Source organism: Rhinoraja longicauda, chromosome 14 (assembly GCF_053455715.1).
Source record: "Rhinoraja longicauda isolate Sanriku21f chromosome 14, sRhiLon1.1, whole genome shotgun sequence".
NCBI classification, from domain to species: domain Eukaryota; kingdom Metazoa; phylum Chordata; class Chondrichthyes; order Rajiformes; family Arhynchobatidae; genus Rhinoraja; species Rhinoraja longicauda.
Genome location: NC_135966.1, coordinates 10358940 through 10431028, shown reverse-complemented (window position 1 = coordinate 10431028; position 72089 = coordinate 10358940). Strand labels below are relative to the sequence as shown.

Sequence of the window (72089 nt, the reverse complement as noted above, 5' to 3'; positions counted from 1 at the left end):
TTTTGAACCATGTAGAACAGTGTCAGATATTGGGAGAGCACAAAGGAACGTTCTGTCCATTGCATCGTCTGAGCTTATACACTGAGATATTGAGACAGTCCGAAGGTATTTATTCACAAAATGCTGGAGTAACTCAGCAGGTCAGGCAGCATCTCAGGAGAGAAGGAATGGGTGACGCTTCGGGTCGAGACCCTTCTTCAGTCTGATGTCAGGGGGGGCGGGACAAAGGGAGGATATAGGTGGAGACAGGAAGATAGAGGGAGATCTGGGAAGGAGGAGGGGAAGAGAGGGACAGAGGAACTATCTAAAGTAGGAGAAGTCGATGTTCATACCACTGGGCTGCAAGCAGATGTGGCTGGTAGCGAGTCTGGGTCAAGATGTGGTCGTAGAGTAGGAGGGCAGGAGAAATCACAGAGGGGGAGCAGCGAGAGAGCATGTTGCTAAACTCTCGTCGAAGAGAGGAGGAGAACTTCTTCAAAGTGGACATACCTTGAGGAGAAATCGCAGTGGAGCAACAGGTAGTATAAGAAAATAACTGCAGATGCTGGTACAAATCAAAGGTATTTATTCACAAAATGCTGGAGTAACTCAGCAGGTCAGGTCCCATTCCCTTACTTCCCTTGAGACAGTCCCATTCCCTTACTCTCTCCATAAAAACTATAAATCGTTTCCATTCAAATTCCCACAGTTACCATTGAATCTACTTCCACCAATCTTTCTCTAATTGAAATAATTTTTTGTAATAAAAATTTATAATTGTCTGTTTCCTGGTGACACAATCTGTTAATTCCTATTATATGATCCACAATAGTAATTAACAAACCCCATTTAAAAAAATGGAAAAACCTAACAATAAACTCGATTTCTGAAGGATATGTTCCCACTTCTCCAATTTATTGCTGGTTTAAACCCCCTTCATAGAGAGTCATAGTCATACAGCGTGGAAACAGGCCCTTCAGCCCACCTTGCACACACCAACCAATGTGTCCCACTAGTCCCACCTGCCTGCGTTTGGCCCATAAACTAACAATGCACGTGATTCTTGCTAACTCAATCCTGCCTGGCCTGATCGCCGAGACATTTTTGACTTCTTGTTCACCTCAGAACGGGAAAAACCATCCTGCTATATATTTAGGAAAGTGGCACAGTGGAGCAGCTGACAGAGCTGCTCCCTCTACAGCTCCGGAGACCTGGGTTCAATCCTGACCTCGGATGCTGTCTGTGTGGAGTTTGCGCGTTCTCTGGGTGCTCTGGTTTCTTCCCACATCCCAACGACAAGCAGGTTTTTAGGTTAATTGGCCCCTGCAAAATTGCCTTTGATGTGCAGGGACTGGATGAGAAAATAAATTAACATGGAACTAGTTTAACCAGGTGATCAATTTTCAGTGTGGGCCGAAGGGCCTGTTTCCAAGCTGGATCTCTAAATTAAGATGGCAAGCGTGTTATTTTTGTCATACAACATCATTCGAGAACAAAGATGTTATGCCATGTAATTTTATGCCATGTAACTGTGGTGCAGCACTGTGGTGCAGCAGAAGAGTTACTGCCTTATAGCGCCAGAGACCTGGGTTCGATCCTGACTACGGGTGCTGTCTGTACAGTGTTTGAACGTTCTCCCTGTGACCACATGGGTTTTCTATGGGTGCTCCCACACCCCAAAGATGTACAGGTTAATTGGCTTCTCTAAATTGTAAATTGTCCTGGTGTGTAGGAGAATGCTAGTGTACAGGTGGTCGGCACGGTCTCGATGGGCCGAAGGGCCTGTTTCCACACTGCATCTCTAAAGTAACGGCTCTCAAATAAATCAATAACATTTTCCTGGCCAAATTATTTTTTGATGAGTGCACTGCCCTTTTAAATCGAATAGAGAGAGGAGGAGAGCACAGGGGAATTGTGGTTTGTGTGACAAGCAAAGGAGGATTTTAAAAATATATATTATTTAATACCTGATATTATCGTTAAGACCTGTAATCTGTAAATTGTATGAGGAACCAATTTTTTTATTCTGACAGCAAATTGTTCAGAAACAATGACTGAAGAAGCAGTAGCTCTTGTGGTCAAAATTATGGGGGGAAAAAGAAGGGAAACGAGAGAATGGCCCTGTTATCTGATAACAGCCTCGCTGAGAGTGATAATTATAAATGATTGTTATGGGGCTCCAGTGTAGACCTTCAATAAAAAATGGAACACCAACTGAGCTAATCCTGTGGCGTGCTCTTGTAATTCCATTCCTTAACTTTGTACGGAAGCTAAAGTGGAACCTCTGAGGATTTGGCCAGTGTTAATGAGAGCTGCAAGCTCTGTTATTCATGCATATTTATGATCAGCACATCTTGACTGAGGAAAACAATAAATGAAAGCAGCTGATCGGAGATTGTGCCACCTTTAAATTACACCTTGTTCTTTTGTTGGGAGAAACATCAAGACCATTGCACAGAAGAATGTTTTTTTTTTGTATCAGCGCACATCAAAATTCTTTCACAGATTTCGTTTATGCATGTAAGAAAATAAAAACTTTTGAAACACACAAAAACTTGATCTGCTGCACACTCTCTTCATACGGTAAAATCTAACGCGGCAAAACAGTCCGAGGGTTCATGTCTTTCAGGGTTCCTGGGTGCCCTTGCTCCAACGTGGGACTGGCCAAGTAGTTCCCAATCTCGAAACACGTGCTCCCGGCTAGAAGCCTAGCGCATATCTCGACCCGAAACGTCACCCATTCCTCCTGTCCAGAGATGCTGCCTGTCCCGCTCAGTTACTCCTGCATTTTGCGCCTATCTTCGGTTTAAAACAGCATCTGCAGTTCCTTCCTATACAAAGTATTGTTTCATTTCGTATAGGGATACAGCGTGGAAACTGCCCCTTGGGCCCACCGAGTCCGCGCCGACCAGTGATCCACGCATGCTGACATTATCCTACACACTAAGTTCATAAGTTCTAGAAGCAGAATTAGGCCATTTGGCCCATCAAGTCTACTCCACTATTCAATCTGATCTATCTTTCCTTCTCAACCCCATTCATCTGCCTTCTCCCCATAACCCCTGACACCCGTACTAATCAAAAACTAGGGACAATTTACAATGATACCAAGCTAATCAACCTAAAAACCTCTACGTCATTGGAGTGTGGGAGGAAACCGGAGCACCTGGAGAAAACCTATGCAGGTCACGGGGAGACCGTACAAACTCCACGCAGGCAGCTTCGGTAGTCAGGATCGAACCTGGGTCTCCGCGTTCGGAGTAAGGCAGCAACTGTACCGCTGTGCCACTGTGTTTTCAGGCTTTCAGCCAGTGGCAATGAGGCCGTGAAAAATTACATGCTTTTACATTATGCCATTTGCAATCCTCTCAGGACAGCTCAAGGCACTGTTTCAGCAAAGAAGACCATTTTGAAGTGTAGACATGATATAATGAATGTCACTTAGGTACTTAGGAATTGGAGAGGTGTTACAGCAAGGAAGAAATCCATACATCCCATTGCATGCACAACGCCAAACAGAACAATGCAACTTCCACTCACTCTGCCTTCTATCCACAGCCTTGAAATCCTTACTTGCTCCACTCCCTTTTCAATGCCCTAAATGTACCAGCCTCCACTACTATTCCTGGCAATGCATTTCAGACCGTAACCATTCATTGCTTCGAAAAAATTCTCATTTCAATGTCCTGTTGCCAATAACCTTCATATTTAGCAAAAGTCTGGTCGATAGCAAAATCCTACAATGCGCTAATATCCCCTTGGGTTAACGCCTGAACTATCCAACACCGAATGAGTGACTGTGTAGGAAGGAACTGCAGATGCTGGTTTAAACCGAAGATAGACACAAAAAGCTGGAGTAACTCAGCGGGACAGGCAGCATCTCTGGAGACAAGGAATGGGTGACGTTTCGAGACGAAGAAGGGTCTAGACCCGAAACGTCACCCGTTCTTTCTCTCCAGAGATGCTGCCCGTCCCGCTGAGTTACTCCAGCTTTTTGTGTCTACCGAATGAGTGACTGTTCGGTGTCAGTATACTTGACTGTTGTATACTTTAATCTAACCACAGGTTGTCTTGACTAGAGTGAAAACTAGCAGTGGTCTATATATGTGGCTGGGTTTGCGATCTTCCTTAGTTTTCCTATCACGAGCTCTCATCTTAATTTAGGAATGCACGGTTTAAAAAGCCTCCGTAATAGAATGGATAAACACAGCACAGTGAGACCAAAACAGAAGGCCATTATTTATTTTTAATCTAACTGCAGGCTACACCCCATATGGACAGCACTTTAAATGGAAGTCCTTTCATGAGACGTAGCCATTGAGTTATAGAGCGCTGAAGACCTTTCAGCTAAACTCTTCCATAACAACCAACATTCCCACCTATGCTGGTCCCGTTTGCATGCGGTTGATCCATATTCCTCCACAGCTTTCCTGGCCAAATGTCTTAAATGTTGCAATTGCACCTGTCGCAACCATTTGCCCTGGCAGTTCGTTCTGTATATGTACCACTTTCCGTGTGAAAAAATTGCCCCTCGTGTTCCATTTAAATCTTTCCCCTCTCACCTTGTACCTATGCCCTCTGGTTCTTGATTTCCCAACCCTTGCATTCACCCTCTCTGTGTCCCTCATGATTTTACGATGGCCCTCAGTCTCTGACACTTCAAGGGGTGGCACGGTGGTGCAGCGGTAGAGTTACTGCCTCACAGCGCCAGCGACCCAGGTTCAACCCTGACTGTGGGTGCTGTCTGCACGGAGTTTGTACATTCCCCGTGTGACCGCGTGGCTTTTTCCTGGGTGCTCCGGTTTCCTCCCCCATCCCAGAGATGGGCCACAAATACATCTACCCAGGATAACATTGGTCAATGTGTCCATCTGCTGTATAGTTGTCCATCACCACTTATGAATGGGTATGGCAGGACTGTAGAACTTTGATCTAATCTAATGGTTATGGGGTAATTCAGCTCAGCTTAGAGAATGTTGCTTCTCAAGTTTGTCAAGCTTCTCACGTTTGTGGATGACACAACCCTGATTGGACTGATCCAGGATGGGGAGGAATCTGCCTACAGACAGGAAGTGACACAGCTGGCATCCTGGTGCCTTCGTAAGAACCTGGAGCTCAATGCTCTTCAGACAGTGGAACTGATTGTAGACTTTAGGAGAGCCCCCCCTCCCCTCCTTCCACTCACCATCAACAACACCACAGTCACATCTGTGGAGTCATTTAAGTTCCTTGGAACCATCATCGCCAAGGACCTTAAATGGGGGCCACCATCAACTCCAGTCAAAAAGGCCCAACAGAGGATGTACTTCCTGCGGCAGCTTAGGAAACACAATCTGCCCCAGGCAATGATGGTCCAATTCTATACTACCATCGTAGAGTCTATCCTCACCTTCTCTATCATGGTCTGGTTTGGCTCAGCCACCAAGCACGACATCCAGAGGCTGCAACGAATCGTTCGATCAGCTGAGAAGGTTGTTGGCTGTAACCTTCCCCCCATTGACAAATTGTACACTGCAAGGGCCAGGAAGTGAGTGGGTAAGATCATCTCTGACCCCTCTCATCCTGGCCACAAACTCTGAAGCACTTCCCTCTGGAAGGCGACTCCGGACTGTCAAAGCAGCCACAGCCAGACATAAAAAACAGCTTTTTTCTGTGAGTAGTAGCTCTACTCAATAGCCAAAAGTCTGTAGTCTCTTTTTGCTCTGGTTTATTTCACTCACATGTTTAATCTGTAATGATGTATTCCTAATGTTTTAACGTTTTATGCTTTATTCTTAATTGTTTACTGTGTGTTCGTGTTGTGACCTGCGAGTGGAGCCCCAAGGCACATTTCTTGTATGTGTACATACTTGGCCAATAAACGTATTCATTCAGTTTTTCAGAAGAGATGGAGAATAGCAGCTTCATCATGTTAAAACCTCATTTCAGGTAGGTCCAGACATATGCTTCTCCATTGCAATTGAACCAAGACCTATTGCAGCTGGGGCACGTTGGCCGGTGTGGGCAAGTTAGGCCGAAGGGCCTGTTTCCACACTGTATCACTTTACGACTCTATGACTCCAAGACTGGATCTTGGGTCTGACTATCATCATGACGGAGCGAGGGGCATACCAGGGTTACACCTTCTAGTGGAATAAATCTTCACTGCTGTTCCCAGCCGACAAAACCTCTTAGATGAAATGTTCTCAACATCCTGATCTACGTAAGTGCCATGCAACATTCGGGAGAATGTTCTGAAGATCTGAAGATGTGACTTTATAATCACATTGACTCATATTATAAAGGATGGGTGCATTAGCAACAGCAAAGATAATGGAGTGGAGCAAGATAGACCACTCCGTCGAAATCACATATACTGAAGTGCAGTATGCAAAGGAGCCATTTTAGTAAGCAAAACCCACCATCCATTATGCCTCTCGCAGTGTAATCAGTGTTTTGGGGAAACAGTATGTGTGATGATACCATAAAAATGTAGAATATATCTCATCTATCAATTCACAGATTTTTTTTTTTTCTTTTTAAATGTTTCTGCAAGTTTCTGCCTACTAAAATGGCACCATGACATACTAGGTTTTTTAGGGTCGAGTGGTCTATCTTGCTCTGCTCTATTATCTTTGGGCAACAGGTAGGTTGGTAAAGAGGTTGGCCAAGATAAATGCTCATGTTGGTTATCTCATTCCCTCTTGCAGATCGGGCAGCATGGTGGTGCAGCTGTAGAGTTGCTGTAAGGCAGCACTTAAAGCGCCAGAGACCTGAGTTCGATCCCAGCTACAGGGGCTGTCTGTACGGAGTTTGTACGTTCTCCCCGTGACTGCATGGGTTTTCTCCGAGATCTTCAGTCTCCTCCCACACTCCAAAGACTTACAGGTTTGTAGGTTAATTGGTTTGGTATAAATGTAAAATTATCCCTAGTGTGTGTAGCATAGTGTTAATGTGTGGGGATCCCTGGTCGGTGCAGACTCAGTGGGCCTATTTCCACGCTGCATCTCTAAACTAAACTAAACTAATCCAAAGAGATCGATAATGCAGATTTTTTTTTAGAACAATCATCTCAGTGTCTGAAGAAGAGTCCCAACACAAAAGGTCACCTATCCCTTTTCTCCAAAGATGCTGCCTGACCTGCTGAGTTATTCCTGCACTTTATGTCCACCTTGTGTGTTTTTAATGTTTTCATGCCAAAAATAAATGGTCTCCACTTTTTAGCCATTTCCATATGTGACATCTCTCCCTTTAGACTATAACTTGTGATTAATTTGAACCTATACATTGAACCTGTACAGAAGGCTGCAAAATGTGGTGAGCACTGCACAGTCCATCACGGGTTCTGACCTCCCCACCAATGAAGGGATTTACAAGAGTCACTGCCTCAAAAAGGCAGCCAGCATCATCAGAGACCCACACCACCCTGGCCACACACTCATTTCACCCCTGCCATCGGGAAAAAGGTACAGGAGCCTGAAACTGTAGCATCCAGGTTCAGGAACAGCTTCTTCCATACAGCCGTCAGGCTATTATACACTACAACCTCCAATAAGCTCTGAACCATATAGACTATGATTGTTATTATTGCACTATTATCGTTAGTTTGTTTTTATGTGCACATTTGCATTTGTGCGTGTGTATCTTTCCGGCACGGTGGCGCAGCGGTAGAGTTGCTGCCTTACAGCGAATGCAGCGCCGGAGACTCAGGTTCGATCCTGACTACGGGCGCCATCTGTATGGAGTTTGTACGTTCTCCCCGTGACCTGCGTGGGTTTTCTCCGAGATCTTCGGTTTCCTCCCACACTCCAAAGACATGCAGGTTTGTAGGTTAATTGACTGGGTAAATGTAAAAATTGTCCCTGGTGTGTGTAGGATAGTGTTAATGTGCGGGGATCGCTGGGCGGCGCGGACTTGGTGGGCCGAAAGGGCCTGTTTCCGCGCTGTAGAATCTAAATCTAAAAAATCTAAAATATGTGATTATGTGTATATATACACACACAGAATGTTTTCTCTCATTTATTATATTATTTACAGTGTACTCTGTGCACATGTTCTGTTGTGCTGCTGCAAGTAAGAATTTAATTGTTCTATTTAGGACAAATGACAATAAAATACTCTTCACTCTTGATTTACATGATAATTTTAAAGCTTTTGTTTTTAAAGCAAAACTCTCGCAAGATTTTTTTACCAGCAACCTAATTTCAACATACTAAACTTTAAGTTTTTAAACTTCTAATTTTAGGTTATCACTTTTTTTGGATTCCCACAGATCCAGATTTATTTATTGGCAGTATTTTTTTTGCTAAAATGTATTAAAGTTCCCAGTTTTTGCCAATCAGCCACACAGAGGTGTGGCGCCACCCCTTGGTACCTCGAGCTATTGCACACTCTTAAGGATACAGACTACAATAAATGGGTTCTCTGGCACCCATTAGCTAAATTGATTCGTGTATGGCAACAGATGTGTACACAAATGCAGTGCAGGTCATGCCAATTTATCTTATTGAATAGGATGTTAAATGGTATAATGCTAATGGTCAGTGAAAAGTGCTCAGAGTAGACTATTCATGATGTCACTCATCATCCAATGTTGACCTGACACTGACACTAGCAAACATAGACCTCCACAGTCTCGCATCCCAGCACAGCCGAAAACGGAGAGAGCAATTGGAAGAGAACTAGCAATGCAGCTGTGATAGGAAATATCAGCAACGCACAGTTTAATTGCACCCAGAGAAAACCCACGTGGTCATAGAGAGAACGCACAAACTCCAAACAGACAGCACCCAAACTCAGGATCGAACCCGGGTCCATGCCGTTGTAAGGCAACGACTTCATAAGTTCTTCGTCTTGACAATGCGTATTGGTAGGATCTGCAACCATAATGGCATCATGGATGCGGTCAGTGCTATGCCAGCTAAAATGTGAAGCACTCAAAGACAGTACTCTTTCCATCATGTCCATTTAAGCCAGTTGGGAAAATGATCATTAATTTAGTCAGAATGATCATTAATTTATTTCCATCAGTCAAAAGACAAGCATCTTTCCATTCCACACTATACAGAAAGATTTCCTCAACGACGTGTCCTACTTCAATAATTATCACTGAAGAACTTCAACCCCCGAACTCACAAAGTGACTGTTTCACAACTATGCCTCAAAAACTCACCCATTTCTTTTCTCCAGAGATTGTCTCGGATGGCTGATGTGTGCATGGACCCATCAGAAATTCCACCGTGTGTCAATCTTCCAAACCTTGTCACCAACCACGCAAAAATCTTCTGTCGGCACAAAAGTAATTGCCAAACGGAAGATTATTGACTTTAATATTGATTATGTAAACTGTTATCGAGAAAGTTAGTCCTTCATCTAAATTGAATCATTATGACAATACAAATACTGCCATCTGCTGGTGTTGGATGGTTTCCATGTTAAATTGCCATCCGCTCAGACCAATACAATACAATACAATACAATATACAATATATCTTTATTGTCATTGTACAGGGGTACAACGAAATTGGGAATGCGCCTTCCATACAATGCAATAAATTAATTAGCTAATCAGTATAAATTTATACAACCCAGTGAAACAAAATTAGAAACAGATTTAAAACAGAATAAAGTTCAAGTAGGTCTGTGCTGGTTCGCTGTGCGATGTGACCATCCGGCTCAGCAGGACCGACCGGTTCATAGCAGCTATGGCCCTGGGGATGAAGCTGTTCCTGAGTCTGGAGGTGCGGGCGTAGAAGGCCTTGTAGCGTCTGCCCGATGGTAGAATTTTGAACAGACTATTACAGGGGTGTGAGGAGTCTTTGTGGATGCTGGTGGCTTTTCTGAGGCATCGTGTGTTGTAGATGTCCTCCAAGGCTGGTAGCTGTGTTCCGATAGTCTTCTGAGCTCTATGGACTACCCACTGAAGAGCTCTCCTCTCTGCCTCCGTGCAGCTGAGGTTCCACACAGGGATGCCATGCGTTAGGATGCTCTCGATGGTGCAGCGGTAGAAGGTCGTCAACAGCTGTTGGGGCAGACCAGACTTTTTCAGTGTTCTCAGGTAGAACAGTCATTGCTGCGCCTTCTTGACCAGCGCAGTGGTGTTAGTGGACCATGTGAGGTCCTCCGAAATGTGAGTGCCCAGAAACTTGAAGCTGGACACTCTCTCCACTAATGTTATTTGTTTAATATCTTGTGGTCCTACTTGACTGAATCTATAAATAATGGGCCAGGTTTTTCTTGGTCTGCCAGAGTTGGCAGGGTGGTGAATCTGTGGAGTTGATTGCCACAGAAGGCTGTGGAGGGCAAGTTAATGGATATTTTTAAGGCAGAGATAGATCGATTCTTGATTAGTACAGATGTCAGGTGTTATGGGGACAAGGCAGGAGAATGGGTTTAAGAGGGAAAGATTGATCAGCCAAGACTGAATGGCGGAGTAGACGTGATGGGCCAAATGGCCTAATTCTGTTCCTATCACTTATAAATCAAGAACATGAGTTCTGGAATTCAAGCCTGTATTCATGGAGAGATACCTTCATGAAGATTATTGTACAGAATGTGATCACATGATGCAGAAAAAATATTAGAAAAAGTAAATTTACATTTATGAAAGGGGAATTGAGCTTGCAAACCTACTGGAATTTTTTTTTCAGATAGAGTAGCGCAGCAGTAGAGTTGCTGCCTTACAGCACCAGAGACCCAGGTTTGATCCAGACTATGAGTGCTGTCTGTGTGGAGTTTATACTTTCTCCCTGTGACCACATGCGTTTGGTCCGGGTGCTCCAGTTTCCTCCCAAACTTCAAAGAAGTACAGCTTTGGAGGTGAATTGGCTTCAGTAAAATTATAAATTATCCCTAGTGTGTAGGGTAGTGCTAGTGTATGGGGTGATTGCTGGTCGGCTCTGACTCGGTGGGCCAAAGGGCCTGGTTTGGTCAGGGAGGTTAAGGGGGGTTCTGCTCACCATGGAAACTAAAATAATCTCCTTTCTTTTCTAAAGGAGCTGCAGGGAATGTACCCGAGGGAAAACCATTGCAACTACTCTGGGCTTCCCCATGGCTTGTGGACCAATAGAGTGCACACTTTACATGCCAGGTTCAGTAGCCTTTTGTCAGCAGTTCCAGCACTTACCCACATTAAAACCCACATTAAAACCCACACAAGTTCAGGTTTTCTATGCATGCAAATCTGAATTTGCAAGCTCCAGACTGTACTCCAAAGCAGAGCATTAATTTGGTGAATTCCATGGTAGGTACTCTGAGCTCACAGATTGTTTTCACTGTCCTCCTGATTAAATCAAACTGAATGTATGCCATGTTGTCACCTTCCTCTCAGCTAACAATGAACCATTCTACATTTTCCTTGATCAACGTCCCATTTGATTTGCGTTCTCACACTTCACCCTTCCATATCTCTATGTCTCCCTCTCCCCGACTCTCAGTCTAAAGAAGGGTCTCGACCGGAAACAACACTCATTCCTTCTCTCCAGAGATGCTGCCTGTCCTGCTGAGTTACTCCAGCATTTTGTGTCCGTCTTCGGTGTAAACCAGCATCTGCAGTTCTGTCCGAGACAGATTCTGCACTAAAGTGGACTTTGTGCAGCATCCAAGAACTTGTTGATTTGAATTTGAGATGTTAAGGCTGCAAATTGCAGAGCTGGGGTTGAGAATTGATATTGTTAGAATATATGTGTAGGTGATATGCTGTGCAATTAACCTGCGTGCCTTTTACTCAGTGCAAGATGCAAATAAAAGTTGTGTTCACATCTTACGAGTATTAAAAGACATTCGTTCCGATAGATGGAAGGAAGGGAGTTAGTTAAAGTTTTTAGTTTTAGATACAGCATGAAAATAGGCCATTTTGCCCACCACGTCCACACCAACCATCGATCATCCATTCACAAGAGTTCTGTTTATACCTACGTCCTCACCCACTCTTTACACATTATGGGCAATTTTGCAGAGGCCAATTAACCTATGAACCTGCACGTCTTTGAGATGTAGGAGGAAAATGGAACAGCCCTCAAAAAAATCCATGCGGACACAGGGAAAACATGCAAACTCCACACAGGCAGCACCCGAAGTCAGGATGGAACCAGGCTCTACCTGCTGCGCCACCGTGGGGTCATTGTCAAGGGTTGTCCTGAACAGCTCTGGACTTCTGGAAAGGAGGATTCTCTGGACTTCAGGCTGTCAGCAGGGATGCATTGTGTGACAAACATGAAATGTTGCTGAAGGATCATCAATTCAACGAAGACTTACATTGGTCTGCCAGAAGCTTGTCTGGCAAAGGGTTTGTGGAAAGGGACAGCACTCTCAGCTCAAATTTGACTTGTATGCACGTATATATATATATATATATATATATATGCATGTACATAAACCATAAAGGTCGAATCGCCTTTATGGTTTATGTATATGTGAAAAATAAGATGGAGAGAAATAGAGCATTGGTTTAAATCAAAGTTGCTTCTGATCCATGAGAAGGAATTAGATCTATTTATCTCTATCTTGCCTCTCGCACACAAACACACATTCATATATAGATATATATATATATATATAAGTCAAATTTGTGCAGAGTGTGTGTTTGAGCAATACAAGAGAAACTGCTCAAAAGAGGGGGCTGGGGAGGAAGGATGGGAGGGAAATGGGCAGAAACAGTAAGAAATAATAAATTCAGAAAAATTAAGCAGTGGGGAAAACATTTAAAAATACAAAATAACAACAAAATGTGAGTTGATAGATGAGTTATATTCTGCATTTTAATGGTATCATCACACATACTGTTCCCCCACAACACTGATTACACTGCGAGAGGCATAGGGAACGGCGGGGTTTGCTTACTAAAATGGCGGCCGTTGCGTACTACACTTCAGTACAGGTGATCTCAACCAAAGATACTAGAGGAACAATGTACTGAAGTGTCGTACGCAACGGCCGCCATTTTAGTAAGCAAAACCAGCCGTTCGCTATGCCTCTCGCAGTGTAATTTGAAGAAGGGTCTCGACCCGAAACGTCCCCCATTCCTTCTCTCCCGAGATGCTGCCTGACCCGCTGAGTTACTCCAGCATTTTGTGAATAAATCGTTTTGTACCAGCATCTGCAGTTATTTTCTTATACTACTAGAGGAACAAGATGGACCACTCCGTTGAAATCGCAAAGGAGCCATTTTAGTAAGCAAAACCCGCCGTTCGCTTTGCCTCGGAGTGTAATCAGTGTTTTGGGGGAAACAGTGTGTGTGATGATACCATTAAAACGCAGAATATATCTCATCTATCGACTCACAGATTTTTGTTATTTTTCTTTTTAGATGTTTCTGCAAGTTTCTGCCTACTAAAATGGCGCCGTGACGTACTACGGTGTTTAGGGTCGAGTGGTCCATCTCGTGACGCTGGGCGTGACGCTGACAGTGAGCGGGAAGGGGGATCCGCCACGATGTGCCACCTCTTCACCCCTCCCCCCTGAAAGCCACAGCAGGTCAGTGCCTCTTCCCCCCTCCCCCCATAAAGCCACAGGTTAGTACCGCGGATGGTGTTTGTTTGTGTGGACTGTCATGCTTGCATTTCCAGCAGTATGTTTGTGCAATTCAATGCGGTCGGCAAAGGGGCGGAAGGCGGCAGCGTTTCCCAACCAGCTGGGCCCCTCGTTGCATTTTTTTAGGAATTCCCCACTCTCTTGCATTGTGCGAGCAGATGGTAAAGTATGTGCATGAAGCCCAACCGCGTGGCCTGGTTAGTTATCCCAGCACGTTATGTCCTATACTAACCAGCCAACTATCCCTTTTTAGACCAATCCTACTTCACACTACATCACTACTACACAGTTTGAAAACGCACACCTCCAGATTCAGGGGCAGTTTCTTCCCAGCTGCTTTCAGGCAACTGAACCATCCTATCGACAACTAGAGCAGCGTTTCACAACCTTTTTACCCTTGTAGAACCCTTGAAATAATTTTCATGTCTCAGGGAATCCCGACATAAAAATTATTGTGTATAATTATTAATTTCTCTTTCATCAACTTAAAGTTCATAAGGCAAACATAATATATTTTTCTGATAACTGGTTTAAACAGAAAAAAAATTAAGTTTTTCTCAAGTTTATTGTGAAATTAAACACAAAAATGACTCAAAAATACATTTCCATATGATTAACCTATTTATCAGTATTTCTCGCGGAACCCCTAGCCACCTCTCGCGGAACCCCTAGCCACCTCTCGCGGAACCCTAGGGTTCCAGAGAGCCCCGGTTGAGAAATGCTGAACTAGAGAGTAGTCCTGAGCTATTATGCCTCGTTGGAGACCCTTGGACTATCTTTGATAAGACTTTACTGGACTATCTTGCACTAAACGTTATTCGCGTTATTCCCTTTATCATGTATCTACACTGTGGATGCCTCGATTGTAGTTGTGCATGTCTTTCCACTGAGTGGTTCACCCGCAACAAAAGCTTTTCACTGTACACACCACAATGGACTAAACTCAGAAATTGGAACCTAATTTTTATTTGTGTAAGAAGGAACTGCAGATGCCGGTTTACAACAAAGATAGATGCAAAATGCTGGAGTAACTCAGCGAGTCAAACAGTATCTTGGATGCTGATTGACCCACTGAGTTACTCCAGCATTTTGTGTCTAATCCCATTTTTATTATTCTCTCCTCACATCAACACACCTCCTCGCCCCACACCCTGATTCTAACCCTCATGGACCAACTAGAGACAGTTTACAGTGGCTGACCAACCTGTACGTCTTTGGAATGTAGGAGGTACTGGAAGAAACCTAGGGGTTCAGGGGAAGAAAGCATGAACTCCACACAGATAGCACACGTGTCAGGGGATATGGGGAGAAGGAGAATGGGGTTGAGAGGGAAAGATAGATCAGCCATGACGGAATGGCAGAATAGACTTGATGGGCCAAACAGCCTAATTCTGCTTTTATAACATGAATTTATGAGCTTCGAGGACAGGATTAAATGCTGGTATCTGGCATTGTGAAGCTGCGACTTTACTTTCTGCGCCACTGTGCCATCCAGCTCAGTTTTGATATACAGTGCATTCAGAAAGTATTCAGACCCCTTCACTTTTTCCACATTTTGGTACTTTACAGCTTTATTTTAAAATGGATTAAATTCATTTTTTTAAATCATCAATCTACACACAATACCCCAGAATACCCCAGGCGGCACGGTAGCGCAGCGGTAGAGTTGCTGCTTTACAGCGAATGCAGCGCCGGAGACACAGGTTCGATCCTGACTACGGGTGCTGCACTGTAAGGAGTTTGTACGTTCTCCCCGTGACCTGCGTGGGTTTTCTCCGAGATCTTCGGTTTCCTCCCACACTCCAAAGACGTACAGGAATATAGGTTAATTGGCTGGGTAAATGTAAAAAAAATAAAAATTGTCCCTAGTGGGTGTAGGATAGTGTTAATGTACGGGGATCACTGGCGGCACGGACTTGGAGGGCCGAAAAGGCCTGTTTCCGGCTGTAGATATATGATATGATATGATGATAATGAAGAAATGAAAACAGGTGTTTAGAAAATTGGGGGGGGGGGGGAAGAGAAATAAATAAATAAATAACTGAAATGTCAAATTTACATAAGTATTCAGACCCTTTGCTATGACAGTCAAAATTGAGCTTATGTTCATCCTTGAGATGTTTCTACAACTTGATTGGAGTCCACCAGTGGTAAATTAAATTGACTGGACATGATTTGGAAAGGCACACACCTGCCTAATTAAGGTCCCACGGTTAACAGTACATGTCAGAGCAAAAACCAAACCATGAACACAAAGGAATTATCCGTAGATCTCCGAGACAGGATAGTGTCGAGACATAGATCTGGGGAAGGGTATGAAACAATTTCTGCAGCATTGCAGGTCCCGAGGAGCACAGAGGCCTCCATCATTCTTAAATGGAAGAACTTTGGAACCAAAGTTATTTCTTTTTAATTACTTTGCAAAAATTTCTAAACACCTGTATTATGTGTAAATGGATGATAAAAAAAGTGAATTTAATCCATTTAAAAATAAGGCTGTAACGTAACAAAATGTGGAAAAAGTGAAGGGGTCTGAATATTTTCTGAATGCACTGTATTGTCATCTGAATGAGGATGTTGCGCATAAATCTGCAATTCCCTCCATAAGTCACACTGCAGCCATAGACTGAGTTGAAGTCAGCTGCCCTTTGACTCTTTCAACTCCTGTGAAACTTGAAATATTCACACGTGCAGATGGCTAGTATGTTCAGAGACAGCTTATATTTCAGAGTGCACATTTAATTCCTTCCTTGGGTTCATGTAAACACTGAAGAAGGGTCAATCCGAAACGTCACCTATTCCATTTTTACAGAGACGCTGCCTGACCCGTTGAGTTAGTCCAGCTTTTTGTGTCTATCTGGTGCAGGAAGGAACTGCAGATGCTGGCTTAAACCAAAGACACACAAAAAAAACTGAAATATATCAGCGGGTTAGGCAGCATCTCTGGAGAAAGGAATAGGTGATGTTTTGGGTTGAGACCCTACTTAAGGTGTTTGACATGTTGCCAATTGAGTATATACTGGAAAATATGGTTATTATTTTAAAGTAATAGGAAAAATTAAATCAAGGTAATTCAGGAGTTATTTTCTTTTCTTTCATTTCCAACAAATATTTTATCTGCAGATCTTTGGCGGCCTCAGTTGAATGCAGAATTTCTTCAACAAGTCTATTAAGAACACCACACAAGATGGCCAGCATCAGTGACAGTCTTACACAGGAAAACACTCCATGCCTTTCCATCAGTGTCTACCATCCAGAAGATAAGGAAGAAGATGTTTTCAGCTTTATCACATTCAACGAGCCACAGACGTATGAAGCTCATGAGATAGTGACTTTTGGTAGGAAGAACACTTGCAACTTCCAACTAAAGCACGGACGAGCTTCTCGGTTGCAGTTCCAGCTTGAAGCTTTGGTCGGGGCGGACTGTTCAGATCTTCAGTTTGAGATTAAAAACCTGAGCAACAGGTTCGCACTTTATATCAATGGTAACAAGCTGAGTTACCTACAAAAACAGCTCCTGCCTTGCAAATCTGCTGTCCAGTTCACTGACTTTCAGTTTCTTTTGGAACATGTATGGGGTGATTCAGTCTCTAAGTTTGAAGTTGTGATTCAGAAGGGCACCCCTTCACTTCACCTAAAGATGGATGCCAGGTATCCTTCTCGGTCTGAAGCACCTTTTTCTTATGGTCAGCGCAACCCACGGGAACCGATGGAAGTTGGTGAAGATCTCGACCAATACATGCTTTTATAACACGATACACCATTTGTTTTTGAAGTTTACTGCAGTAATCTTTATTTTTGCCCATATTTTTCTCCGTATTGGACGTAACAAAAGATAGTTTCAAAATACAATGATCGAATGGTGGAGCAGACCGAAGGGCCGAATGGCCCTTTGCTCATATGAAACAAAGTTGTATTATGTTAAGATTTTGCATGGAATAGCTTAAAAAGAAAGAGCACTACTGAAATCAGCATAATTAATACAATTAAAGTCATAGTTCATAGGTTCTCAGAGCAGAATTTGGCCATTTGGCCCATCAAATCTACAATTCCATTCAGTCATGGCTGATCTATCTTTCCCTTTCAACCCCATTCTCTTGCCTTCTCCCCATAACCCCTGACACCCTTACTAATCAGAAATCTGTCAATCTGCGCCTTAAAAATTCCCAATGACGACCTCCACAGCCACTTGTGGTAGTGAATTCCACAGATCCACCAGCCTCTGACTAAATAAATTCCTCCTCATCTCCTTTCTAAAGGTACATCATTTTATTCTGAGGCTATGGCCTCTGGTCCTAGACTCTCCCACTAGTGGAAATATCCTCTCCACATCCACTCTATCTAGGCCTAAAATAGTAATATATCTTATAACTTTACAAATTTATTGTGATTTGTAGGCCTCTTGAAGCATAAAAGCCACTTTATATTTGCTCAGGAGGTAAACAAAGAAGCTTAATGTGTAAAAGATCATCGACATTATAGCATTAACCACTGATCCATTATAATTTTCATGGACTGCCTTTAATGTCTGTCTGTGTACTGTTATTTTAGTTCATGCTTGTAATCTTTTCATAGGTTTTCACCTACACTTGGCTGTTTGGCCTTGTAATGTTGCAGCACTTTTTTTGTTTTCTTTTCATTTCCATTAAGCTTTATAGAAAGTTACATTAAGCCAGGAGTACATGTTAGATGTCATCATTACTAAATAGTACTGATTAAGAAGTGTATAGGATGTTGGTGACACAGCATTTAGAATATTGTGTTCAGTTCTGGGCACCATGTTATAGGAAAGATATTGTCAAGCTTGAAAGGGTTCAGAAAAGATTTACAAGGATGTTGCCAGGACTAGAGGGTGTGAGCTATGGGGAGAGGTTGAGTTGGCTGGGTCTCTATTTCATGGAGCGCAGGAGGATGAGGGGGGATCTTATAGAGTTGTACAAAATTATGAGAAGAATAGATTGGGTAGATGCACAGAGTCTCTTGCCCAGAATAGGGGAATCGAGGACGAGAGGACATAGGTTCAAGGCGAAAGGGAAAATATTTAATAGGAATTCGAGGGGTAACTTTTGCACACAAAGGGTGGTGGGTGTATGGAACAAGCTGCCAGAGGAGGTAGTTGAGGCTGGGACTATCCCATCGTTTAAGAAAGAGTTAGACAGATACATGGATGACAGGTTTGGAGGGATATGGACCAAGTGCAGGCAAGTGGAACTAGTGTAGCTGGGACATTGTTGCCCGGTGTGGACAAGTTGGGCCAAAGGGCCTGTTTCCACACAGTTTCACTCTATGATTAGGCTACTGTGTCTGTTCTGGTTGTGATAATGTGGAAGAGAAGCATGTAGTGGGGGAAGATGTGGGAAGATGGGGAACGGGCACAAAATTATCCATGGTATTTAAGATCTGATAGACTGTAAAAACCAAGGCTTTCCGTTCCTATTCAGATGCTTTTGTGTAAAATGATTAGGATGTGGCGGCTCCCAAGGGTCGGGCCATTCCATTATTGAACCCCTCGGCACGGGAATTGACTAGTCTGGGGGCGGCCCCTAGCTTTAGGGATAAATGGCCGGGGTTTAGGCGTGATCACTCTCTTGCAGACTCCTCTGGTCAAGAGAACCACAGCAATTAAAACTTCCCGAAACACCTGGCTCCTCGCCTTCATTTCAGGCCTAATCGCTGCGCTACATTGGTGACCCTGATGCTCCATTAGTGTCGTGATGGAGCCATAAAGCAGAACCGTCAGATCGTCCACCTCACAGCCCGCCGCGCAGGCCGACCAGGCACTGTCTCTCGATGCGGTCTGTGAATTTACCGACGTTCTGGACCGCCCGGCCTCGCGTCTGGTTTCAGCATGCGGAAGCCCAATTTCAGGTGCGGGGCATTACAGGATCTCTGGAGCGGCGTCCGATGGGGCCATCGGCTCTCCAGGACTGCCCCTACGTTTTCCTACGTTCCGGGTGCTGGAACACGGACAGACGACATTTGTGTTGGACATGGGGGGCCGGCCGGAGGCCATGTCGATTGACCGGTTAAAGCCGGCACATTTAGACATCGATCAGCCGGTGCTGGTTGCCCAGCCTCGGCCGCGAGGTCGCCCTCCTTCACGGCTCCCTCCACCGGTGCCTCTGCCTGCCCCTCTGTCGGCCGACTTCCGTACATGTTCCGGTTGGGTTGTGCGCCCGCCGGTCCATTTCATGCCTCAGGTTCTGGGGGGGGGGTCCTGTGGCAGCTCCCAAGGGTCGGGCCATTCCATTATCGAACCCCTCGGCATGGGAATGGACTAGTCCGGAGCGGCCCCTCGCTACAGGGATAAATGGCAGGGGTTTAGCTGCGATCACTCTTGCAGACTCGTCTGGTCAAGAGAACCACAGCAACATCAACTGGGTGAAAGATGCTCTTTGGTCTGCCCGAGGTTTGTTGACCTCCCAGCGGGGCGAGCTGTCCGTCGGGGAATGTTGCCGACTGGCCCGCTGCCGCTGGGCACCGCGGGAGATTGGATGTATCCTGGATGGGGATTGTAATATAATTGTATAATAGTTTCAATTGGTATATTTGTTTGTATAGTATTCTGGTGGTGGGTTCTGTTTTGGTTTTATTGTATTGTATATATTATTTTAATATTTGAATAAATATTTTTGATTTTAAAATAAAAAGCTGGTTACCATGTCCTGGTTGGATTGCTCCTGGGCCTGGCCAAGCTGGCCATCCCGAGCTCTGCCCGAGCCAGCTGCCTGCCCCTTTTCCGGGGGTTACGTCCGCGCTTGGGTGGTACTAGAGAGGGACTATGCACTAGTCCACCTCTCTAACTCCAGGTCCCTCAGGTCGGCCGACTTGGGGCTACTCACTATCCCGCGGTCTAGGCTTAAGCTCAGGGGTGACCGCGCTTTTGCGGTTGCAGCTCCTAGACTGTGGAACAGCATCCCTCTCCCCATCAGAACTGCCCCCTCCATCGACTCCTTTAAGTCCAGGCTCAAAACCTATTTCTACTCCCTAGCGTTTGAGGCTCATTGAGGAGGCGCTGTGAACTGTTTGCGTGCTACTATATGTTTCATTTTTTTCCTTAGTACCTAATCAGATGTACAGCACTTTGGTCAACGTGGGTTGTTTTTAAATGTGCTATACAAATAAAATTGACTTGACTTGACTTGACTAGAGAGGGTACCCTGGGGGATTTCCGGTGGTGGTGGGTTCTGTTTTTTATTGGATTATAAATATTATTTTTAATAATTGAATAAATTTTTTGATAATTAAAAAAAAAAGACTGGCCCGCTGCAGACTGCAGGAGTACGTGCTGAGGGACCCAATGACGCTCGGTGCAGCCAACGCCAAGGTTCTGTGGGGGAGGACCACAGTCTAGGGTCCTTCCGTTGCTGGACATGGGGGGCAGGGTGGTGGAGACGCCCCTCCAAATAGGGGATTCCGTGTAAATTTGGAAATGAATATCTGCATTGAATGTGTAACCTCCGGAAATGTCAGATGGGGTTGTTGAAAAGAAGATGTTTTGTAAATATTTATTACTTGAATAAAGTATTTTTTTATATATATTAAAAAAAATTAAAACTTCCCGAAACACCTGGCTCCTGGCCTTCATTTCGGGCCTAATCGCTGCGCTACAAGGAAATTATTTTATATTTTTTAAGTAGAGATGTAGCTCACTATGGGAGCTGCCTACATGCTATTGATTTATATGAATTTAAAACAACTGAGTGATGCCTCTAAGAGGCCTAATCCATCCACCAGTTACTGCGTCCAGTCACCTCATAGAATCATACAGCAGGAAAACTGGCCCAACTTACCCATGCCAAGATGCCCTATCTACGATAGTCCCACCTGCCTGCATTAAACCTTTCCTATCCATATCCCCAGACCTCCCAACATTTGAATTTACAAATTCATAATTTTAATGTCCAAACTTCAGAATTTTACATCAAAATTCATAATGTGTGTAATGCAACTTTTCAGCCAAAAAAAGTATGCACACCAAATGTGCCTACGCGTTGTGCTACATTCATGTGTGAAAAAGACTATTATTTCCAACAGTCTAGTTCTTGGACTACATGTACAGTGTCAGGCCTGTCGTGAGTATATTCTGCTATTTATAGAAAGATTATTGAACAGAAATACTTTTTACAACACAAAGAAAAAGTTGTTTTGTTTTGTTTTTTCTATTTTGCTTTTTCCTTACACATCCCAATTCTCTTGGTATTGAATAAAAGAACAATTGTCATAAAATGTATGACTTAGTTATGAAGAAAGTTTCATTTAAAACTGCACATACCTAATATTGAAGACGTACTTGCTCCAGTGGTCTTCAACAGCAAATCACAATGGTCCATGTCCCCCCCACCCCCACACTACCCTCCCCCCCACCCTTTCCCCCTCCTCCACTCCCCTCCCCCCTCCTCCATTCCCGTCCCACCCCCACTCCCTTCCTCTGCCCCCACTCTTCCCCTTCACCTGCCCCCCTCCCCCCACCCCAACTTCACCCACCCCATCCCCTCTCAACATCAACGGGCCTCACGCTATGCGGCGAGGCATGTGTTTTGCAGGAAAATGTGAGGCGAAATAGGAATGGCGGAAATGAAATAAAGCTTTCCACCAAATTCGGAAGGGTTGGGAGGTCTGTATACCTGTCCAAGTGTCTTTCAATTATTATTTTCCACAGGGTGGCCTCGAGACTTAAAATGATGTCTGAATTCATCAAGCACTTCAGAGTACATTTTAAGGCAGAGTTAGGTAGATTCTTGATTAGTACTGGTGTCAGATGTTATGGGGAGAAGGCAGGAGAATGGGGTTAGGAGGGAGAGATAGATCAGCCATGATTAAATGACAGAGTTGACTTGATGGGCCAAATAGGAATACTCCTATTCCTTATGACATACGGCACAAGAATAGGTTGTTCAGCCCACAATGTCTTTGCTGAAAATGATGCCAGATCAAAATGATCCTTTTTGCCTGCACGTCAGAGGTTGAGGGGTGGCTTGGTAGAAGTTTATTAAATTACAAGATTATATCCCTTCACCCCCTGCCTATATAAACATAGCACAAAAAGTAAGGAAATTTGTGTTTGGTAGATTATTTCTTTGTTGTAACAATGCTTCTTGGCAATAAATCTTATACCGTTGGAAAGCCTGTTTCCCTTTTAAATGGTGCCACATTTGTAAGGAACATGCATTTGTGGGATGAGCAGCAGAGCTGAGTATGTGGGTTGCGCCCATGAAAAATCTGCCAAATCTCTGCCAATGCCAAACAGCTTATTCTGCCAATGACTCTTCGGTGTTGTTTGGTAGATTGGATGATTGAAGTCTGAAGAAACAAGACATATTGGCAATTTAACAATTTATTCATTTAATAAACAAGAGCCTCAGTAGCGTGTGGAAGATCCATACACAGCCACAACAGCCTGTCACCTCCTCATGCTGGTCACCAGCCTGGTCACACACTGTTGTGGGATGGCATCCCATTCTTCAACCAGCATTTGTCGCAAGTCAGCCAACGTGGTTGTGTTGGTCACTCTGGCACGAACAGCACGCCCAGGCTGATCCCACAAGTGTTCAATGGGGTTGAGGTCAGGACTGCTGGCAGGCCATTCCATCCTCTCCACTCCCAAATTCTGGAGGTAGTCTCTGAGAAACCCTGCTCTGTGGGGGCGAGCATTGTCATCTTGGAGGATAGAGTTTGGTCCCAGACTGTGGAGATATGGGATTGCCACTGGTTGCAGAATCTCATCTCGATATCTCTCTGCATTGAGATTGCCTCCAATGATGACAAGCCTCGTTTTTCCAGTGAGGGAGATGCCGCCCCACACCATCACACTGCCTCCACCAAAAGATGTTACTCTATCGGTGCAGCAATCAGCATAGCGTTCTCCGCGTCTTCTCCACACTTTGACCCTATGATCCAACTGCCGTAGGCAGAATCTGGACTCATCGCTGAACATAACGTTCCTCCACATGTTCAGGTTCCAGTGCACGTGTTGCCGACACCAGCGCAAACGGGCCTGACGGTGAAGGGCAGTCATGGCAGGCCTATGAGACCGGAGATCGGCTGCGTGCAGTCTGTTCCGAATTGTCTGGGCAGAGAGCCGTCGGCCATATCGTCCTGTAACCTTGACTGCAAATCTGTAGAAGACAGCCTACGGTTCCTAAGTGCTGACAGGGTGAGGAAACGGTCTTCTTCGGGTGTCGTCTTCTTGGGACGCCCACTTCGCGGCCTGTCTCTGACATCCCCCGTTATATGGAACTTGGCCTTCACTTTGGAGATGGTACTAGGGCTCACTCCAAATAATGCCGCAACTTGGTTTTGCGGAACACCAGCTTGAAGTTGCCCTATCGCACGGGCCCTATCCAGATCAGTCAAACGTGGCATGCCGATTCTTGGAGCAGACACCTACTGACCACTGTAGCAGGGCCCATGCTCACAGATGCTGCCAATCAGGTGCCAATCAGGCACCTGATTGTCAGCACCTGGGGGTACCAGAAGCTCAAAACAAGAGTCAATAGCAACAGCAGAATAAGCTGTTTAGCATTGGCAGAGAAGATTTGGCAAATTTCTTCATGGGCGCAACCCATATACTCAGCTCTGCTGCTCATCCCACAAATGCATGTTCCTTACAAATGTGGCACCATTTAAAAGGGAAATAAACAGGCTTTCCAAAGGTATAAGATTTATTGCCAAGAAGCATTGTTACAACAAAGAAATAATCTACCAAACACAAATTTCCTTACTTTTTGTGCTATGTTTATGTGCATGTTTACACGTTTTAATTGTTGCTATTGTATTACTTCCACCACTTCCCTTTGCAGTACATTCCAAGCACCTAGCACTCCACGTAAACAAAACTTGCCTCGTAAATCTCTTTTAAACTTTCCCCTTCTCATCTTAAACCTATGCCCTCTGGCATTTGATATTTCTACTCTGGGAAAAGGATTCTGGCTATCTACCTTATCTATGCCTCTTGTAATTTAATAAACTTGTACCAAGGCACCCCTCAACCTCTGACGCTCCAAAGAAAACTAAGTTTGTCCATCCCTCTGCAGATCGCTAATGTTCTCAAATTCAACCAACATTCCGGTGAACCTTCTTTGCACCCAGCCCAAAGTCCCCATGTCCTTTCAGTGGTGGCCAGAACTGCACATAATACTCCCAATGTGGCCAAGCTGAACTTTTGTACAGCTGCAACATGACTTCCCAACGTAACCAAATCAGGCAACTGAATCATCCCATCAACAACTAGAGATCGGTCCTGAGCTACCATCTACCTCATTGGAGACCCTTAGGGTATCTTTAATCAGACTTTACTGGACTTTATCTTGCACTAAACATAATTCTCTTTATCATGTATCTGTACACTGTGGATGGCTCGATTGTGATCATGTATGGTCTTTCCGCTGAATGGTTAGCACGCAACAAAAGTTTTTCACTGTACCTCGGTACACGTGACAATAAGCTAAACTATACTCAACACTCCGATAGAAAAAGTAAGTGGGCTGCAAGCCAACTTTACCGTCTGATCTACTTATGTTGCTGCTTTCAGGAAGCTATGTACTTGCACTCCAAGTTTGCTCTATTTATATCAATGTTCTTAAGTCTCCTGCCAATTACTGCATAGTTTCGTCTTAGATTTCACCTCCCAAACTTTGACACCTCACACTTGTAACTTAATGTATATAATTTAACTGCCAAAGTACAGATAACTCTTTAAATTGTAAAAATACAATCATTATTGCTTTATGAAAATTTTAACAATCTCCAATTTTTTTTCCATTTATTAATTTCATTGCAGGTACAATTACAATGTTTAAAGGAGAAACAAGGAACTACAGATGGTGGTTTACAAAAAAAACACAAAGTGCTGGAGTAACTCAGCGGGTCAGGCTGCTTCTCTGGAGAACGTTTTGGTTTCAGGACCCTTCTGAAGAACCTTCTCCTAACCAAAAACAGAGATGCTGCCTGACCCGCTGAGTTACTCCAGCACTTTGTCTTTCAACGTTTAAAGGCATTTGAACAGGTCCTTGGATAGGAAGGGCATAGAGGGATATGGGCCAATGCAGGCAAATGGATTTAGCGTTAATAGACATCATGCTTCCTTCTCCTAACATGTACATGCTGCCACCTATTTAACGAGGACAGGCACATCACCCAAAGACCATGTGTGACACAGTTCCCTCCCATCCCTTCTCTAGGACAAGGTGTAACATGCACTGCAGGCAGTAAGTAACTAGTGGACCACGTATGTAACTGCATATCTTTCACCCGAGCAAAACAATGTTCATTAAAATACACGGTGGCGCAGTGGTATAGTTGCTGCCTTACAGCGAATGCAGCGCCGGAGACTCTGGTTCGATCCTGACTACGGGCGCCGTCTGTACGGAGTTTGTACGTTCTCCACGTGACCTGCGTGGGTTTTCTCCGAGATCTTCGGTTTCCTCCCACACTCCAAAGAAGTACAGGTATGTAGGTTAATTGGCTGGGCAAATGTAAAAATTCCCCCTAGGGTGTGTAGGATAGTGTTAATGTGCGGGGATCGCTGGGCGGCGCGGACCCGGTGGGCCGAAGGGCCTGTTTCCGCGTTGTATTTCTAAATCTAATTTTTTTATTAATGCAACTAAAATATATAAATTTTTTAAAATTTTAATTCAAGGAGATACATTATCACTATGTTTAAATCATTGAAAAATTCTCAAAGTGTCAATCTGCTACTTCTATCTCATTTACTTCTCATTATACATTTGTTAAGTTTTCAAGGAGCTCAGTATATTTCAATGTTAATATTTTATTTTCATAAATTTGCCTGCCAATGTCTGTGCAAAATGTGACGTGGCTTTATTTTCAGAGAATTTTTAAGATAACTTAATTTCAGTGAATGCGGAGCCTGTTTTTTGTTATTTTGACCTGGGAAACGTAACTTCCAACACATTATTTTTGGAAAAGCTTGCACTTTAAAGTAATTTTATATTAACTTTAAAGTATTTTACCTTTAAAGTAATTTTAGGTTAATTGCACCATCTAGAGGAACCTTTCAGGTCTTTTTTTTTTGCTTCTCCAGTCCTCGTTCCTCCAAAAAAAAATTAGCATTCCCATGTCTGTTTGCAAAGCAGTAGGCAGTTAATGCGCCTAATTTTCATTCAACAAGTATCAATATATTCCACATTCATCATATTGGATAGGAAACCAGATGAAGTGCAAATGAAGGAAAGCCTGGAAAAGTTTGTGCAAGCCAAAGTTAATGGCAGATGACATTATAGTTTCACATCCTGATTGTTGCAAGCCTATAAACAATATACAGATATTATCTAGAATTTTACTTCAACCATATCCCAGTGATCAGTAAGCAATTTCAACACCGCCTTCATAAACTGCAGATACAATGTCTTATGCCTATCCTACATAAGTGTTCAATTCCTTCTAGTTTAGGTTAGAGATCCATTGTGGAAACAGCCCTTTGGCACACTGAGTCCACACCGACCAGCAATCCCCATACATTTGCACGATCCTACACACTAGAGCTAATTTACAATCTTTACCGAAGCCCATTAACCTACAAGCTCGTACGTCTTTGGAGTGTTGGAGGAAACCGGGGCACCTGGGGAAAACCTATGCGGTCACGGGGAGAATGCACAAGTTCTGTACAGACAGCACCTGTAGTCAGGATCAAACCCGGGTCTCTGTAAGGCAGCAACTCTTGATGCTGTGCCACTGTGCCGCCCTTAATTTAAAAAGACGTTAACATCTTTTACTTGACTGGAAACATCAAAAACATCTTCAAACTAGCATAAAAATAATTAAATTGAATAATTTTCGCCAATGATCAAATATCTGGTGTACAATTCTAAACATGTTGGAGGGATCTTGGCCAAGTGTGGAATGCAGCAATGTAACAACAGGACTAGCTAAACCAGCTTCTGTCTGCAAATACTGCAAATACATTTGGTTGAATATAAAACAGCCGAAAGCTGGCTTAATGCTCTGCATCATTATGTATAAATTTTCCAGGAATAGTGATGTTCTTTCCATTATGGCATTGGTTATGCGGTTCTTTAATTTGATAAGACATTTGTGCTGGGTTGCTAAAATCCTTGTCCAAACCGATAGTATATTTGCATTAGGCTGTTCACTATTATTCACAGAGCCACAAGAGTGCTGTGGATGGCATGAAAGTTTTGTCAGCAATGGAACCTTGAATGGCTTTCAATTTTACTATTAAAGAAAGCTATGAAGCATGGCAGCGTTATAGAAATTGACACAAGGAACTGCAGAAGGATTGTGACGAATAGGAGATCATTGCAAGCACAAATACAATGGTCGCCAATAACCTAGTTCTACTACATAATATGAGGAATGTGAATTCTCCAAAGGTTGCAAGGCATTGGGACAAATTGGAAATCATTGCAAGCACAAATGCAATAACTTATGGTATGCTAAAGGAAAAAAAGCACAATTTTATTTTCCTTCACTGGTCTCGGTCCGGGTCTGCACTAGCACCAAAATGCAGCCAGGGCTTGACCCAGAGGCGCTGAATGACTGTGGATTGTCAATTCTTCAAAGGTTGCAATGGATTGTGACGAATTGGAAATCATTGCAGGCATAAATGCAATGACCGCTGATAACCTAGGTTTGCTAACGGAACAAAAGAAAAGCAAGATTTCCCCTTCCATTTCAGCATGGTGCTAGTCTGAGCCGAGAGTCTGCAGCAAATGCAGCGGGAGGATGACCCGGGAGCCTTGATTGACAGGTCTGCTGTAGAATATGAGGAATGTGAATTCTTCAAAGCTTGCAATGCATTGTGATTGCCAGCACAAATGTAATGGCATAGGTATGCTAGTGAAAAGAAAAGCACAATTTTCCTTCCCCTTTCAGCACTGGCGTGGGTCAAAGGTCCGTGCCTGAGCCTAGTGCACTTGCTCCAAATGCAGCGGGAGGATGGCCCGGGAGCATTGATTGACAGTTCTACTGTAGAAGGTTGCAATGTCTTGAGATTGCAAGCACAATTACAATGACATGGGTATGCTAAAGGAATAGAATGCACAGTATTCCTCTCCTCATTCCAGCACGGGTCCGGATCCAGGGTGCGAGTCTGAGCCGGGTGTCTGTGCAGCAAATGCAGCGGGAACATGACCCGGGTGCGGGGACTGACAGGTTTGCTGAAGAATATGAATTCTGCAAAGGTTGCAATGTATTGTGACGAATTGGAAATCATTGCGTGCGCAAATGCAATGGCCGGCAATAACCCTGGATATGCTAGAGGAACAAAATGCACAGTATTACTCTCCCCATTGCAGCACGGGTGCGGAGCCAGGCGTGGTGGTCTGAGCCGGGTGACTGCAGCAAGTGCAGCGGGAGGCTGGCCCGGGAGCGGTGATTGACAGGTGTACTGTGGAAGGTTGCAATGCATTGCGATTGCAGGCACAGATGCAATAACCCTGGGCAAGCCAAAGGAATAAAACGCACAGTATTCCTCTCCCCATCCCAGCACGGGTAGGAGCCAGGCGTGGGAATCTGAGTCGGGTGTGTGTGTCTGCAGCAAGTGCAGCGGGTGGCTGGCCCGGGAGCGGTGATTGACAGGTGTACTGTCGAAGGTTGCATTGTGATTGCAGGCACAGATGCAATAACCGCCCTGGCCAAGCTCCCTATTGCAGCCCGGGTGCGGAGCCAGGGCCGGGAGTCTGTGCAGCAAGTGCAGCGCCCGGGAGCGGTGATTGACAGGTGTACTGGAGAAGGTTGCAATGCACAGATGCAATAACCGCCCTGGCAGCCCGGGTGTGGAGCCAGGGCCGGCGGTCTGTGCAGCAAGTGCAGCGGGAGGCTGGCCCGGGAGCGGTGATTGACAGGTGTACTGTAGAAGGTTGCAATGCATTATCGCAATGCAATGCACAGATGCAATAACCGCCCTGGCCAAGCTCCCCGTGGCAGCCCGGGTGCGGAGCCGGAGCCAGGGGTCTGTGCAGCAAGTGCAGCGGGAGGCTGGCCCGGGAGCGATGATTGACAGGGCGAGCGGGCGGGCGCGCGGCACTGTGGGAGCGGCGGGCGCAGCCCACTCGGAGCGGAGCGGCTGCAAGGGAGACATATTGTTACTGTGTCACTGTAAGTGATTGACATTGTTTCTGCACTTCATTTACTTGTAATCACGGCCAGCCCGTCATCTTTATGCCATCTCCCCGCGCCTGCAGCTCTAGCTTTGTGCATTGATTTTTGTTTAAGTACCTCAGGGCATTTTGCACTGCAGGCCTGACGGTGTTCTGCTGCAGAATGGACGGTGATGTTCTTTACAGTTGTTGCAGCTTTGCAATTAGTCATTGTTAAAAAAAAAAAGATTTTATTTTTGGAGGAGTTGCAAGCTTGCTTTCACCCGATTATTGCAGGGAGCTGGAGCAGCAGAGTTGTTGCTGGTGCTTCCTGCAAGGAAATACAGCCTGCTTTTATCAATTGCTTTACAGACGGATGTTTTTAATAACCCTCCCGGCGAACCCGGAAATTGCCTGTCGATTCCCCTCCCGACGTTTCTGCATTATAACCATGCATGCACCGTGCAGCCTCTTAATGCACAGGAATAAAATGCAAAGAGCGCAGTTCCCTGCAACAACACGCAGCATCACACTGCAAATGCTGGATTGTATCCTAGTGCAAATTCTATTCTATTCTGCATGGAAACACGAGCTGATTGCTGCATTTAATAAGACTGGGGTGATTATTTCCCTCCCCCCCCCAGCCATGCAATGCTGGTCGCTGACCCACGTAATTGTTACTGCTTTTATGCAGTTTACCCACCTTTGTGTGTGTGCATTGCATTGCTGGTGGCACCGTCTGAATTAATCTAAACCTTTATTAATTGAAATGTGCATGCAATTGCTTCCCTGATTGCTGTTTTCAGCGTTGGAAGCTACCATCGACTTTAAGAACAAGGTTGTTCTTGGTCAGTAATGGAGTCACATTCCCCGGCAGCCCTGGTGTGGTTGTCACCTAGCAACAGGCATTAAAAGTTGTTTCTATGTCTGAGATGGGTTTTTGAGTCGGTAAAGGGTGCAAAAATTGATAAATCTGACCCTGGTAATTCATGCGTTCGCAATGCAATCAGTTGTTGACATTTAGCTGTGGTACTCCACACATATTATTTTGGTGGTTTTGGACCTGTCACAGTCTGTCTGGGTGAAGTCTCCATGGTAATTGTTACTGTTGTCAGTGAGTGTTGAATTTAATGGCAGATCTGCGAAGAGGGATAATTTGGCTTCAAGTCAATCAACTGCAGAGTATACAGAAGAGCTATTTTTGTGTTTTTTATTAAATTCGCCTATTGTTAATTATCCCAGAAGGCTGCTTCGCTCAATGCTCCCAGTTTGTCACTATTGATTTATGCACTAGGACATTTTTATAATGATGTTTTACATTGTTTTAGTTTCGGGTTAATTACACAATCAAATTAGACATAACCGCTTCATTTCCTCCAAGTCATTTTCTTTTAGGAAATCGCAGCTTATTTATTGTTCCAAGGTATATAGGAAACGTTTAAGAAAACATGCTTACAATAATGCTAGATTGGTTAGAGAGTATAGCAGAACTCTGCTGTTTCCACAAAACAAGTACATCTCAAACCATTTTATTTGCAATTAATCTGGTTATATTTATTAGGTTCTCTTGTGATTTTTATTTTGTGGGGAATGATTAGTGTTTCTTAAAATAAGATTGCAGAACTCCACAGAGCCACATTGCTTTAGATGATCATTAAAAACTTTCAACCATCTGGTAATTGTGGCTGAGCTGGGAGCTAAGGCTGAGCTTGAATCTTAATCTGTGACAAACATCAACAAATTGGAGAGAGCATAAGGGAATGAAAAACATGGTATGTTTGTGACTTCTCATCCATTCTCATTGATTTACTCTGGAATTATGAAATAATTCTGAGTTTCAATTTCAGACAATTTAATATTTAAAAAAATCCTTTTTGAAGTTGAGGTTATGTTGATGAACTCTATTGCTGTTCTAACAACTTTTCATGATCTTCTTATAAAGGAGATGTATCTGTCTAACATCAAATAGCCCTTGCTTTCCCTCTCTCCATCCCCTCCCCTTCCCAGTTCTCCCACCAGTCTTACTGTCACCGACTACATTCTATCTCTGTCCCGCCCACTCCCCTGACATCAGTATGAAGAATGGGCTCGACGCGAAACATAGCCCATTCCTTCTCTCCAGAGATGCTGCCTGTCCCGCTGAGTTACTCCAGTATTTTGTGTCTACCTTAGATGTATCTGTCTGTTCGTCCTCCTCCCACTGTTCACTGTCCTTGGTTTATGAGCAGTGAACATAATGGTACTAATATTGCTACTTAGGCTGAAATTAGCTACAATGTACGATACAATCAATCTGACTGTCAAAGCCTGCTTCAGCAGGAGGAGATGAATGACCGACTGACTAGTTGACCGACTGGTTTCATTATTTTTCAGAGATACTATGTTAGGATATATGTCAGGTGTAATAGCTCATTACAGCAGCATTTTAATCCAAGGCTGTGATGTGACTTCCTTTCCAGGTGCATTGGAGATAATGTTTCAAAATTGTGCAGTTTCCTTAATTAGGATGCAATTGACATAAGAATCACTTACAGCGCTCATGAAAGATTTATATTTTGTATGCAAATATAACAAGTGGCACAATGGCACAGTTGGTAGAGCTACTGCCTCACAGCGCCAGAGACCCTGATTTGATCCTGACCTCAGGAGCTGTCTATGTGGAGTTTCCATGTTCTTCCTGTGACAGCCTGGGTTTCCTCCAGGTGCTCCAGTTGGTCTCCTCCCACATTCCAAATTGTAGGTCAATTAGCTTCTGTAAAGGACCTCTAGTGTGTAGGGAGAGGATGCGAAACTGGGGATAACATAGAACGGGTGTAAAGTGGTGATCGATGGTCGGTGTGGGCCAAAGGGCCTGTTTCCACATCATATCTTTCAATTCATTTCAGGCATGCATCAACCGTAACATGTTTTTTTTGTATATTTTTTTCCTTTCTTTACGGAAAACAGTACAGCGCAAAAATAAAACATGGTTACTGACGTTTGATTTTACATTTTAACTGTGCCCAGTCTAGTCCAATCATTGTGCCAAAGTCTATGCATGACGTAAATGTTATCAGCTGTGCTAAAAGTTGTAACTTTAAAAGTAAACTGGTATATTTGAAGTACTGAAATATAGGAATCAATACTACCGTAAGGAGAGGTAATTGAATCGGATAAAATTAAAGATCTATTGGCAACATTCAACATTTATAATGTAACATTACATCTCCAAGGACATTCCACAGAGCTTCGCATGCTCGAGTTATTCTCAAGTGCTTCACATATAATGCAATACTTTGAAGATCTTGAACTGCCATTTATTAATTATTAGACATAACCAGGTCTCGCAAACTGTCAACAAGGTAAGTAATATTTTTGATAGATTGCAAGTGAGAAAACTATTGACTAGAATAAGAGGACAACCTTTAGTTTCGTTTAGAGATGTAGCGCAGAAACAAGCCCTTCGGCCCACCGAGTCCGCACCGGTCAGTGAGCCCCGAACGTCAACATTCCACACACGAGGGACAATTTTTCACATTTTATACATTCATACCGGGCCAATTAACCTACAAACCTATATGTCTTTGGAGTGTGGGAGGAAACCAAAGATCTCGGAGAAAATCCACGCAGGTCACGGGAAGAACGTACAAACCCTGTACAGACGGCACCCGTAGTCAGCATTGAGCTCGGGTCTCTGGTGCTGTAAGGGAGTAGCTCTGCCGTTACGCCACTGTGCCGCCCACAACCCCTCAATAATAAGTCATGTTTGGATTCATCCCCATTCAGTTGAGAATCACTCGGTATTTTCCAAGTAATACAGAAATCCCTAAATATTGCACTCAAGATATGTACCAGATATGTAACGGACCGCAGGTAGACCCAAATGCAGCACACGGAACCAAGGAAGTAGTTTTAGAATGAGCTTTATTTCTACCTGCTCGTGGTCGGGGACAGAAGACTGAGGCGTTCACCAGGGCTATGACGAGGCATGAAGGTCGGGAGCAGGCAGGGTCGGCAACGGGAAATCAGTCCAAGAGAGAATGCTGGACAGTCTTGCATGAGGGCTAAGAACAATCTAGCAAAGAGTGTGTGTGCAGGAAGGGTTTATATGCTGGCTTGATTGGTGATCTGGAGCAGGTGAGTGAACAGGTGAGGGGAGTTGGCTTAACGTGGTGGGTGTGGCTGGCAGGTGAGTGAACAGGTCAGACTGACAAGATATGGTTCTATGCATCATGAATGGTGCGGAATTTTGCATTGCCATTTGAAGTAAATTAATGTGGTCAAAACTGAAATTTTGTCAATCTTGCAAGAAAAGGCATTTTAAACAATAGACAATAGCTGCAGGAGTAGGCCATTCGGCCCTTCGAGCCAGCACCACCATTCAATGTGATCATGGCTGATCATTCTCAATCAGTACCCCGTTCCTGCCTTCTTCCCATACCCCCTGACTCCGCTATCCTTAAGAGCTCTATCTAGCTCTCTCTTGAATGCATTCAGAGAATTGGCCTCCACTGCCTTCTGAGGCAGTGAATTCCACAGATTTACAACTCTCTGACTGAAAAAGTTTTTCCTCATCTCTGTTCCAAATGGCCTACCCCTTATTCTTAAACTGTGGCCCCTGGTTCTGGACTCCCCCAACATTGGGAACATGTTAAAATAATTTCACCACAATTTGTAGTTATCACAGTTTCACCTTGAAATTTGATGCATGGTTTATACTTCCAACAAAATAAATGTAGTTCATACTAAAATTGAGGTGCATTTTTAAGGTGCAATATATTCAAGGTATACAAGTTTTTTTTTAAGAGCAGACAACTGAATTGAGAATGGTTAATATTTGCGTTGTGGTATCGTCTTCATTGGAAACTGGGATGCAGTTAGATAAGCAATAATTGATTATAGCGACACTATATACAGTGATACCGATACTGACTAGCACTATCCTGCACACCAGGGGCAATTTACAATTTTGCTGAGGCCAATTGACCTACAAACCTGTATGTCTTTGGAGTGTGGGAGGAAACCGGAGCACCCGGAGAAAACCCACTCGCTCGCAGGAAGAATGTTCAAACTCTGTACAGAACACCCGGAGTCATGATCGAACTCAGGTCTCTGGCGCTGTGAGGCAACAACTCTACCGCTGTGCCACCGTGCCGCATAGAAACTTGCCAGACTTGTTGATCCTTGTAAATAAGCGAGTTCAGTATCTCGACTGCACATGCCCAGGTCGTAGGTCATTCATGATAAACATTCTCACCAGCTGAGGATACAGACCTGCGTTTCATCCGTATTTTCCAGTTTTGCTTCTTCGAGGTAAGAAAATACTGCTTTCAAAACTATTAACTAGGTGTATTTATGGTTAATTTGTACAAAGCTACGATGATTTTGTTGGTTTTATTGCTTTATGCTTCGGTGAGTGAGTGAACGAGATCGTGACGATGAATAACAAGCATTTTTTAGTGTTTTGGCAGAAACAGTTTCCCCGTTGCAAATTTACAGTTGTGGCTGTCACACACATTCCTCATCCACTTATTCAGGTGATACGTGCTGTTCCCACAGCCCAAAAGTGCACAAATTCACATGGCTTTGCCCAGTAACATCGAAAACAAAATAAATAACAAAGTCAATCATATGTTAATTCAAATAGGGTCCTGTAAGCATGTCCATTACATACCGGTCGGTACAAGTTACAATGCAAAAGGAAATGGTGCAAGTATATTGAACTAAATTATACAATCACAAGATTACAACAGAAAATCAGAATGTCAATTACTGTTTAAAATTATCCAGTGTTATGGGAATCAGAAGAGACATGATTAGTCAGGAGACTCGTGACTAAGTTTTGTACCACATAACTTTAGCTGCACATGCAGAACTCATTCAGAAGTCTATTGATAGTTATAGAAATCATACATTTCATTCCATTCTCCCCCCCCTCCAAAACAAAAAACAATAAAAAATGCTTGTTATTCATCGTCACGATCTCGTACACTCACTCACCAAAGCATAAAGCAATAAAACCAACAAAATCATCGTATTTTTGTGCAAATGAACCATAAATACACCCAGTTAATAGTTTTGAAAGCGGTATTTTCTTACCTCGAAGAAGCAAAACTGGAAAATACGGATGAAGCGCAGGTCTGTATAAACGCAGCAGCTCAGCCGGTGAGAATGTTTATCGCGAATGACCTAGGCATACGCAGTCGAGATACCGAACTCGCTTATTGTTTGCATATCTTTCGTTTCCTTGTTAAATGGTGCCAAGAGTTTCATGTAGTGTGGTTTTCTTTAGCCAAAGCGGGAATTAAAATTTCTATATGTCTTGTCAAGAATTCTTTACTAGCAGTGAAGAATTGTTCTTTGAGAACAATGAGCAATGCTTCTCCATTAACAAAAGATCTGAACTTATGATATATTTAATATTGCATTTTATTACATTATTGGGATATGGGGAGAAGTTGGGCACAGGTTACTGATTGTGGATGATCAGCCATGATCACAATGAATGGCGGTGCTGGCTCAAAGGGCCGAATGGCCGCCTCCTGCACCTATTTTCTTTGTTTCTATCAATCAATCAATCAATCAATCAATCAATCAATCAATCAATCAATCAATCAATCAATCAATCAATCAATCAATCAATCAATCAATCAATCAATCAATCAATCAATCAATCAATCAATCAATCAATCAATCAATCAATCAATCAATCAATCAATCAATCAATCAATCAATCAATCAATCAATCAATCAATCAATCAATCAATCAATCAATCAATCAATACTTTATTACAGACTCAAGGTCCAGATAAAAGCCAAGACATTACATATAATAAACATACAGAAGCACAATGTTACATACAAAAGCACAGTCAGTTACTAACAAATTACTAACAAAAGCACAATAAATTACATACAAGCACAGTGCATGGTTTAAAGCATCAGCTATCAGTGATCAACAACGAGACAACTATACCAATGTCTCCACAACTGTGCTGGTAGCATGTAGTACTAAACCTTATTAGTGATAATGCCAAGATGATCTCATTTTCAGATTCATTAATTCGGCATCTATGTTCTATGTTTCTATTTTTAAAGCCATGTGTATGTGTGAAATAATTTTTAAGGAAATGTTCTCACTCATCAGTAGACAGATTGGTATATCAATAATATCGTTCAATAATATTGTACGGCCAGTATCTTTTAGAAAGTTAGAAGTAAATTGTTTCGGTAGTTTAGTTTAGTTTAGAGATACAGCACAAAGCAGGCTCTTTGGCCCACCAGGTCCGAGCCGACCAGTGATCACCCTGCATACTAGCTTTATCCAACACACTAGGGACAATTTACAATCCTTACAAAAGCCAATAGACCTACAATCCTGTACATCTTTGGAGTGTGGGAGAAAACCCATGCAGATCACGGGGAGAACGTACAAACTCCATAAAGAAAGCACCCGTAGTCAGGATTGAACCCAGGTCTCTTGCTCTGTAGAGCAGCAACTCTACCGCTGCACCACCGGGCCACCAAAAATCTGCTGTTCTGTGGTGAAGGATGAAACATCCAAGTTGAAGGTCACGATATGAACGTACAGAACCTCGGGCGATATTCTGCTTTAATTCATTGACATTTGTAATCCAGGTCCAACACTGATTTTTCCGGCAATGGTGGTCTGGCGTGTCCTTTAGTCCAGACAAAATTACAAGAACACACTTGAAATCCCCCCCTGGAAGTCCTCACGAAAATGTGGTGCATAGGTCGGGTGAGGCGGCTGATCTTGACCTTATCGGGACTTTCTCCGCTGATCGGCGGGTCGAATTTGCCCCCTGTGACCGGGTATCTGGAACTCCAGCCCGGTCGGAGCCTGCAGATCCGTTCCCAGAGCCTCTTTTAAGGCCTACTTAGTGGTCCAGTATCTCGGAGGCCCGGGTCGGACGGAGGCGGCGCAAGTGTGCCTGTCCTCCCGCATTTTTGGCAGATTTGGCAAACCTTGGATTGGCTCAGTAGTCCTGTGGGACAAGAGGCATCTCGGCCCGATGTTTGCTGAACCTTTGTAGCTTTGTCGGCACCAGAAACATAGCGACTCTTTGTGTACTGCCTAGGTGAGGTCTGCTGTATGCTTTTCCTGGATTGTATGCAAAAACAAAGAATTTCCCTGTACCTAGGTACATTTGACAATAAAGTATCATTGAATCAAGCACCATATTCCCCTCCATTGACAGAGTCCACCGATTCCTCATTGACCTCTTCATCCAAATCCCTGCATTGGAGTGGAAGCAAGTCATTCTCAATCCTCGCCGACTACTGGGGGAAAACCTTCAGGATTTTGTCGAGTAGATGGCCAGGAAGCTGTTTCTGTCTCTCACAAGCAGTCGGTTAGAGAACCCATCATGTTTGCCACATAAATTTCAAGAGCTAAGAGAGTCCAGAGTGTTTTCATGTCCCAGATAGAACAAGAAAATTCTTACTTGCAGCAGCACAACAGAATATGTAAGCATAGTACAGTGTAAACACTATAATAAATGAGGAAAAAGCTCAGTATATATACAAAAACACACATATACATAGAAACGTAGAAAATAGGTGCAGGAGTAGGCCATTCGGCCCTTCGAGCCTGCACCACCATTCAATATGATCATGGCTGATCATCCAACTCAGTATCCCGTACCTGCCTTCTCTCCATACCCCCTGATCCCTTTAGCCACAAGGGCCACATCTAACTCCCTTTTAAATATAGCCAATGAACTGGCCTCAACTACCTTCTGTGGCAGAGAATTCCACAGATTCACCACTCTCTGTGTGAAAAAAAACGTTCTCATCTCGGTCCTAAAAGACTTCCCCCTTATCCTTAAACTGTGACCCCTTGTTCTGGACTTCCCCAACATCGGGAACAATCTTCCTGCATCTAGCCTGTCCAACCCCTTAAGAATTTTGTAAGTTTCTATAAGATCTACCTACATATGCACGAGATTCGTATATCAATGATGTTGTACTAAAAGAAAACAAGACTAGTTATAGTGCAGGCAGAAATGCTTTCAACACGTTCTCTAACAAATATTGTTTATTATAAGATTTATGTTGTTTGTTCAATTGATGCCAGAAACTAGTATCCCATGTCAATGTGAGAAGTGTGTTAATGAGATGCTGAACTAATAGGCAAGCATTTGCAGGCAGTAGATATTAGTCACTTTATGGCTTGGGTCATAAATCAGTTAGATGTTGGAGAATTAGGACTGAGTTCAATTTTTACAATGGTTCACTGGATTCTCTCAGCTTTATATAAACTATCAGCACAACCATGAAACCCGGTTTTGCTTGACGGCTATAATTTCATCGTCAAATGAAAATGCAATGCCATTCTGCTGGTGAACCATACCTAGATTGCTTCTTGCTGGCCTTCCATCTCTCACCATTCATAAACAAGAGCTTATCCACCCTTTCAACACTAGATGATGGTCTAAATCAAATTAGCTCTCAGTTCCTTTCTTGTTGAACACAGGTCTTCCAGGTCTTTTTCTTCGTAAATGGTGCCAAAATATGGAGACTGCGCATTTGTAGTGTGGTCGGGCTCACTGGTAGAGTTGTTGCCTCACAGCACCAGAAATCCGGGTTTGATCCTAACTACAGGTGCTGTCTGTACATTCTCCCCATGACCACATGGGTTTTCTCCGGGTGCCCCAGTTTCCTCCCACACTCCAAAGACGTACGGGTTTGTAAATTTATTGGCTACGTTAAAATGATAAATTATCCCTAGTGTGTGTGCGTGTGTAGGATAGTGCTAGTGTACATGGTGATCACTGGTCGGCACTGACTCGGTGGGCCGAATGGCCTCTTTCCGTGCTGTATCTCCAAACTAAACTAAAAAGAATTGCACTCTGCTGTGCATATGTGACAATAAAGAACCATTGAACCAATAAATCTAAATCCGTGTCACTGTGCTTACCCTTCACCCTGCTAAGTTTCTGTAACTTGTTAGAAGACCAAAAACTTTGCATCCATTCTTGCCTCGTTGTTAACAGCATTGGGTTTTGCTGGACTTCCTCCTTATTCTTCCCTTCGAGAACATTCTTAAAGACAGCCTTCTTTACTTCCTGATCTTTGATTTGGCATTTAATGTTGCTTAGATTCTGATTTTGTTTTTCTGGTGAGCACAACTTGTTAAGTTACAGAGAACCTGCTGCCAGTATAGCAAGATGACGCATGTTATTTTTTTCCCCAAAGTATTCGCAGTTATATAATCAGCTTACTGCAAACTTGAAAACAATCAACATTCCCGACTCTCACACTATTTAAAGGGCGGAGAAAAATGAGAATTTCTCCCATTTCATTCAATTTCTTCTTGCATAGCTGCTTAAAATGGTGGAAATTTGGAAAGCAGAAAGCTAGCCACAGGGTTTCTGCACTTTGCAATAAATCTCAGCATAAAGCATGTGGCTTATGGTCCATTTAAAGGTTGATTATCAGCTTAAAACATGAAGTGCTTGTGTTTTCTTTCACCTTTGCTGAGTTCAGTCACACAGGAAGGATTTGAGGGTTACTGTGAATAACAGGTGGAAGCTGAACTCTTGGGCACTGTAAGATCGAGCATAATATTTTTACTCAGTGTCTCACAGTTTAAAGCTTGGAGTTTCGTTTAGAGATACAATGCGGAAACAGGCCCTGCGGTCCACCGAGTCCACACCGACCTGTCATCCCCGCGCATTAACACTATCCTGCACACACTAGGGACAATGTACAATTATACCAAACCCAATTAACCTATAGACAATAGGTGCAGGAGTAGGCCATTCGGCCGTTCGAGCCAGCACCGCCATTCAATGTGATCATGGCTGATCATTCTCAATCAGTACCCCGTTCCTGCCTTCTCCCCATACCCCCTAACTCCGCTATCCTTAAGAGCTCTATCTAGCTCTCTCTTGAATACATTCCGAGAATTGGCCTCCACTGCCTTCTGAGGCAGAGAATTCCACAGATTCACAACTCTCTGACTGAAAACGTTTTTCCTCATCTCCGTTCTAAATGGCCTACCCCTTATTCTTAAACTGTGGCCCCTGGTTCTGGACTTCCCCAACATTGGTAACATGTATCCTGCCTCTAACGTCTCCAACCACTTAATAATCTTATACGTTTCGATAACATCCCCTCTCATCCTTCTAAATTCCAGTGTATTGGAATTCCTATAAACCTGTACGTCTTTGGAGTGTGGGAGGAAACCGGAGATCCCGGAGAAAACCCAAGCGGTCACGGGGAGAACGTACAAACTCAGTACAGACAGTACCTGTGGTCGGGATTGAATCCCGGGTCTCTGGCGCTGTAAAGCAGCAACTCTACCGCTGCGCCACCATGCCGCCCTGTTGTATAACTCAGTTCTCAGTGGGATTTAAGTTGGGGTTGAAGGAGTCATTCTCATTGCTAGTGTCTATTTTGAATGGGATCAGTGCTGAGTCTGAGGGAACCACTGGCAGTTCTAACTCGTAAGGTCTCTGTTTTATTCCGGTGATTCTGTTTTTACCGTGGTTTGGTTTAGGTCTTTGTGATCATCATGTCCAGCAGAGGGGGAAAGAAGAAAACGACCAAGATTTCACGGTCTGCAAAGGCCGGTGTCATTTTCCCCGTTGGGCGAATGTTACGTTACATCAAGAAAGGCCATCCAAAGTACAGAATTGGCATGGGTGCTCCAGTGTACATGGCCGCCGTTCTGGAGTACCTAACTGGTGAGTCAAAATATTGTCCAGGCCCCGTTAAAAAATAACATCCGGACAGGATTTTGGGAAGTATTTCATGGCACTATGTTCGGTTTAGTTTATTGTCAAATGTACTGAGGTACAGTGAAAAGCTTTTGTTGCGTGCTATCTGCTCAAATACAAAGTCTATATCCTCCCATCAAGGAAGAGCTTAAAAACGCACACCTTCAGATTCAGGGACAGTTTCTTCCCAGCTGTTATCAAGTCAAGTCAAGTCAAGTCAATTTAATTTGTATAGCACATTTAAAAACAACCCACATTGACCAAAGTGCTGTACATCTGATTAGGTACTAAGGAAAAAAAAAAGAAACATACAGTAGCACGCAAACATAACAGCACATACAAAACAGTTCACAGCGCCTCCTCAATGAACCTCAAACGCTAGGGAGTAGAAATAGGTTTTGAGCCTGGACTTAAAGGAGTCGATGGAGGGGGCAGTTCTGATGGGGAGAGGGATGCTGTTCCACAGTCTAGGAGCTGCAACCGCAAAAGCGCGGTCACCCCTGAGCTTAAGCCTAGACCGCGGGATAGTGAGTAGCCCCAAGTCGGCCGACCTGAGGGACCTGGAGTTAGAGAGGTGGGTTAGAAGATTTTTGATGTAGGGGGGGGGGAATGTCCATTTAGGGCTTTATACGTGAATAGGAGGAGCTTGAAGTTGATTCTGTACCGTACAGGGAGCCAGTGGAGAGAGGCCAGAATCGGCGTGATGTGGTCCCTTTTATGGGTACCCGTCAGGAGTCTCGCTGCGGCGTTTTGGACCAGTTGCAGGCGGGACAGGGAAGATTGGCTGATCCCAGTGTATAGGGAGTTGCAGTACTCTAGGCGGGAGGAAATGAAAGCGTGAATGATTTTTTCAGTGTCGTCGAATTGGAGGAAAGGTTTGATTTTAGCTATGGTTCGAAGTTGGAAGAAGCTGGCTTTTACCACAGCGTTGACTTGCTTATCAAATTTTAATGCAGAGTCAAATATCACGCCGAGGTTTTTGTCATGCGGTTTGACTAGGCAGGATAGGCTTCCAAGACTGCCTGTTATCGATTTGATGGAGTCGGGGGGGCCGAATAGGATGACCTCAGACTTGCTCTCATTTAATTGGAGGAAGTTCTGTGCCATCCAACATTTTATGTCCTCAAGGCAGTGTAAGAGGCTGTTTAAATTTGACTGGTTGTTGGGTTTCAGGGGGAGGAAAAGCTGAGTGTCATCGGCATAGCAGTGGAAAGAAATGCCGTGCCTTTGAATGATTTGGCCAAGGGGGAGCATGTATAGAGAGAAGAGAATGGGGCCTAGGATGGAGCCTTATGGAACTCCGCAGGAGAGGCTAGCTGGGGAAGAGGAATAACTGCCTATGTTGATGGCGAAACTCCTATCTTTGAGGTAGGAAGCGAACCAGCTCAGGGCAGTGCCATCAATGCCAACCGCGTACCGGAGACGGTCAATAAGGATGGTGTGGTCCACTGTATCGAACGCTGCGCTGAGGTCGAGAAGGAGCAGGATTGCACAGTCGCCGGTGTCGATGGCGAGAAGCAGGTCGTTGTGTACCTTCAACAAGGCAGACTCTGTGCTGTGGTGGGCTCTGAAACCTGACTGGAAACTTTCCAGGATGGAAATTGAACCATCAGGCAATTGAACCATCCCATCACCAACTCAATAGTGGTCCTGGCCTCCAATCTACCTCATTGGAGACCCTCGAACAATCTTTAATTTGACTTTACTGGACTTTATCTTGCACTAAACGATATTCCCTTCATCCTGTATTTGTACCCTGTGGTCAGCCTGATTGTAATCGTGTATAGTCTTTCCGCTGACTGGATAGCACGCAGTTAAAAAAAAGCTTTTCACTGTACCTCTATAGGTGACAAACTGAACAAAACTTTTGTCATGTGCTATCCAGCCAAAGACAAAAGCTATGCATAATTACATTCAAGCTGTCTGCAGTGGACAGACATCTTACAACATTTAGTGCAAGATGATGTCTCTGTAACTTCAACTGGTTTTGGGTAGTCTTACGTTATAGCAAAATATTTGATGCTGGCTGAAAGCAGTGATCATTATAATGAGACAGGAACACAAATGTTTTGCTGCACCATGTCAAGATTACATTGATTAAACAGAAGTAAAACAATTCCAGGCCAGGAAATATTCAATTTCAGTCAGAGCAAGTCTTCAGTGGGGGAAAGAACATAAATATCTCTGATGGGTTAAAAATAGGAGACAAATGGGATGGCAAAATGAGGTCGGACGGGGTATTGGGAGGCATTTCATAGAGAATGTGTATCATATAAAACACTTTACTGTTCGATTCACCTTTACCCCGTTGAGGACAGTGGACTTTGTCTATGGTGCGCTACAATGCTGAGAACTATATATTGCACTCCAGTTCAGTTCAGTTTTTTTTATGGTCACGTTTACTGTCGTACAGTGAAAAGCTTTAGTTGCATGCTAACCAGTCAGCAGAAAGACAAAATATGATTACAGTCGAGCCATTTACAACGTATAGATACCTGATAAGAAAATAACGTTTCGTTCAAGGTAAAGCCAGCAAAGTTCGATCAAGGAAAGTCCGAGGGTCACCAATGAGGTAGATAGTAGTTCAGCACTGGTTGTGGTAGGATGATTCAGTTGCCTAATAACAGCTGGGAAGAAACTGTCCCTGAATCTGGAGGTGTGCGCTTTCACACTTCTGTACTTTTTGCCTGATGGGAGAAGGGAGAAGAGGGAGTGGCCAGGGTGCGACTCGCCTTGATTATGCTGCTGGTCTTGCCGAGGCAGTGTGAGGTATAAATGGAGTCAATGGAAGGGAGGTTGGTGTGTGTGATGGTCTTCCCCCTTGCTCTATCTATTGTACTGGAGTTTGAACGAATTGTATCTACAGTATGCATGGTAGATCTGATTTGTTTGCGTCGCATCAAAACAAAGCTTTTCAATGTACCTCGGTGCACGTGACAATAATAAACCTAAATCTCTTGTCCAAATTTCAATGTACGCAATATAATTTATGTACAAGATCTCTGTGTAGATTAAATGTGTAGGAAGGAACTGCAGTTGCTGGTTTACATCGAAGATAGACACAAAATGCTGGGGTAACTCAGCGGGACAGGCAGCATCTCTGGAGAGAAGGAATGGGTGACGTTTTGAAGCGAGACCCTTCTTCAGACTGAAGAAGGGTCCCGCATCAAATCATCACCCATTCCTTCTCTCCTGAGATGCTGCCTGTCCTGCTGAGTTACTGCAGCATTTTGTGTCTACCTCTGTGTAGATTGATGGCTTGTAATTCTGTGCAGCACAGCATCTTTTAACACGTCCCATTATAGCAGCAAAATTAGATTTTGCTGGGGCATTCTCAAGAGCTTCAGTGTCCAACTGCCAAGTATTTGCTGTTCTTTGCTTGGGAAAAATTCAGTTCAACTGCTCACCTTATTTCTTGCATGGCGACAATGATTTGGTTAAAGTACCTTTTAAAGTAGTTATAATGCTGTCCACCAGGGGAGTGAGTCCAGGAGGACTTTCACAGTGAATTTGTCCCAACTGAGAATTGCTAAAATGTAAATATAATCATATAAATTGTACTCATTCGTGAGCTTTAAATTGGAAAAGTCAGTTTTTTTCTGGATCTTTTAAATCCAAAATTGAGTACTGTGGATGAAACGATTTCTGTAGTTTTTTAAGGTATTAAAAATGTTCGATTGGAAAACAAGAACTCCCATTAACTTTGCCTTGAAAGCTCCCATTAGGACGAGGTTAATACCTTATCTGAATCTGGTTAATACATTGTTTCACATAGCTAGTATAAATCTTTATATATTTATATAGATATATTACTAAAACTCTCATTTTGTTTGTGGGTTTGTCGGTACTTGGATATATTTGATATTTGTTCTGGAAAATACAGCCAAAACAGTACACGATAGCGCGACAATTTTAGGCCCACCCTACCCACTATTCCCCCGCGGTCTCAATAAATCAAGATTTGTTACTTTTTAAAAACAATGAACTTAATAAACTTTAATAAACGCGCTTCCCCCCGCCGGGAGGACTGGCGCCCGTCCCAGCATGCCCCGCGCCTGACCCTCCCGAGGGTCAAACAAGATGGCCTTCGCCGGCGTTCCCTGCCGAGCTGCAGGAGACGTTGAGGAATCCACGGCTCGCTCTGCTCGCAGTACTGGCCGCACGGGGCCGAAGTGAGCGGCTCCCTCTCCCCATCCCTGTAACCCCCTCGCCCGCCCCCGGATCCGGGGGACACTTCCCGGCCGTTAACAGGTCCACGGATCGTCAGTTGGGGGAGGGTTGCAGGAGCGGTTTCCACCCAACGGGGGATACCGCGCCCGCAGGACAGCCCGCAGCAGAGATATGCACCCAGCGTCTAATAGATCCTAAATCCAAATGGAGTCTCGCATACTGCCTTGCTTTACAGTGTACAAACTGATATATGCCTGTGAGAAAATTAATTGCAGAAAAATGAACATTATTTTTATGAAACTCATTCATGCTTAGTTTAGTTTAGAGATACAGTGGGGAAATAAGCCCTTCGGCCCACCGAGTCCGCGCCAACCAGCAATCCTACACACACAAGGGATAATTTACAATTTTACCAAGCCAATTAGCCTACAAACCTGTACGTCTTTGGAGCATGGGAAACCAGAGATTCCGGAGAAAACCCTCGCTGGTCACAGGGCAAAGGTACAAACTCCATACAGACAAACAGCCGCAGTCAGGATAGAACTCGGGTTCCTGGCGCTGCAAGGCACCAACTCCACCGCCGTCAAACCCTGCATGGGGTTTCTATGTTTCTATGTTTTAGACAATAGACAATAGACAATAGGTGCAGGAGGAGGCCATTCGGCCCTTCGAGCCAGCACCGCCATTCAATGTGATCATGGCTGATCATTCTCAATCAGTACCCCGTTCCTGCCTTCTCCCCATACCCCCTGACTCCGCTATCCTTAAGAGCTCTATCTAGCTCTCTTGAATGCATTCAGAGAATTGGCCTCTACTGAGGCAGAGAATTCCTCATTTTGTAGGTTAATTGGCTTCGGTAACATTGTAAAATTGTTCCTAGTGTGTAGGACAGTGTTAGTGAATGGGGGTCGATGGGCGGCATGGACACACGTGGGCCAAAGGGCCTGTTTCGGCGCTGTATTTCTAAAAACTAAAACTAAATCACTTACTATTCATAGAAAATTTTGCTGATTGCAGGATTCCAGTTGCATTTATACAACTTAAAGAAGAGTTTACTGTATGGGATGTAATATGACTTCTGTTTACTGATGCTCAAGCATGCCAGTTTTCTTTTGTGTTCTGCATACAAGCCAATCTAACTCCATTGACCATGATTTTAATGAACTAAAATAACAAATTTTCAGCTGAAATTTTGGAGCTGGCTGGAAACGCAGCGAGAGACAACAAAAAGGGAAGGGTGACCCCCAGGCACATCCTGCTGGCTATTGCAAACGATGAAGAACTGAACCAGGTTCGTGGTGGTCTTTAGATTTGCTGATGTTTTGTTGTGTGATTTCCTTACTGTGTGCAAAAGCAAAAAGTTGTTAAAGCATTTGTTTATCAAAGCAATTATTTGTGATTCCTTTACTAAAGAAGTTAACAAGATAGAGAGCAGTGGAAGATATGTGTTAAACAAGTAATCATAGATCATACAGTGTGGAAATAGGCCCTTCGGCCCTACTTGCCCAACCTGTCCCAGCTACACTAGTCCCATGAGATTGTCTGAAAAGATGTCCTTAGTGGGAGGCACATACAGAAATCTTGAAAGTTAATTTACCAAGATAACAGAGGTGCTGCAATTAGAGCTGCTGCATCTCAGCGCCAGAGACCCTGGTTCGATCCTGACCTCGGGTGCTGCCTGTGTGGAGTTTGCACCTTATCTCTGTGACCACGTGGGTTTTCTCTCGACGCTCTGGTTTCCTCCCACAGTCCAAAGATGTGTGAGTTTGTAGGTTAATTGGTCACTGTACATTGTATTCATTCCCTACTGTGCAGGAAATGAATGCGAAAGTGGGGCAACATAGAACTAATGTGAACGGGTGATCGAGCCAAATTTCAATGCTGTATCTTTCAATCAATCAATAAATCAATCAAAGCAGTATATTTACATAGTAACAGTTGGCTCCTTCAACTTTACCAATGCCTTTTGTATCATGCCAAGGCATATTGCAACATTTTTGCAGATTAGAAACTGTTCACTTTACTGCTTGTTCATGGGATCCTTCATAACGAAACTAGTAATTTTGCAACATTGATGGCTTCTATTTCTCCTTTCTTAAATTCAGAACACCAGTCACTCGTTAAACGGCAGCATGGTAGAGCGAAGCTTAATGCTGTCATCTCACAGCTTCATGGAGCTGAGTTCGACCCAGGCCCATACAGAGAGAGTATATGCAGAGATTGTGTGTGCTCTCTGTGACCTTGTGGGTTTCTTCTGGGTGTTCCAGTTTCTTCCTGCACATCATAATATTTTGGTCGGTTTGTTGGTCACTGTAAATTACTCTCTAACGTAGGTTAATGCAAAAAAAACATACAGAAGGGAAATTGTTGGGCTGGTGAGCGAAAGAATATGTTGCAGGATTATAAGAAAATAACCAGTGAATGTGGGAGATTAGGACTGATGCTCTGAGTGTTAGCACAGACCCAGTGGGCCAAATGGCCTCCTTTTAAAAAAGGAGTCAAATTAGTTACATGAATTCTTGTTAATATGCCTGATAGCCAAAACTGCCACATTGGTATTGCGATTGCTTTTCATATCGGCACAGCAGTAGAATTGCTGCTAGACAGCGGCAGAGATCCAGTTTCGATCCTGTCTACAGGTGCTGTCCATACGGAGTTTGTACATTCTCCCTGTGACCACGTGGGTTATCTCCGGGTGTTCTGGTGTCCTCCTACACTTCAAAGACGTACAGGTTGATAGGTTAAGTGGCTTCAGTAAGTGTAAAATTGTCCCTAGTGTGCAAGATAGTGCTAGTGTACGGGGTGATCGCTGATCGGCACGGGCCCGGATGGCCGAAGGGCCTGTTTTTACACTGTATCTCTAAAGTCTGCATCTAGTGGTTGATTTGCATAATCCTGTGGAAATATTAATGAACATATGGTGGAATCAAGACAGTAAAGTAAAGAATGCAGCTTTCGTGACAATGACCTTGTTAAGTCAGCCCTTGTTTTCTGGGGAAGAATGATCAGCTGTTGCTTAATTTCTGCCTCAAAATTTAGTTTTGTAATCCTGATGGGCAGACAGTGACGCAGTGGTCGAGTTGCTGACTTACAGCGCCAGAGACCTGCGTTTGCTCCTGACCACGGGTGCTGTCTGTACGCAGTTTGTGTAGGTTCTCCCTGTGACCACGTGGGTTTTCTCTTGGTGCTCCGGTTTCCTCCCACATTCCAAAGACGTGTATAAAATCATGAGAGGAATAGATCGGGTAGATGCACAGTCTCTTGCCCATAGTAGGTGAATTGAGGACCAGAGAATATAGGTTTAAGATGAAGGGGAAAAGATTTAATAGGAATCTGAGGGGTAACTTTTTCACACAAAGGATGGTGGGTGTGTGGAACAAGCTGCCTGAGGAGGTAGTTGAGGCAGGGACTATCCCAACATTTAAGAAACAGTTAGACAGGTACATGGATAGGACAGGTTTGGAGGGATCTGGACCAAACGCAGGCAGGTGGGATTAGTGTAGCTGGGACATGTTGGCTGGTGTGGGCAAGCTGGGCCGAAGGACCTGTTTCCATGCTGCATCACTCTATGACTCTATGCAGGTTAATTGCCTTTTGTAAATTGTCCCTAGTTAGTAGGATAGAACTAGTGTAGTTTATCGCTGGTTGGCGTGGACTCGGTGGGCCAGAGGGCCTCTTTCCACCTTGTATCTCTGAATAGTTTCTGTATCCTGCATCATGGTGTCCACATGCTCCTCCATACACTCCACAAACAAGTTGATTCCGTGAACTTTGAGCTACGATTGAATAAGATTCTTTTGAAGTAAGAGTTTCTCACTGTTTATTTCGATTTGATGTTGTTTGAATAAGTGGTGGAAATATGATATTTATCAAAGGTGGACACAAAATGCTTGAGTAACTCAGCGGGACAGGCAGCATCTCCGGAGAGAAGGAATGGGTGACGTTTTGGGTCGAGACCCTTCTTCAGACCCGAACCGAAATGTCACCCATTCCTTCTCTCCAGAGATGCTGCCTGCCCGGCTGAGTTACTCCAGCATTTTGTGTCTACCTTCGATTTAAACCAGCACCTGCAGTTCTTTCCTACACATGATCTATATCAAACTTTTTCATAGTAAAAAAATGGAGTTAAGCTAACTTTTGGCCCCTTTTTCCCAGCTGCTCAAAGGCGTCACTATAGCGAGTGGAGGCGTCCTACCAAACATCCACCCGGAACTGTTGTCTAAGAAACGAGGGTCCAAAGGAAAACTTGAAGCCATCATCACCCCACCCCCAGTTAAAAAAGCAAAGTCCTCGCAATCTACAAAGAAAATTGCAGGAAAGAAGGGCAAAAAGGGGGCAGGAAAAGGGGCTAAGGTACAAATTTATATTACCTCTTACAAAATTTGATTTTCTGATGTAGAAGAACCTATTATTTCCTTTGAGCAGATTCTGCTATAAAAGATAAGACAGTTTCATCTCAACGATGTTGGCACTCAGAGGCCATTTTATGTATCTGGGATCAACTCCCCCTCCCATTCCCAATCTGACTTTTCTGTCCTGGGCCTCCTCCATTGTCAGAGTGAGGCCCAGCGCAAATTGGAGGAACAGCACCTCATATTTCGCTTGGGTAGTTTACACCCCAGCGGTATGAACATTGGCTTCTCCAGCTTCAAATAGCCCTTGCTTTCCCTCTCTATCCCCTCCCCTTCCCAGTTCTCCCACCAGTCTTACTGTCTCCGACTACATTCTGTCTCTGTCCCGCCCACTCCCCTGACATCAGTCTGAAGAAGGGTCTCGACCCGAAATGTCCCCCATTCCTTCTCTCCAGAGATGCTGCCTGTCCCGCTGAGTTACTCCAGCATTTTGCGTCTACCTTACATGAAATAACAGAGCAGATTTCAGCAGGAGGTAGAAAATCCATGCTGTTAAGTGCAATTGGTGCAAGACCATAAGACGCTGAATTTTGCCATTCAGCCCATCGAGTCTACTCCGCCATTCGATCATGGTTGATCTATTTTTCACTCTCAACCCCATTCTCCTACCTTCTCCCCATAACCTTTGACGCCTTTCGTAATCAAGAACCTATCAATCTCCACTTTAGTCAAGTCAAGTCAAGTCAATTTTATTTGTATAGCACATTTAAAAACAACCCACGTTGACCAAAGTGCTGTAAATCAGTTCAGGTACTAAGAAACGAACATACAATGGCACACAAACATAACAGCACATACATAAACAGTTCACAGCCCCCGCTAAAACATCCTAAGTCTTGGCCTCCACAGCCGTCTGTGGCAATGAATTCCACACTTATATTGGGAGTGAGTTCCTCATGCCTAGATATATTGGACGGTAGACACCCTCAAAAGTCGAAGGGAAATGGCTTATCTGTCTCTGCATATTACAGACAAATTATAAACCTAATGACTGTGTATATTCAAAGATCACACATCTCCACATAAATTGGAAAGGTAATCAGTCCGCTCAAATTCCAAGTTAATTGAAAAATGCACCTTGCCACTGACTTTGTGCAGTGACGTATTTCTATAACCATTCATAACAAGAAACACTAAGATTAACAAAACTCCTAATCCTCACAGCAAATACATTTCTCCTACCATGGGAGACTAGATGCTGGAATCTGGAACAAAAAACAAACTGCTGGAGTAACTCAGCGAGTCAGTAGGAATCGGTGTTGGGGAAGGTTCAATGATTCTTTACTGCCACGTATGCACCGCACAGGGGAATTGTTTTTGCATACTTACACATGCACAAGTCGCCATGCTTTGGCACCATTTACACAAAGAAAAAGTCCAAAGTCCACATGCTGGATGTACTGGAGTGCCCCCCCCCACCGATCCAGGTAAGCCCCAGGCTGCTTGCGGGCCTCCTCCGTCGCCCTCCGCCCGCCAACCAACGTCCCTCTCCTCGCCCGACCGTCCTTGTGTCCCCGAGGGTGCCTCGTGCAGCCAACCTTGAAGGTGCTGGAGGTAATACCCGGTCCCTCTCCCACCAGCCCACTCTCGTCTGTCATCCCCTCCTCTTCTACTCCCTGTTGTTCGGGGCCGAGCTAGGCAGCTTCTGAGCTTCCTCTGCAGGCAGCGGCCCACCGGGACCCTCTTCACGGCGGCAAACCAGGCCCACCGGGGCTGTGTTTACTCACAGCGGTCTGCCTTACATCCTTCAGTAAGACGCCCAGTAATATCACGTGAATTGTGACTTGGAATGGTCAACATTGTGGGTCGAGGTCCTAATACACAGATTCAAGCCAAAGCAACCGTTAATAAGTTATCTGTTAATAATGAACAGTTTATAAGTTAACAGTTAGACTTGTAATTTTGAGAAAGAAGTAATTTTCTGAGTGTAAAACCGAGCTCTTAATCAGTAAGGATTAAGTTAAAGGAGTGTTTTCTCGCCACAGAAGAAGCAAGCAGAAGTCAGCAAAGCAGTCTCAGCAGATAGCACAACTGAGGGGAATCCTGGAGACACATTTACTATTCTCTCCACCAAAAGCCTCTTCCTTGGACAAAAGGTACAGGTTTTGATACTCGGGAGCATGGGAGGATAGGACTCCGTGCGATCTTATACAATCGTGTCTTATTCACGCAGTGGTAACTATCAATCAGCACTTCTAACACAAGACCGATCACTTTGGAAACTGGTAGCTGAGAGAAATTGTCCCATTAGTTGTAATTGCTTTGAAAATATCTAAATAATATCTAAGGTATTTATTCACAAAATGCTGGAGTAACTCAGCAGGTTACTGCTGAGTTACTCCAGCATTTTGTGAATAAATACTTTTGTTTTGTACCAGCATCTGCAGTTATTTTCTTATAAATAATATCTAAATTATGCCGATTGGTGTATTTTCATGCCCCCCTCCCCCCTTTGTACACATCATCCTTTGTGAGAAAATAATTTCACAAGAGGAAGATTTCTCTGCAAACACTTCCATCACCCTTAAAGTTACAATTTAAAGACTACCAATGCTTTACAAATAGTAAATTTGATGATGTGGGGATGCACCTATTGTTTAATTCAGTGACAGCACAGCGTCAGATATTGGGAGAGCACAAGGGAATGTTCTGTCCATTGTATCACCTGAGTTTATACACTGAGATATTGAGACAGTTCCATTCCCTTACCCTTTCTCCATAAAACCTATAAATCGTTTCCATTCAAATTCCCTAAAGATAGTTACCATTGAATCTACTTCCACCATTCTTTGTCCAATACTTAAGCCATTGAAATATTTTTTTGTAATAAAGATTTATAATTGTCTGTTTCCTGATGACACAGTCTGTTAATTCCTATTATATAATCAACGATAGAAATTAACAAATCCCATTTTTTTAAATGGAAAAACCTAACAAACTCAATTTTTGAAGGATATGTTCCTACTTCACCAATTTATTGCTGGTTTTAACGTTATTCACAGTCATAGAGTCATACTGCATGGAAACAGGCCCTTCAGCCCACCTTGCCCATACCAACCAACGTGTCCCATCTACACTAGTCCCACCTGCCTGCGTTTGGCCCATATCCCTCTAAAGCTATCCTATCCATGTAATTGTCTAAATGTTTCTTAAACGTAGCGATGGTACCTGGCTCAATTACCTCCTCCGGCAGCTCATTCCATACACCCACCACCCTTTGTGTGAAAAAGCTACCCCCCTGGTTCCTATTAAATGTTCCCCCCCTCACCTTAAACCTAATGTCTTCTGGTTCTTGATTCCTCTGGGTAAAAGACTCTGTGCGTCCACCCAATCTATTCTTCTCATGATTTTGTACACCTCTGTTAGATCACTATTCTCTGAAGGAGAGATGAATGTCATAGTAAGAAACTACGACAAATAGTAAAAATTTGAAACCCCATAAAAATGTTGTTTGTGCATAAATTATAAAAGTTTGGAGATTTCTGAGTGCCTTTCATTATATTTACAAAATATTTTACAAAAGAAGATTTGTTTTATTTAACGGGGGAAAATAAATTGCACTGGTTGTTGTGTGTAGCGACATTGTAAGATTGATCTTAATGAATTCTTCTATACATCACTAAACTCACTAACCAGAATGGGTCGACTTAATCATTGCAGCATTGTTCCCATTGATGATGGCTGCCACTGTTTTAACATTCCAGGCTTGTACCCAACTCCACCTTTCCTGGCTCGGTAGAGCACAGATTAATGTAGAATCTCACATAACCATGAAACCCCCCCTAAAAATCCAGCTTGGTTCACTGAGCCTATCTAGATGTCAGTTTGTTGCTGCAACAATATACATGTTGTTCCACTGCACCATTTTCTTTATGCAGATCTTTTATTTGCCTCTGCTTAAATTGGTTCCTCAATGTTTCCTTGATGAAGTGTTCTTTGCTTTGGAGAAGGCTATCGTCTTAAATCCCTTTGTAGGTTGAGCATGTAAACTGAGACCATGCCACAATGTTGTTTAAGAACAACCATGTCCAGAAGTAGACATTAAGAAGACACAGCACTTTATTAAGAGGTATGCGCGGGATTAGGGTTTACCAGGAGCATCAGAGAACGAGAAAAAAATATTTAAAAATAAAATTGATAAACATTTTGTTAAAAAGGGCAGCTGCAGCCTCACAGCACCAGAGACTCTGGTTCGATCCTGACTCTGATGGAGTTTGTACGTTCTCACTGTGACCATGCGGGTTTTCTCCGGGTGCTCCGGTTTCCTCCCACATTCTAAAAACATACTTGTTTGATGGTTAATTGGCTTCTGTAAATTGCCCCATGTCTGTCGGAAGCGAAAAGTGGGATAACATTAAACTAGTGAACGGGTGATCTGTTCTAGTATCCTTTTTTCCCCTCCCATTTGCTTTTAAATGTTGGTACAATTTCTGTCACTGTCCTCTGTGGATCTTCTGATCATGCTTAATATATCCATAAAACCTCTTCTGCAATAACCTCCCACATAGTAATGACACACTTCATATAAAACAATTGCCTTCTGTATATACCAGAAGATCCATGGACAAAATTAGGTCCAGGTGGGCAGTCATCATAGAGACATACAGCGTGGGAACAGGCCCTTTGGCCCAACTTGCCCACACCGGCCAACGTGTCCCATCCACACTAGTCCCACCAGCCTTCATTTGGCCCCGCATCCCTCTAAACTGGTCCTATCCATGTATCTGTTTAAATGTTTCTTAAAAGTTGCGATGGTATGTGCCTCAACTACCTCCTCCGGCAGCTCGTTCCATACACCCGCCACCCTTTGTGTAGAAAAATTACCCTTCAGATCCTATTAAATCACTTCAGGATAGACACAAATTGCTGGAGTAACTCAGCGGGACAGGCATCATCTCAGGAGAGAAGGAATGGGTGCCCTTTCGGATAGAGTCCCTTCTTCCTACAATGTGAAGAAGGGTCTCTACACGAAACGTCACCCATACCTTCTCTCCAGAGATGCTGCCTTTCCCGCTGAGTTACTCCAGCATTTTGTGTCTTAACGTCGGTGTAAACCAGCATCTGCAGTTCCTTCCAACACAAATCACTTCAGGAACTATTCAACAGCACTGGGGGGCAAAGTCCACAGGAATGGTGGAGAGGGGAGAAAACTGGAGATTCAAAGAAAACTGATGTTTTCTGTTTTGTAACAAATGCAATGTGTTTTTGCAGAGCTTGCTGTCTTTATCCTCTGCTTCAATGGGATTTTGTTGTGCTTTTCCACCAACCTTTCCTGCTCCTTTTTGTTCTCCTTTCACCCTGTTACTTTTGTATCGATGCTTTTCCTTGCAGTTGCACCTTATTCACAGTGAACTCAGTAACATAGCGAGCTTCGAGGTGGAGGCCATAATCAATCCCACCAGTGCTGACATTGAGCTAAAAGATGACCTAGGTAAATAATATGTGACTTTGCAGGTAACGTTGACTGAAGGCATTATGGAATTTAAATGTGGATCAGATTCTGGGCATTTATTACGACGGTAATTTGTTATTTATTCTCACTGTTAAAATTTTCAGTGCGTACATTTCCATAATTAATTCCAGTTCACCGTTACCTGTTCAAAGGGGTCGGGCAAACCATGCTTTGAAAAATCCTTCCCATTGTGCAAAGCAAAGTACTTCTGCAGCCTTCTCTTTCAAAATGTGCAGTTCATAAAAAAATGCTGACATAAATCAGTAAACAGATAGACACAAGGTGCTGGAGGAACTCAGCGGGTCAGGCAGCATCTCTGGAGAAAAAGGGTGGGTGATGTTACAGGTCGGGACCCTTCTAAAGTCACCCATCCTTTTTCTCCAGACATGCTGCCTGACCCGCTGAATTACTCCAGCACTTTGTGTCTATAGAAACATAGAAAAATAGGTGCAGGAGTAGGTCATTCGGCCCTTTGAGCCAGCACCGCCATTCAATATGATCATGGCTGATCATCGAAAATCAGTAGCCTATTCCTGCTTTTTTCCCATATCCTTTGATTCCTTTAGCCCTGAGCTAAATCTAACTCTCTCTTGAAAACATCCAGTGAATTGGCCTCCACTGCCTTCTGTGGCAGAGAATTCCACAGATTCACAACTCTCTGGGTGAAGAAGACTTTCCTCATCTCAGTCCTAAATGGCCTACCCCTTATTCTTAAACTGTGACCCCTAGTTCTGGACTCACCCAACATCGGGAACACTTTTCCTGCATCTGGCCTGTCCAATCCTTTAAGAATTTTATATGTTTCTATTAGATCCTCTCTCATCCTTCTAAATTCCAATGAATACAAGCCCAGTCGACCCATTCTTTCATCATATGTCAACCCCGCCATCCCGGGAATTAACCTGGTGAACCTACACTGCACTCCCTCAATAGCAGTAATGTCCTTCCTCAAATTAGGAGACCAAAATTGCACACAATACCCCAGGTGCGGTCTCACCAGGGCCCTATCTTTGGTATATACCAGCATCTGCAGTTCCTTTTTTACACAATGAGTAAAAAGCCCTTGGCTCTCCAAAAAGTGTTTTGCTTATCTTTTTACTTTGGGGCATAAAGATTATATGGCATTTATATCTATAATGATGATGTAACAAAGTGCTCTGACATTAGTTTTGTTGATATTGAGTAAAAGCAATCTTTGCTTCCAAAGCAATCTTTGGGTTTGGTCTGCATTATGTATCCAGAGATGGAACTCAGCGGGTCAGGGAGCGAGCCGTTTGCCTCTCTAAGGAGAATAAGACGGTGATTAAAAAGAAACTTTGCTTGCCATGGGAAGTAGGATCTTTGAAAGATGGTTTGAAAGATGGTTTATAAGATGTATATGTAAAGCTTTGTGATAATGTGTTGTTGGTTGTTTGGAGCCGAGTGGGCTGAATATGTTTGAAGGTCTTTTCAGTTGATCGTCAAGTTAAGTGTTCAACCTGAAATGTTTCTGATTTGCTTGCCCGATGCAGATTTAAAGAGAGGTCTGTTGTTTGCAGGAGTCGCCTCTGAAAGACTGCCGATCACCCAGTCTGCCAGTTTTCTTTCCAGCATGGTTGATGTTCTGTATGTTTATTTGCCTGTTTATAGTTACAAGTTGTGCAGGCTGACATTGCGACAATTGACAGTGATGTTGTCGTTCACCCTACGAACTCTGACTTCTACACTGGTGGGGATGTAGGTAATGACAACTTCTGTGCAGTGAGAGTGCATGTGGATCAGTGGCAAATCTTGTTCTGCCTGGCTAACTCGATTGGCATTTCCTGCTTCCAGCAATAGCAAATTAAAGTGCCTGGTCCGCTCCCTTAAGTTTTCACTATATCAAAGTTAACTCGCATTCTCCTTTCATTGCTAATCTCCTGGGAGTCAGGGTTTCAATGGAACTGATCGTATTGAATGGCGGTGCTGGCTCGAATGGCCTACTCCTGCACCTTTTTTCTATATTTCTATGTAACTTGGGCAGACTAAAACCTCAATGAGGAATAATTTTGGGCAACTTTAACCTAATGCCTTATGTGCCAAATTGGGTATCGTGTTCGAATGTCTCAATTAAATTAGACTTATTGATAATATGAAGTACAGACTTGCATTTCTTTTCTCATGACTATTGCTGGAAGGATGAAAAGATTTACCCTCTGAATTTAAAAACTAATGTTGCTTTCAATTTTCACTGGTAAAGATACCATTTGTTCTTGTTTCCGCTGAGGCTCCACGCTTCAGAGGAAGTCCTGATAGCATTTCTCCTTCAAACGCGTGATTTGTAGCAGGCACTATGGCTAATGGTGGTGATGCATTGTGACCGTGCCAAAAATGACAAAGACAAAACACAAATTACGTTTAAAATTTAATGCTGCAGTGAATCTACTTTACACTTTCTTCATTAAATTTAAATATTAAAACTGAGGAACAAAGTCTTTCACTTTTTGGACGCCTTTGCCAACATTAAACAGTCCCAAAGATCCACACCAAAAGCTGGAGTAACTCAGCGGGTCAGGCAGCATCTCTGGAGAAAAGGAATAGGTGACCTTTCCGGTCGAGACTCATCTTCAGACCCGAAAATCTCGACCTGAAACATTACCTATTCCGTTTCTCCAGTGATGCTGCCTGACCCGCTGAGTTACTCCAGGTTTTTGTGTCTATCTTCGGTTTAAACCAGCGCCTGCACTTCCATCCTACACATTAAACAGTCCCAGTCATGTTTAGAATGTTTGAGCATAGACCAGTACTTAGTATTTCCCACATCTTAGAAGGGAATCCTTTCTAAGCCATCTTGGCAATTCCATCTTCCATGTCCGCCGCTTCTCAATGTGAGGTTGCTGGTTGATTGCCAGCTTGCTTAATGATGGTTTAGTGTTGTTCCTAGTCCTTGGAACTTTTTACATTGAGCATTGTCAGAATTGTTGCCGTCCTGGTGATCATGGTATTTCCATCATATCAGGGTGGGGATTTTATAGGCCATTGAGCCAGAGGGAATGAAGAAGACCAATGTTTTTGGATGGTTCAGGCTTGTAAATCATGATATACAATACGATACGATAGAACGTTATTTATCCCAGGAGGGAAATTGATCTGCCAACAGTCCATAAAACACAAGATACATGAAACATGAAATTAAAGTAACGAGTGGGAAGGATTGGAGAGGTGCAAAGATTGATTGGGGGGGGGGGGGGGGGGAAGAGGGGAGGGCGAGGGAGGGGAGTCCGTCTACCCCACCACAGATGGGGGAGGAGTTGTAAAGTTTGATAGCCACAGGGAAGAAGGATCTCCTGTGGCGTTCTGTGCTGCATCTTGGTGGAACCAGTCTGTTGCTGAAGGTGCTCCTCAGGTTGACGACTGTACCCATGGAATTACCGTCTTGCTCTTCTCAGCAGAACCACGAATGTTCATATAATTTGCACCCCTGAAAGCAGAAAAAAATAAATTTGTGATTCATTTGACAAACAGATTCCTTAAGTGTGGTCACACTGCAAAACTGGTGTTTGTAATTTGCTTTTGCAGTTTTTCGCAGGTAACGTCAAACTTCTGAGCACACCAGACACATTCCTATCAGCTTGGGGCTCATCGGAACACATCTTCTTAAACATTAATTTCCCGGCGAAAAAACATTTTCAGTCCTTTTGTTTTAATCAATGTTGCAACTTTAAAAAAATTCCGGTTCCTCCAAATGCAAACTTTTATTTTGGTTTAAGAGCAAGGTGGAATCTTGCTTCTTTGCTGATGGGCTACATAGTATGGGGTTCTCAGAAGGTTGCTATCAGCAGCTGGTGAAGTTGGGCTCCTGGCTGTGCTTTGTAACCTCTAAGACTACTACACACTACAAATAACGTGCATCACAATGAATGAAAAAGGTTTGAATTACAGTAGCAAATATATGTCTTGTTAAAACCTGTGGAAAAATTTGAGATCATTTACAGATCACACATCATGTTCAGCTCATTAGATGGGAACCTTATTCTCCCTTTTCCCATTCGGCAGAAGGTATAGGAGTGTGAAAACACACACCTTCAGATTCAGGGACAGTCGTCCCCCCGTCCCCCCCCCCATGTTATCAGGCAATTGAACCATCCAACCACAACCAGAGAGCAGTGCTGAACTACTATCTACCTCATTGGTGACCTTGGACTATCCTTGATTGGACTTTGCTGGCTTTACCTTGCACTAAACATTATTCCCTTATCATGTATCTACACACTGTAAACAGCTCGATTGTAATCATGTATTGTCTTTCCGCTGACTGGATAGCACACTGCAAAAGCTTTTCACTGTACCTCAGTACACATGACAATAAATTAATATGAACTGATGAAAGTGTGTAGGGAGTGGATGAGAAAGTGAGATAATAGACAATAGACGCAGGAGTAGGCCATTCGGCCCTTCGAGCCAGGTACCATTGCACTAGTGTGAATAGGTGATCGATGGTCAGTGTGAACTCAGTGGGCCGTGGGGCCTGTTTTTCTTTTGCTTGCTCTATAATATGAAAAGATGCATAGGGGTGTTTGTCACTAGATCGGCAGTTGAAGGATCTCAGTTGATCTGAAAACAACCTTTAGAATACACGCATATTAAACATTTTACAACTTCCATAAGTCCCTCAGCATATGAAGATAGACACAAAAAGCTGGAGTAACTCAGCGGGTCAGGCAGCATCTCTGGTGAAAGGGAATGGGTGATGTTTCTGGTCGTCAAAACTTCACCTGTTCCTTTTCTCCAGAGATGCTGCCTGACCCGCTGAATTACTCCAGCTTTTTGTGTCTGTCTTTGGTGTAAACCAGCATCTGCAGTTACTTCCTGCACCCTTAGCATATGATATCTGTTGCAGCATAACTTCGATTAAGAGTACATTTATGACTCACTGCTTGACTAATTTGTTCAAAACAAACTCCCACACCAGATTTCTTCAATGTTTTGACTAACTTACAAATTCTACCGTGTTTACTTTTTCTCAAATCATTACAACCTTACCAGTGTAAGTCAGTATGCTGTTTTTGCTTCAGTGCCGCAGTTGTAAATTCTTACTTCAACATTTAGGAGCTGCTTTGGAGAAGAAGGGCGGCAAAGAGTTTACAGAGGCTGTTAGCGAACTACGCAAGAAGAATGGACCCTTGGACACAGCAGGAGGTACAATCACATGTTTAATTTTAGATGAAGTTAGATTGATTTAATTTCTTATACACCAGGTTGCAATGAAGCCCACAAGGCATTGGACAGATGTGCTACAATGTGGAGAACTATATTCTGCACTCTGTATCTTTCCCTTTGCTCTACCTATTGTACTTGAGTTTGACTTGATTGTATTTGTTTAGTTTAGCTTTAGTTTAGTTTAGAGATACAGCGCAGAAACAGGCCCTTCGGCCCACCGATTCCACGCTGACCGGCGATCCCCGCACACTGACACGGACCCACACGCTAGGGACAGTTTTCCAATTTTGCCACAGCTAATTATCCTGCAAACCTGGAGTGTGGGGGAAGCCCAGAGTACCCGGAGAAAATCCACGCAAGTCACGGGGAGAACGTACAAACTGCGTACTGTGTGTGTGTGTGATTTGTGGCACGGTGGCGCAGCAGGAGAGTTGCTGCCTCACAGCGCCAGAGACCCGGGTTTGATCCTGACCATGGGTGCTATCTATACAGAGTTTGTACGTTCTCCCCGTGAACGTGTGGGTTTTCTCCGGGTGCTCCGGTTTCCTCCTACACTCCAAAGACGTACAGGTTTGCAGGTTAATTATCTTTGGTAAAAATTGTAAATTGTCCCTAGTGTGTGCGGGATAATGACAGTGTAGGGGGATCACTGGTCGACGCGGACTCTTTGGTCTGAAGGGCCCGTTTCTGTGGTGTCTCTAACCTAGGCTGATGTGAAAATACTCTATCTTGCTTTTGCCAGCTGTGCTCAGTTCAGGCCACGGGCTGCCGGCCAAATTTGTCATCCATTGCAACAGCCCTGGCTGGGGATCAGACAAATGTGAAGAACTCCTGGAGAAAACGGTGAAGAACTGTCTGGCATTAGCAGATGAAAAGAAGCTGAAGTCTATTGCCTTCCCATCAATTGGCAGCGGGAGGTAAGGAAACATTCCTCATCCTGTGACATGCAGAACTGTACTGTTTCCAAAGCAAAATAATTCAATTTGAATGAAGTCTGTGGATATTGACATCCGTGCACCCAATTAAAGGTATTTATTTCACAAAATGCTGGAGTAACTCAGCGGGTCAGGCAGCATCTCAGGAGAGAAGGAATGGGTGACGTTTCGGGTCAAGACCCTTCTTCAGACTGATGTCGGGGGCGGGACAAAGGAAGGATATAGGTGGAGACAGGAAGACAAAGGGAGAACTGGGAAGGGGGAGGGGAAGAGAGGGACAGAGGAACTATCTAAAGTTGGAGAAGTCAATGCTCATACCACTGGGCTGCAAGCTGCCCAAGCGAAATATGAGGTGCTGTTCCTCCATGCACCCAAGATAAGATATAAACGTGTCGTTTCTTCTAAAGAGGTAAAGCAATGCTAAAAAATATTATGTGAGAGCCAGCACTTAACACGTCGTTTATTTGCTGTTACCCTGCACATTCATTTGATTTAAGTAATGTGCGGTTGAATGTGTGAAGCCAAGCACACATTTTAATTCTTTACTTCGGTTTAGAAACATAGACATGGAAATTAGGTGCAGGAGTAGGTAATTTGGCTCTTCGAGCCAGCACCGTTCATTCAATTTCACCGTTCAGAGATCATTCAATATGATCATGGCTGATCATCCAAAATCAGTAGCCTGTTCCAGTTTTTTTTTTCCCCAGATCTCTTGATTCTATTAGCCCAAAGAGCTAAATCTAACTCTCTCTTGAAAACATCCAGTGAATTGGCCTCCATTGCCTTCTGTGGCAGAGAATTCCACAGATTCACAACTCTCTGGGAGAAAACGTTTTTCCTCATCTTAGTCCTAAATGACCTACCCCTTATTCTTAAACTGTGACCCCTGGCTCTGGACTCCCCCAACATGGGGAACATTTTTCCTGCATCTAGCCTGTTTAATCTGCATCTTTTTCCTGCATCTAGCCTGTCCAAGAATTTTATATGTTTTTATAAGATCCCCTCTCATCCTTCTAAATTCCAGTGAATATGAGCCCAGTCGACCCATTTTTTCATCATATGTCAGTCACGCCATCCCGGAAATTAACCTGGTGTCCCGGGAATTAACCTTAGTTTAGAGATACAGTGCAGAAACAGGCCCTTTGGTCCACCAAGTCCACGCCAACCAGCAATCTCCTGTACATTTCTTCTATCCCACACACGAGTGTAGTGCAGTGTAGGGTATTTCGGTTTCCTCCCACACTTTAAAGAAGTACAGGTTTGTAGGTTAATTGGCATCGGTAAAAATTGTAAGTTGTTCCTAGTGTGTAGGATCGTGTTAGTGTACGGGGATCGGTGGTTGGCACGGACTGTAACAACAACCAGTGCAATTTATTTCCTCACGATAAATAAAACAAAACTTCCTTTGTAAAATATCTTAACTCTGTAGTAATGAAGGGCACTCAGGAATACCCAAACTTCTATAATTTATGTACAAACAACATTTTTATGGGGCTTAAATTATTTACTATTTGGAGTTGCTTCTTAATATGACTCTCATCTGTAATTCAGAGAATAGTGATCTTATAGAGGTGTATAAGATTATGAGAGGAATAGAGTCTTTTGCCCAGAGTAGGGGAATCGAGAAGCAGAGGACATAGGTTTATGGTGAGCGGGGGTTGATTTAATGTGAACCTGAGAGATATCTTTTTTATACAAAGTACGGTGGGTGTATGGAACAAGCTGCCGGAGGAGGCTGTTGAGGTGGGTACTATCGCAACGTTTAAGAAACATTTAGACAGGTATCTGGATGGGGTAGGTTTAGAGGGATATGGGCCAAACATAGGTAGGTGGGATTAGTTCAGATTGGACATGTTGGTCGGTGTGGGCAAGTTGGGCCAAAGGGCCTGTTTCCACGCTGTACGACTCTATGATTCTATATCTGCAACCAACGAACCAGTAAATATAATCGCAGAAAGGTATTTGCTATTGTATGTTATATGGAGATTATGACGTGACAAATTGTCTGTGATTTGAATGGCAAGAGGTATAATTTGTGTTTCCCTGTGTGCCAGTCCGTAACTGTGTGCTAACCTGTTGTTGATTCGCCAACAGAAATGGGTTTCCCAAGCAGAGTGCTGCCCAACTGATCCTGAAAGCCATTTCCAGCTACTTCGTATCTACAATGTCGTCCTCAATCAAAACTGTCTACTTTGTGCTTTTTGATAGTGAAAGTATCGGGATTTACGTCCAGGAAATGGCCAAACTGGATGCTAACTAAAGATGTCCACTCACTCAGGGAGAGCTCTTCAACATTGTGATGCTTACCACTTTTTTTGTAAGTTACTAAAGCAAAAAAAAGGGCAGGCAATTGAAAGGAATCTTTGATCAGAATCTGGTTCTTAATTTTACTATGGCACTGACATTTGGCTTGAAAATGGATTATGCACTGTCATCAGAAAGTCACTAGAATTCATTGTATTTTAGTATATATTTTGTAGTTTTTAATTTGCACCAGAGACGATTACTCATGGTCCTATGTTGCCAGTCTGAATATTTTTAATTCTTAACTGGGAGAGGATGGGAGATACATTTTGTAACTCTGTTGTGGTACATTGATGTGCACGAAGATTAATTCGTTGAAATTGCTTGGTGCGATAAAACTGTATTTTGTCTACATTACATCTGATCGCCACAAATAGCTGTCGAGAGTTATGATAAAATGGAGTTTGTCATTTGTTTATTAAATGGTTGGAGTGTGGTGGACATCTGTTTTTTAGTGTATATATATATATATATATATATATATATATTGTGGTTGTGTTCTTTCATTCTGTTTAAAATTAGTTCATGGTTACGATGCGAACAAGAAAAACTGTGGTTTGGAGGAGGATAATCATTTTTGCATAGCTATTTTCACACCTTTGTAAATGTTATTAGAACGACTTTCTTACTAACTTGCAAAACTGGAAATTAGTACTTTATAGAAAGGAACTGCAGAGACTGGTTTATACCGAAGATGGACACAAAGTGCTGGAGTAAATCAGCGGGTCAGGCAGCATCGCTGGAGAAAGAGAATGGGCGATGTTTCGGGTTGGGACCCTTCTTCAGACTGAGTCATTCATTCATTTTCTTCAGAGATGCTGCCTGACCCACTGAGTTACTCCAGCACTTTTGTGTCTGTCTATGGAATTTAGTACTCCTTAGGACACTGAATTTTCTACATGGTAGTTACACAGTGGTTAACTGATACTTGTGGTAGAAAGTTATGCTAGTCACCAACAGAATAAGCTGCTTATGTTTGCAGAGATAAGTTAATTAAAAGTCTTATTGTTCCTTGAGTGACTTTAATTGAACACACCCTGCTTTCTCTCCTTCACCAAACCAGCCACCCCCCCCCCCTGACAATTTCCGACATCGTCTCTGGTTTTCATCACCTCATTGTGTCTCTGTCAAGCACCATTAGATGCCAGCACTGTCCATGGACCATCACACAATGTCAACAAATAGAAAAAAGCACAGTCACCATCTCTGATTTTAAAACCCTACGCTATCCCCTCATGCAGGTGTGAGGAGCACAAATCAGCCTGCTGTGTGAATTTTTCACTAAGCCAGCAATTCCCGTTGGTTGTCCCGTCCACTGGGAGTGGACACTGGCACTGCCAATGGTTCCCTCAGACCCGGCATTGATCCCATTCGGAACAGACACTAGGAGCGAGAATGACTTCTTCAACCCCAACTTCAATCCCACTGAGAACTGAGTTATACAACAGGGTAGCACGGTGGGGAAGCGGTAGAGTTGCTGTTTTACAGCACTAGAGACCTGGGTCTGATCCCGACCATGGGTGCTGTCTGTACGGACTTTGTACGTTCTCCCTGTGACCTCATGGGTTTTCTCTGAGTGCTCCAGTTTCCTCCCACACTCCAAAGACGTACAGGTTTGTAGGTTAATTGGCTTCGGTAAAATGGTAAATTGTCCCTAGTGTGTAGGATGGTATCAGTGCGCGGGGATCGCTGGTCGGCGTGTACTTGGTGGACCGAATGGCCTGTTTCCGCGCTGAATCTCTAAACTAAGCTAAACCAAACCAGTGACTGATGGTCCTAGTTACTGGCAGATTATTTGGTACGAGGGCATCAACATTGAGGCAGAGTGTGAAGCCACTCACTAAACAGCCAACCAACATGCATGTTACCTGGTCCAACTTAATCCAAATGGCCTTGTATCATCAATGCAGTAACTAGATGGCTCAGACTCGAGCCTGACCTCTGCCCATCGTCCTTCCTGCCCGTTTCCAATTGAGTGCCACACTGACTGTTCCCACTGAGGGTGATGATGCCCACCGATGTCCTCCCGCTCAGAGCTGACGTCGCGGAGTGTAGACATCGTCGGCAGTGGTGACTCCCTCACACCGACCTCACACCGCATTGAGAGTGGTCATGGCCATTGGCAGTGACTCGTGCAAACCTAAACCTTTCTCCCAGAGGCGACACTGGTACAACAGTGACTCCTTCAAACCCAGCACCCATCCACTGGGAACAGACACTGGCACAACTGTGACTCTCTCAAACACGGCACTGACCCACTGGGAACTGACACTGGCACAACTGTGACTCTCTCAAACACGGCACTGACCCACTGGGAACTGACACTGGCATTACCAGTGACTCCAGCACCGACCCATTGAGAACAGATACTGGTACAACAGTGATTCTCTCAGACCCAGCACTGACTGCACAGGGGAGAGACACTGGTACAACAGTGACCCGAGCACCAACCCATTGAGAACAGACACTGGTACGGCAGTGACACCCACAAACCCAGCACCCCCCTGCTGGAAACAGACACTGGCACTGCCAGGGTCTCCCTCTGACACAGTGCTGACCCACCTAGAACAGACACTGCTGGTACAGTAGTAACTCACTCACGCCCAGCACTGACCACACCAGGGGCAGACACTGACACTCACACTGGCTCCCCCAGACCCAGCATTGACCCCACTGACACTGTCAACGACCCCAGCACCGAACCACTGCGAATAGACACTGACATGACCAGAGAGCCCCAACTCAGACTATAATGAAGAGACACTGGCACTGCTGGTGACTTCCACAAACCCAAGCGATCCCTGTCTTTCATGCCTCTGTACTATGGAAACTATTGCTTGCCACATCCCATAAGGCGGTAATTACCCTCCCAACTACCGTTCCACTCTTTAGGTGAGGGGGGGGGGGGGGGTCACTATTTCCTGTGGAATTATCCTCCCGAATACAAATCATTCCGCAGAAATGAAAGGAAAAAACATTATTGAGGTAGATAATGCAGCTCACCAAGACTGGAATTTATTTAAAGGGCAGCTAAGAAGTTACAAGGGAGCAGTTAGTTAACTGATAAACCTTGCCAGCTTGGTAAAACTCTTTATTTCAGAAGGTAGCACACTGGAGCTAAGTGCCAGGGTAAGGACAAAATGCTTGTGGTACAACCAGGAACAAATCTACCTGGAGGGCAAGGAGTTGAGGGTCAATTGGGAACTGATGGCGCATCAAGACAAAGACAAGCCACAGATGGTTCAGTTTAGTGTATTGTCACGTGTACAGTGAAAGGCTTTTGTTGCGTGCTAACCAGTCTGCAGAAAGACAATACATGATTACAATCGAGCCATTATAGTGTATAGAAGATACGTGATAAGGGAATAACGTTTAGTGCAAGGTTAAGTCTGTAAAGTCTGATCAAAGATAGTCCGAGGGTCACCAATGAGGTGGATAGTAGTTCAGCACTGCTCTCTGGTTGTGATAGGATGATTCAATTGCCTGATAACAGCTGGGAAGAAACTGTCCCTGAATCTGGAGGTGTGCGTTTTCACACTTCCGTACCTTTTGCCTGATGGGAGAGAGACGGACCATGCCAATCTATCCCAAGCAAGACACTTGACTCAGATTGCCTTTCTGAAGAACATTTTGTACTCCACAACCATCTGCTGTTGGGATCTATGATTTGAAAGTAGAATAGTGATTTGTAATAGTGGTGAAAGCATCAATCGAATTTGTAGAAGGTATATCGACCTAAATAAAGTTATTTGGTTGGTATGTGGTCTTGTTCCTATGTTCCACCATCCCGTCAGCTTGCAATGAAATCAGTAGGTGTTCTGTCACAATGATTCTGACACTTAATCACTATGACAATAGGTGCAGGAGGAGGCCATTCGGCCCTTCGAGCCAGCACCGCCATTCAATGTGATCATGGCTGATCATTCTCAATCAACATGATTAAACAGAAGTAAACATATAATTTCCCATAAATGAGAATTCCTGAAAAGATACATCTTAGTTTTGTTTATTATTGTCACGAGCACCAAGGTGAAAAGCTTTTTTGCTGCCTGCTATCCAATCAGTGAAAAGACTGTACAGGGTGACAATCAAGCCAGTCACAATGCAACGTAACGGATAGTGCAAGGTAATATCCGTTTAAAGATAGTTCGAAGGTCTCCAATGGGGTAGATTGGAGTTCAGGACCGCTCTCTAGTTGGTGATAGGATGGTTCGGTTGCTTGATAACAGCTGTGAAGAAAAAGCCCCTGATTCTGGAGTTGTGCGTTTTCACACTTCTGTACCTCTTGGCTGATGGGAGAGGGAGCGGCCGGGGCTGGGACTGGTCCTTGATTATGCTGGTGACATTGCCGAGGCTGCATAAAGTGTAGATGGAGTCAATGGAAGGGAGGTGGGTTTGTGTGATGGTCTGGGCTAAGTCCACAACTCTCTGCAATTACTTGCGGTCATTGAGGGATAGAGGCAGACAACACAGAAAGCGGTCCGTCGACCCAACTCGTCCACGCCGATCAAGGTGCCTCATCTAAGCGAGTCACATTTGCCCGTGTTTGGTCCATTTGCCTCTGAAACATTGCTATCAATGTACCTGTCTTTTAAAACCTTTAACCTTTGGCGTTATCTAAGATCACGTGTTAGTGAAGGGGAAGTTGAGGTGCTTCCACTGCAACCGTCTTAAATGGTTCTTTATTTTCATGTGTGCACTGCGCAGTGAAATTCTTTTAGCATAGATCACACATGCACAAGTTGCCATATTTTGCCGCCATTTACAAAAGTTCAAAGTCCGGTCCACTCGATGGATGTACGGGAGCATCTCCCAATCCAGGTAAGTCCGTCCGTCACCCTTGATCGGCTCTTCTTGGGTGTAAGGGACAGAAGCTTGAAAAGCGCACACCACCAGACTTGGGACACTACTTTTTCCCCTCTGTTATCAGGCTTCAGAACAGTCCTTCCATAAGCCAGGGTGCTGTCTGATTCACCTCTACCCCATTGTGGACATTGGATTTTGTCTATGGAATTGATGCGCTACTAAACTGACAAGTATGTTCTGCACTCTGTATTTTTATATTTGCTCTACCAATTATACTTGAGTTTGACTGGATTGTATTTATATATAGTATTGTCTGATCTAATTGGATAGTGTGCAATACAAAGCTTTTTGCTGTACCAATACAATAATAAACCTTAATCTAAACCCTGATCAAAACACACACGGAAGCACAGTCATCCCTTCATCCTGCAGTTCTTCACCCTCACTGATCTCTCCATTTCACCCATGGGTTGACTGCTTGGGGATATAGACCATCTTTAGACATACAGCGTGGAAGCAGGCCCATTGGTCCACCGGGTCCACGTCAACCAACAAGCCGCATTCATTAGCACTGGCACCGTAATCGAATGGTGGAGTAGACTCGATGGGCCGAATGACCTAATTCTGCTCCTATATCTTGTGGTCTTATCGCGCAACCCAACCATCTGCCCATGACTTTCATCTGTACTTCACGCTGCCTCAAGAAAACAGTCGACATAATCAAGGACCACTCACACTCCAGTCATTCTCTCTCCTCTCCTTTCTCATCCAGAGTGTTTGCGGGGATCGGCAGAAGTTGGGCAGGGGATGGGCTTATACTCGCTGGAATTTAGAAGACTGAGGGGGGATCTTATAGAAACATATAAAATTCTTAAGGGGTTGGAGAGGCTAGATGCGGGAAGATTGTTCCCGATGTTGGGGGAGTCCAGAACCGGGGGTCACAGCTTAAGGATAAGGGGGAAGTCTTTTAGGACCGAGATGAGAAAACATTTCTTCACACAGAGAGTGGTGAGTCTGTGGAATTCTCTGCCACAGAAGGTAGTTGAGGCCAGTTCATTGGCTATATTTAAGAGGGAGTTAGATGTGGCCCTTTTTGCTAAAGGGATCAGGGGGTATGGAGAGAAGGCAGGTACAGGCTACTGAGCTGGATGATCAGCCATGATCATATTGAATGGCGGTGCAGGCTCGAAGGGCCGAATGGCCTACTCCTGCACCTATTTTCTATGTTTCTAAGTTACTGATTCAAGAATATTTTCTTTTTTACTGCTATCAGACTCTTGAACAGCCTTCTGACATGCTACGGATCTATTCAATGTCTTGCAATTTGCCTTTGAGGTCATTGCACTTAAATCTCTGCTTTCTCTGTCGTTGTAACACATATCCCGTTTATTTTCTCTTTTGCACCCGGTTTATTTTTTCTAAATGCACTACCTCATATTCATATATAATACTTTTTGCCTGGATAGTACGCTAAACAGTTTCTGACTGCGTCTCAGTCCGCATGAGAATAGTAAATCAATGCCAATACCTCTGGTACAAAAGTTTGCTCCCAACACATGGAGAAAGTACATGAATAATTCAGATTAAAGATACAGGAATCTGAATTATTACAGGCACATTTCCAGGCATGGAAATGTGCCCTTTAGCCCATCAAGTCCACTGTGAACATTGATCACCCATTCACATTATTCCTATATTATCCCACTTTCCCATCGACCACCTGAACTCGAGGGGTAATTTACAGAGTGTCACGGAGGAAACCCACGTGGTTACAGGGAGAACATGCAAACTCCACACAGACAGAATAGTGAAAGGCTTGGATATAGTGGATGTGGAGAGGATGTTTCCACTAGTGGGAGAGTCTAGGACAGAGGTCATAGCCTCAGAATTAAAGGACATTCTTTAAGGGAGGACAAAAGAAGAAATTTATTTCGTCAGATGGCGGTGAATCAGTGGAATTCTTTGCCACAAAAGGCTGTGGAGGCCCAGCTAGTGGGTATTTTTAAGGCAAAGATAGATTCCTGATCACTACAGGTGTCAGAGGTTATGGGGAGAAGGCAGGAGAAAGGTTAGGAGGGAGAGATAGATCAGCCATGATTAAATGGCGGAGTAGACGATGGGCCGAATGGCCTAATTCTACTCCTATCACATGAATTACTAATGATCTTATGACAGCACTGGTCTCCGGTACTGTGAGGCAGCAACTCTACTGCTGCTCCACTGTGCTGCCTATGATGTTGATCACTTACACACTGGGGGCAATTTACAGCGGCCATTTATCCCACCAACCCGCACGTGGGATGTGGAAGGAGACCAGAACGCGGGAGGAAACCCACGAGGTCACTGGGGATCGTGCAATCTCCATGCAGCCAGCACCCGAGGTGGGGGTTGAAATCTGGCACTGTGAGGCCTCGGCTCTACCAGCTGCACCTCTGTGCCGTCCACATCTTCAGGACGTGTAATTAAAGCTGCATTGTATTTAAGTAAACATGCCCTCTTCAGAAAAACGACCACTCAGCAACCAATCCCCTCCTTGCCGCGGGCAACTCAAGTTGTTGTTGTGAACATTCAGTTGTCAATCCTTGTATTCCATCAAACCTTCACCAGGTGGCAGTAACTTTCCATCTCTGACACTGCAACACTTTTCTAAGTTAACACAAGCAATTCTTAATAGTCAACACTGACAAAAACATCTCACAGGTTCCAGCTTTTGGAAGATTTGTTTTCCTACCCTCCCCTCCCTCATCCCCCCTCCCCCCCCCCTCCCCCAAGAAGGGCCCCGACCAGAAACATCACCTATTCATGTTCTCCAGAGTTGCCTCCAGAGCCATTGAGTTACTCCAGCATTTTGTATCTTTTTTCAATCTCTTAGGTTAACATCACAACATTGTATGTAAAGCTGAATAGTTTTTATGTTCAATAAGTCAGGAGAATATGGTAAGGTTTATCCAGGATGGTTTCCACAATTGATAAGGAATTATTAGAATAATATAGCTATTTTGCTACTTGTTTTACATATCAACACACATTGTAATCCACATATTGTAAAGGAACAAAAATATTATTCCATCTCTATGCTATTGCAATTCTCTTACGTGTGACATGATGCAGTTTTTATGATCCTAGATTTTAGTTTAGTTTAGTTTAGAGATTCAGCGTGAAAAAAGGCCCTTCGTCCCACTGAGACCATGCTGATCAATGATCACCCATACACCAGTTCTATCCAACACACTAAGGACAATTTACAGAAGCCAATTAACTTATAAACCTGTGCATCTTTGGAATGTGGGTGAAAACCAGAGATCTTGGAGAAAACCCACACGGTCACAGGGAGAATGTTCAATCTCCGAACAGCACCCGTAGTCAGGATCGAACCCAGGTCTCAGGTGTTGTAAGGCAGCAACTCAACCGCTGTGCCACCATGCCCCACCCCATGGCTCATTGATCTATGTTAAATGCATGGACCAGCAGAAGGAACTAAATCTGCAGTTGTACAGGGCCCTAGTGAGACCGCACCTGGAGTACTGTGTGCAGTTTTGGTCTCCAAATTTGAGGAAGGA

General features: G+C 43.8%; 2 protein-coding genes across 7 annotated transcripts; both read left to right on the top strand.

Moving 5' to 3' along the window:
* Nucleotides 1-12953: 12953 nt before the first annotated feature.
* LOC144600045 (TRAF-interacting protein with FHA domain-containing protein A-like) lies at nucleotides 12954-21045 on the top strand. Of its 2 annotated transcripts, XM_078411404.1 has the most exons (3): nucleotides 12954-13127; nucleotides 13265-13431; nucleotides 16612-21045. In XM_078411404.1, the coding sequence occupies exon 3, from the start codon at nucleotides 16676-16678 to the stop codon at nucleotides 17237-17239; it is 564 nt and encodes a 187-aa protein (XP_078267530.1). In that variant the 5' UTR covers nucleotides 12954-13127; nucleotides 13265-13431; nucleotides 16612-16675; the 3' UTR covers nucleotides 17240-21045. The 2 variants fall into 2 exon arrangements, with proteins under 2 accessions (XP_078267530.1, XP_078267531.1); XM_078411405.1 differs by lacking the exon at nucleotides 12954-13127 and having other exon boundaries at nucleotides 13414-13469.
* A 7426-nt stretch (nucleotides 21046-28471) lies between these two features.
* macroh2a1 (macroH2A.1 histone) lies at nucleotides 28472-67476 on the top strand. Of its 5 annotated transcripts, none has more exons than XM_078411400.1 (9): nucleotides 28472-28489; nucleotides 41053-41239; nucleotides 46627-46733; nucleotides 49598-49795; nucleotides 51840-51950; nucleotides 56936-57026; nucleotides 60374-60463; nucleotides 61227-61401; nucleotides 63514-67476. In XM_078411400.1, exons 1-9 carry the CDS (start codon nucleotides 28481-28483, stop codon nucleotides 63677-63679), a joined length of 1134 nt encoding a protein of 377 aa, XP_078267526.1. In that variant the 5' UTR covers nucleotides 28472-28480; the 3' UTR covers nucleotides 63680-67476. The 5 variants fall into 5 exon arrangements, with proteins under 5 accessions (XP_078267526.1, XP_078267525.1, XP_078267529.1 ...); XM_078411399.1 differs by lacking the exon at nucleotides 56936-57026 and adding an exon at nucleotides 55186-55285; XM_078411403.1 differs by lacking the exons at nucleotides 28472-28489; nucleotides 56936-57026 and adding exons at nucleotides 28512-28623; nucleotides 55186-55285.
* Nucleotides 67477-72089: the final 4613 nt, after the last annotated feature.

Bases quoted from the DNA above. Each gene is read 5' to 3' on its own strand.
- LOC144600045 (XM_078411404.1), top strand. From the start codon at position 16,676: ATGGCCAGCATCAGTGACAGTCTTACACAGGAAAACACTCCATGCCTT.
- macroh2a1 (XM_078411399.1), top strand. The intron at 41,240-46,626 runs GTGAGTCAAAAT...ACAAATTTTCAG, and splicing joins CGTTCTGGAGTACCTAACTG to CTGAAATTTTGGAGCTGGCT. The intron at 46,734-49,597 runs GTTCGTGGTGGT...CCTTTTTCCCAG, and splicing joins ACGATGAAGAACTGAACCAG to CTGCTCAAAGGCGTCACTAT.